This window comes from Oryza glaberrima, chromosome 4, assembly GCF_000147395.1.
Source record: "Oryza glaberrima chromosome 4, OglaRS2, whole genome shotgun sequence".
NCBI classification, from domain to species: domain Eukaryota; kingdom Viridiplantae; phylum Streptophyta; class Magnoliopsida; order Poales; family Poaceae; genus Oryza; species Oryza glaberrima.
The window spans coordinates 4,640,092-4,712,180 of NC_068329.1; the positions used below are offsets into that span (position 1 = coordinate 4,640,092).

General features: G+C 43.9%; 3 protein-coding genes across 3 annotated transcripts; all 3 read right to left on the reverse strand.

Annotated features, from left to right (window-relative positions):
• Positions 1 to 3,075: 3,075 nt before the first annotated feature.
• On the reverse strand, positions 3,076 to 3,560 carry LOC127770219 (uncharacterized). Its single transcript, XM_052295884.1, has 2 exons — positions 3,235 to 3,560; positions 3,076 to 3,157 (listed from the first exon to the last, which is right to left on the reverse strand). The coding sequence occupies exons 1-2, from the start codon at positions 3,558 to 3,560 to the stop codon at positions 3,076 to 3,078; spliced, it is 408 nt and encodes a 135-aa protein (XP_052151844.1).
• Positions 3,561 to 22,537: 18,977 nt separating this feature from the next.
• LOC127771536 (defensin J1-2-like) lies at positions 22,538 to 23,815 on the reverse strand. Its single transcript, XM_052297458.1, has 2 exons — positions 23,635 to 23,815; positions 22,538 to 22,950 (listed from the first exon to the last, which is right to left on the reverse strand). Exons 1-2 carry the CDS (start codon positions 23,813 to 23,815, stop codon positions 22,796 to 22,798), a joined length of 336 nt encoding a protein of 111 aa, XP_052153418.1. The 3' UTR covers positions 22,538 to 22,795.
• Positions 23,816 to 41,740: 17,925 nt separating this feature from the next.
• LOC127771836 (defensin Tk-AMP-D1.1-like) lies at positions 41,741 to 42,847 on the reverse strand. Its single transcript, XM_052297780.1, has 2 exons — positions 42,712 to 42,847; positions 41,741 to 42,302 (listed from the first exon to the last, which is right to left on the reverse strand). The coding sequence occupies exons 1-2, from the start codon at positions 42,773 to 42,775 to the stop codon at positions 42,130 to 42,132; spliced, it is 237 nt and encodes a 78-aa protein (XP_052153740.1). The 5' UTR covers positions 42,776 to 42,847; the 3' UTR covers positions 41,741 to 42,129.
• Positions 42,848 to 72,089: the final 29,242 nt, after the last annotated feature.

Below are 72,089 nucleotides of genomic sequence, written 5' to 3' on the forward strand. Positions count from 1 at the left end.
CCCTCTCCCAGTAATGGCAAGTCGCGGTTGAGCAAGGCGAAGAAGTCGACGGTTTGCCGAACCTGATACTCCCTGAGGGGGCGAACAGTAAGACTTCTTTTGCTATATACTGCTGTGCTTTGTTATTTCGCCTTATTTGTCTTTTGACGTAGCTTCACGCTCTACTTTTACAGTGTGACCCTCGACCAGGCCGAAGCCGAAGCCCGCAGGATGATCGGCGATGTTTCGGTCGTCGAGTATAGTCAGCTGTTAACGCGTCAAGCGGCTGGGCGGGCGAATCGGGTTTACAATGGCAAACTGCCTCCCCGGGCGAATCCCCAAAAGGCCGACGACGAGGCAGGGCCTTCACGAAAGCGGATGCGTGGACAAGTGAAGCTTGCCCCCAAGAAGCGAAGGGTTCCTGCTTCGTCTGACTCCGACGCCGACGCTGACGACGAGGATGATGCCGAAGAACGTGACGGCGAGGAGGATGGAGAGGAAGAGGAGAAGGTGGAGGCTGTGGTTGATAAGGTTGCGGGTGAGGCGGTCGAAGACCGCGCCGACACCCCCGGGTACACTCCTACCCCAAGTCCTGGTCACAACGAAACCGGGGTGGAGTCGAACAGCTCCCCCCTTCGTCGGAAGGATTTGGAAGGGGCGAAGGCCCTAGTTGCGTTCTCTTCAGGCATGGCGGCGAAGGGAGATCTTGTCAAAAAGGTGGCTAAAAAGAAAGGGCTCGTCGATGTCGCTCGCGTTTTTAGCGACAACGAGTCCTCCGACGGGACTCCGACTTCACCCGCTGGTCGCAGCCTAGATCTTTCGGCCGCCCCCATTCCACCACTTGGCGCCACTGGAGTGGACGGTAGTACTGCCGCTGGGGCTTCGGCTTCTGTGGAAAGGATTGTGATGGCCGCGGCGAAAGTATTCGGCAGTCCTCCGCATCAGCCGGTTGCCTCGCCGCTGATGGAGGCGAAGGGAAAGAGAGCGGTCGCTAAGACGTCCGCTTCGGAATATTCGCTCTCGGTACCCCGCTTCGCCCCTGGCGACTTCGAGACGCGAGCGGACCTCCTTCCTTTTGTGGAGGGGATAAGCAATCTTGTACTGCCCGCCAGCGCCCCGAGCTTGTTCACCGAACTGAATGAGTTCGACGAGGGGTGCTCTGCTATAAAAAGCCTGGCTGTTCGGGTACTTTCCCCCCCCTTTTTATCTTTGCTCTTCCTCTAACTTGTTTTCACAATTGGCACTTGTTCTCTTTGCCGCTCGTATTCTGCGCCCAGATCCTGGCGGCTCACTGCTCAACGGAGCGAACCGTGCGAGCTCAACTTGATGGGTTCAAAAGCCGTCTTCGGGCCAAGGATGACGAACTAGGCCACAAAAATTTGGAGATGGAGGCCCTTGCCAACACCCTTAAGGAGGCGAAGGCCGAAAACAAGCGGCTCCAATCGGAACTAGAGAAAGGGAAGGAAGCTAGGGCCGAAGTCGATCGCTTAAAGGCCGAACTAGAGAAAGAGAAGGCCCACACCGCCGTGCTCATAGATTATTATAACCTCACCGAGCCGATGATGGAGGCTCTTCGGCAGGAGGTTTGCAAGGCCGAAGCAAGCGCTGCAGAGGAGTCGCGGCGGTTTTCGCAGGAGATGGTGAAAACCACCGAGTCCGCGCGGACAGCGTGCCAAACGCTTCGCCTTGCCCTTACTGATATGGGCGCGAAGGTGCGGGGTGTCCCCTCCGAAGATGCCTCAGCCTTCGACTTCTCCGAATGGACCCAACAGGCTGGTGGTTCGGTTTCGGACTGCGCCACCGCATACGGCGATTGCTGTGCACGCGTGTCAGCGGCCTTTACCATGGGCCTCCTGCAGCAGTTCGGCTGCGAGCACATCACCGAGTTCCCCAAGTACGCGAAGGGGGATTGGGAAATCAGTGCGCAAGACATTTCGCCTGCACTTCGTGCGTGGTGAAAACAATTTTGGCAGAAGGACGGCCGCTCCGCCGCTAAGGCGCGCCTTTTGGAGCAGCTGGCGAAAGCGGATGCGGCAGACATTTGTGAAGAGGAGGGCGCAGCGGCCGGAGGGGGTGGAGGCGATGCCCAGGATCACCCAGAGGTGTGAGGCCCTCCGCCCTTCTCTTAGATTTTCATAGTTTTCTTTTGGTGTTTGCTAGATGTGGCGAACCATTCTATATTCGGCAAACTGCCGCTAAACCTTAAAAAAGGCTTTTTTGCATACTTGGACTGTGTGATAATTTTAACCACTTTTTAATGATCAAAGTCTTTGGCATATTATTATTTCGCTCATTTTGCATTATGCCATACCTTCCCCTTCTTTCGCCTATTCTTACCATGCAAGATGTGTTTTTCCTTTTCTGCACTGTCTACCAGGGGGTCTGCCGAAAATCATGCATTTGGCCCCCTTCTGGGAGCTGGCGAAGTCAAAACGAGAAATTTGTGGCATTGAAGGGTTTGCCGAAGGTGCGATGTCCATTTCGGCCTGTTTATCGCGAAATGGAAATAAACGGTTGCAGCTATAAAGTTTTCAAGGTTGCCAACTGGCTGCAGGCGCACCCCGGGTGAACCTTAGAAGATTACGATCTTGTTCATTCAAGACGTTTGGAGGATATGGCTCGCTTTTGGCGAAACCATCGATCTTTCAGCGTCGTTACAGTTTAGTCTGTGTTTCGCCCCCTACTCATCTTAAGGTTGTGTATGATATTAGTAGTGATGACGAACCTAGTTCGTCCGACCATTCCTTAAGCAGGGATAATGATTACTGGGGCGAAAATGTAATTACTTGTAAAATGAATTTTATCGGGTTGTAAACCTTGTATTCTTCGATTATTTTTTTCGAAGCTAATAAAGAACATGCTTTATTTCCTTTTCGCTATTTTTCGCATCGTCACACTTTGTGCTTTTGTTAGGTCGGAACATGCCGGCCCCTTTGCATATAGTAGCAAAATAGGTGTAGTGACTTTTCAGCTTTTCGTCGTTCGTTTTTGATCTGTAGCGTTCTATGTCGAGAGAAACGCTGACGCTGGCAATTTTCGCACTTCTTGATTTGCTCAACGCAGACTTTCAACACAGTGGGCCAATAAACTCCTTGTCTAAATACTTTGGAAGCCACTGTTCTTGCAACCTAGTGCGTGCCACATAGCCCCTGGTGTATCTCCTTTGCCATTTGTTCGCCTTCGGCAAAAGAGATGTAACGAAGTAAGGGTTGAAGTACCCCAGAGCGGTAAAGTTGACCCGAGACCATCTTATACTTCGTGGCTCTGAGTTGCAAACGCTTAGCTTCTGCTTCATCTACCGGAAGCCAGCCAGTTTCAAGGTGTTTCACAAATGGGGTTCGCCAGTCATATGGGTCTTCGCCCAGTTTCTCTTGGTCGATTGCCATGACTTCCGGGCTGTCCACGGGCACAGTTGGAGCATGTAGGACTTCGAAAAAGAAGCCAGACGAATGTGGGCCACCACAAGCAGCGGACTTCGCCAAGGCGTCTCCTTCCTCGTTCTGGTCTCTAGGCAAGTGTTCGACTGTTATGCCGGTGAAGCATTTTTCCGTGGACCGAACGGCCTCCAGATACCTCTTCATTCCTTCTTCTTTTGCCTCGAAGGATTTGTCAACATGGCCTGCTACCAACTTGGAGTCAGTTCGAATTAGCAGGCGCCGGACTCCCAGTGCTTTCGCCTTTCTTAGGCCCAGGAGAACGGCTTTGTATTCTGCTGCATTGTTGGTTGTGTCGAGCTGCAATCTCGCTGTGTACCGAATCGGCACACCATTCGGCGAAAAGAGGACTGCCGCAACGCCTGCCCCCTTGTGCGACCACGAACCGTCAGAGCACATCACCCAGAACTGGTCTTCGGGCTCGGGGTCGGGGGCAAGTACCGGTGTCCATTCAGCTACGAAGTCAGCTAGCACTTTAGACTTGATAGCTCTGCCGCCCACTTGCTAAGCCGGCCAGTGACTTCCTTGCCTCGAAGTATTTCGCCCAAGTGGTACTGTGATGGGACTATGACTTTGTGGGCCTGGAAGTAGTGCTTGAGCTTGCGCGAAGCCATTACTAGAGTGTAAGCAAGCTTTTCCATTTCAATGTACCTTGTCTTCGCTCCTTGTAGTGCTTCGGAGACGAAGTAGACTGGTTTCTGTCCGGACTCTGTTTCTTGGACGAGTGCAGCACTGACTGCCACTGGCGAAGCTGCCAAGTATAATAGCGGTGTGCTTCCTGGGGGTGGGCTTATCAGAGCTGGTGGGCTTTGCATGTATTGCTTTAGCTCGTCGAATGCTGCTTGGCACTCTGGTGTCCAATTAAACTTTCCCGCGCCCCGGAGGGTCTTGAAGAAGGGCAATCCTCTTTCGGCCGCCTTTGAGAGGAATCGACTGAGTGCCGCAATTCGGCCTACAAGCTTTTGTACTTCATGTACGCTTGACGGAGGCTTCATTTGTTGGATGGCATCGATTTTCTCGGGATTCGCCTCGATGCCTCTTTCGGAAACAAGGAATCCCAACAACTTGCCTGCGCGGACGCTGAAAACACACTTCTCCAGATTCAGCTTTATGCCTGCCGCGCGCAAGCTGTCGAACGTCTCCTGCAGGTCGATCGCATGGTCGAAAGCCTTGTGGCTTTCTACGATGATATCGTCGACGCAAGCTTCCACATTCCGCCCCAATTGCTTGCCAAGGACCTTGTACACCAGCCTGGCGAAAGTTGCTCCTGCATTCCTTAAGCCGAAAGGCATCCTGAGGTGACAAAATGTGCCGAATGGAGTGATGAAGGACGTTTTGGGGATGTCGAGCGGGTTCATGTGGATCTGGTGGTAACCGGAATATGCATCCAGGAAACTCATGAGCTCACATCCAGCTGTTGAATCCACTAGCTGGTCGATTCGCGGCAAGGGGAAATCGTCTTTCGGACACGCCTTGTTCAAATCTGTGAAATCGACACACATGCGCCATTTGCCGTTTGACTTCCGCACCAGCACTGGATTCGCCAACCACTCCGGATGGTCAATCTCTTGGATAACCCCTGCCCGAAGTAATTTTTGTACTTCGACCTTCGCCGCTTCTTGGCGATCGGCAGTCATCTTGTGCAACTTTTGTTTTCTTGGCTTAATATCCGGCTTGACTGCTAGGTGATGCATGATGAGATCCGCCGGGACGCCCCCCACCTCGTCAGGGCTCCAGACGAAGATATCGATGTTCTTTTTGAGCACCTCTAGTATGCTCTCAACTTCTTCTTCGCCCATATCGCCCCCAGTGATACGAGCTTTGTGGGGTCAGCATCATCAATCTGCACTTTCGTTACCTTGCCGTGAGGGGTGGGCTTCGGCGTGTGCTTCGGCCGCTCATGCGGTTCGGTCTCAGCATTGTGCACTGCTCTGTTGATTACGGCTAGATCGCGTTTTGAAGCGGCCGAAGGCTGAAGCCCCTTGACTACTATCACCCCTGTTGGGCCAGGCATCTTGAGCTTGAGATAATTGTGGTGGGAAATGGCTTCGAACTTGTTCAGGGTTGCACGGCCGAAGATGGCGTTGTAGTTGTATGGGATGTTGACGACGTCGAACAGTATTTACTCTTCGCGCCTGTTTTCTCCCGAGCCGAAAGCTATCAGCAAAAGTGTTGGCCAAGAACTTGCACTGCCTCTCCGCCGAACCCCCGGTGCGACGTTGGTGCCGGTGTAAGAGCTTGGGTTGGCAAGCCCATCTTAGCATATGCTTCGGCGAAGATCACGTCGACCGAACTCCCTCCATCGACCAGGATTCGTCGGACTTCAAAACCGGCTATCTCAGCTGAGATTACCAGTGGTTCTTGATGCGGGAACAGGACTCCTTCGGCGTCTTCTGGCCCGAAAGAGATCAGCTGGTTCACGTACTGTGGCGCCCCCTCACCCACCGAAGTGATGCTGTGGACCGCTCGGATCTGCATCTTTTTCTGCCTTTTAGATAATTGGCCTAGCGGGTTGGCCCTCGTAATCACTTGGATTACCCTTCGTTGCACGTCTTGACGTTGTTCGACCGGGGGTGTTTGTTCTTGAACTGCTTCGCGGGGTGCTTTGACAATTGTTCCCTGCTGCGGCCTTGGGTCTTGCGCGTTGCCACGTTGCCTAATGTTTCGGCATTGCTCCGTGGTGTGCGAAGAGCGTCCGTGAAAGGCGCAGTAGAGGTCTTTTCGGACCTTCTTGCGGGCTGGCTGCTGATGGTTACTTGCTTGCTGGGCGTCGAACTCCTTGTGGAGGGCTTGCACTTCTTCGACAGCCATCACAGCCTTGCCCGCCCGATCCGTTCTGAACTTTCTCCAAGTCATGGGGGCTTGGCCTAGCCTTGGCGGCTGTCCCTAGATCGCCGGCTGAGACTGGCGAACAGAGAGGGGAGGTGGTTCAGCAATTTGAACTTGCGCTTGAGCTTGGGCAGCGGCGACGGAGGCTTTATCGTACTCAGCTTGTATAGCTTGTCGTCGCTTAGAATCCTCCTCACCCCTTGCGAAACCGTCAATGATGCGAAGTAGGTGCTCGAGCGTCTGCGGCTCCTTGTTGGCGATTTTTCTTGTTAGTTCGCCCTCAAGCAGACCAGCCGATGCGGCGTTTATGACCGACGCCTCGGTTATGTCTTGAACTTGGCACCGGGCTTGCGAGAAGCGACGCATGTACTCCCTTATCGACTCCCCCGGCCTTTGGCGAATGCCGAGTAGGTGTTGTTGCGTCTTCGGCTCCTCGTAGGTGCCTCGAAAGTTAAGGACAAAAACATCGCGCAATTGCTCCCATGAGTAAATGCTATTGGCTGGTAAATTGAAATACCAAGAACGGGCGATGCCGTCTAGAGCGAGATGTATTACCTTCGCCTTGGTATTTTCATCACCATGAGCCGCTTCGATCGCTGACTCGTAGATGGAGAGGAACTCCTTCGGGCCAGTTTCGCCTGAATAGCACGGTACGGGTGGGAACTTGAACTGGGGTGGGATTGGATGAGTCTTGATTCCCGCACTCAGCGGTAGCCCCTTTTCGCCTCCCGCCCTGTTTACCGCACCTTGCTGCGGGTACGGTGTGGCGAAGGGTGAAATCGCAGCTTGTGCGTGAAGTTGGGCCATGGCGTTCGGCTGCCCGACTCCAACTGGAGGCACTTGCTGAGCCGCCATGGATGGGTCAAAAATTGGCTGTGACCATGTCATGGCAGCTTGGATTGGTACTTGGTTTGTTCCGAAGCCTGGGGTTGGAAGTTGCTGCCGAACGGTTGGCACCTGAGCAGTGTTGCCGAAGTCGAACTGCTGTCCTTGACTCCACGGCGAAGGTCCCGAGCCTGGCTGAATCGGTGGCAACCAATTAGGCGCACCTTGACTTGTGTTCCCCACCGGGTGAGCCGATGGGGTTGTACTTGAAATGTAGTGGGGTTGGTTGAGTTGCTGAAGGAAAGCTTGGAGTTGCGCCTGTAGAGCCGAAGCCCCTTCCGCCACCGTTTGTGTCGCTTGGCCAGGTGGTTGATGCTGCCCGGCGAAGTACACCGGCGGCTGTGCGGCTAGTGGCGGAGAGGGCTGGGTCACCACTTGTGGCCGGACTTGAGGTGGGGCATAGCCTGCCGAATACTGAAGGATTGGAGCCGACGTGGCCTTGGTCCGCCTTGTCGCCTCGTATGCTTATTGTTGTTCTTGCATTTGGCGAAGCATGTCTGGGAGCCGTGTCATGTTCTGCCGCATGGCTTCCATGTCGGCTTCGGCTTGCGCTTCGGGGTCCAGGCTGATTTGGGCCTGTACAACGGCGAGCGCAGTTGGCGCCGCCGGCTGCGATGGGGCGGCTTGAGGCACCACCAGTTGGTTTGTCGAAAGGATCTCCGCCCTGGTCTGGAGTGCCCTTGCCGCCGCAGCCGCCTTCGCCACGTCTGCCATGTTCGGTACTTGCACTAAGGTTGCTGGGGCCGAAGACGGTTGTGATGGCGCGGGGGCCGAAGGCGGCTGTGATGGTGCTTGTGCTTCTCCATCTTCGGCCACGGACGCCGAAGGCTCTGCTCCTTCCTCGGCGGCCATGTCCGGTCCGGCGTCGCTCTCCTTCCGCCTGACAACCTTCTCCTTCACGACCCTCTTCGGTGGCATTCGCTCTCAGTGGTTTCGCTCGGAGTCCCCACGGTCGGCGCCAGCTGTTGTCGAAACGACAACTGCATACGTCGGAGGACGTGGTTACTCAACAGTGGTTGGGAAAATGAAGTGTACTAAATTTTGAATTTTTCTTGGATCCCCCATTACATGGCCTCATTACAGGTCCTTACTACCAGGGTTTAGGTTGTACAGGGGAATTTACATGATTACCCTTACAAAAGGGGCATTTACAGGGGTACATAATGTTATAGGGGCTCATGGGCCCCTGATAGGCCGTCTGGCAATCACCGGCCTGATGGGCCGGAAAGGCTTCCTCGGCCTTCGCGGGGGCGAACTTGTCAAGGCGAAGCCATCCTCCTTCGGCAGACAGTCTTCGCCTTGCACCCTTCGCCTGAGACGCCTCTGGCCTGGCGCTACTCTTCGCCTTGCGCCACTCTTGCTCCATAGCCTTCGCCATGGGTTTCGGCAGGTTTGGTCGAAGGGCCTCATGCCATCCGCCAACAATCCGCATACGAATATGGGGTTGGTCCCCTTGACTTCTAGGGCCCAGTGCGGTGGCACAGCTCGACCCCTCTCAAGGCTGGACCTGTTTGCAAGGCAATGTTCACTATTCCTAATAATCAGAGCACTTACAGTTCATTCAACTTTCTTATGTTTCACACTCATTAGTACAATATATGTCGTAATTACTTCAATATTTTTTTCATTCTACTTTGCACCGAACAAACTATAAAACTGTATTTATACTAAAAGTTGAACGTTGAGTCGGTTTCCTCATATTAAATTGTGTTGGTGCGTCATGTGTTGTACATGAATTTATTAGATGTGTGCAATCTAGTATATAAACTTTCAAAGAACTCCTTCTATTGTATGAACTTGTTTGATCGATGCATACGCAAATCAGGGGGAATTTGATGCGTACGCAATCCAGGGGGAAAAAGAGACACCATGGCCAATGTTGCTGAATTGAATGTTATTAGGATGCCACGCATGCAAACACATCAGAGGGATGCTATATATAAGCATATATACACTTGGGCAAACACTGAATCAGATATATCTAAATAAGTGAAAGGTGAAACTCTTCCTGCAAATTACTTAATTAGCCACATCATTAAGAGATAACTTAGCCACATCATTAAGAAATAACTTAGCCACATCCCTAAGAAATAAGGGACTGTCCGTTAATTACTACGTATACGGATGTTCTAGGCTGTCGGATCCTTGATTGGCAAAATATGTTCACGATCTTTCAAGAAAGCACTTTTTCAAAAAGATCCTCCTATGTCCCTGCAGTGGAAAATTAGTACCATTTTCCCCTTCCTCCAAGGTTGCAAACTGGGACCCCTCCTTCATCCTATTCTCGAGCATTGTTGTCGCCACCACTTCCCCATCCCTGCTATCGCCACGCCGGCCCCTTCCCCCTCCCGGCAGCCGCTGCGACTCTAGACTACCTTCTTCACATAGCTGGAACCCTGTGCCCCTCTCCTCTCCATCTCCATCCTCGCCACCGCCCCCGCCGCCGCATCATCTTGATCCACCACACCCCCGCTGCCGCCACCTCTCTTCCTACTCTCCCCGCATCGTTTCCATGCATGTGCCCACCCTACTCCTAGATGCGACCCCCTCTCAACCTTAGGCCCCGCTCCTTCATCCCACACCACCCACCTTCCCCCCCCCCTAAGCGCTCACACACACACACTCACAGCCCTAAGCCCTAATCCTCTATCCTTCCCATGCACTGTCGTGACTGATCTCCATATCCAGGACATCGAAGCCCATCTAGCCATCACCAAAGCATAGTCCCATCCTACCGCAAGATCGTGGTCGCATGCCACACAACCACTATCGGCATTGCTAAAGCCAACAATGGTCCCACTCCCCTGATTGGTGTATAGCAACCTTAATAATTTCTTTTACTACTAGTTGGATGCCCATGTGTTGCAATGGGAAAAAATTACAATAACTTTAAATCTTGATGAGATGATAACAAATAATCAGTTCATTGCAACAGAAAACATTATTTTAGCATAAACAACAATTACATCTGATCTTAATGGTCTTTACATATTGTGATACAAATGTGATAAAACAGCACATAATAATTCCAGGGGCATCAAGAGGATCAAAGTTTGGCAATATATTCTAAGATGGAAGCTTTCAGAAATGGATGTTGGAAGATTCTTGAAGAAACAAAAGAGGGTAAGCTACACAAAATTCCAATTTGCACGGGATCAGTGCTGGGATGATGAAGAACACTCTTGATTACAGCCTCGATCATATTGGTATCCTTTTAGTACGAACGGGCTCACACTCCTTTTGGTACAGGTGTCGGTACCTTTACCTTTATGGCTTTATTGGGACTAGCAAGTATGCGCGCATTGCAGCGGTCATAGACAGGCCGCGACCAGATGTCGCAGTGGTACCCGAGTCCTCTGCGGGGGTTATGGTCGTTAACTGAGGCAAACCGAAGGTGGTTATAAGCGACTGCTTCTTCTAGAATACACCGGTTTACCAAAATTTCCCATGGCCTTGTGCACTTGGGTAGCCGTTTTGTCGGGTGTGCCCCTTTAATTAAAAGGGAGGAGAAGTGTGGGGAGGGGCGGCGACTTTGTGTCTCTTTCGTGCCATTGCGGCAGGTGGAGGGTGAGTGGAGGCAGTGTAGCTCAAATGAGGGGGAGGATGGAGCAGCGGTCTGGCGTCGGGGGCGATGGCGATGGCAGTGAGTGGGGAACTGGCGACCACGGCGCTGGTAGCGGAACGGAGCAAGGCGCTGCTGAGCCGGGCGTCGCAGGCAGGGGCGAGCTTTGTCGGTGCCCGGTGTTGGCGGTTGTGGATCTCGGCATGTGGCGGTGAGCTTCCTTGCCGGCGAGGGCGACGAGCGAAGACATCGTCGTCGATGGTGCTCGAATGGCGGCGGTGCCGAGGAGAGTTGGCCGCGACGACAACTTTTTAGATAGACTAGCCACCATTTGGCGATGGGTGTGGGCAAGGGTGTGGTCCCTTGGAGTGGCCACTTGTGCCTTCTTGGCTTGGTTGATTGTCAATTTCTGTGATCGGCAATATATTTTATGGGGTGTGCAAGATCAAGGAGAGATGGTGACGCAGGGGTTTATCCTGGCTCAGGCCCTCAATATGAGGAAATATCCTACGTCCAGTGTGTTTTTCTCTGTATCTGGGTGGAAAATTAACCGAGAGGCCAAGAAGTCGGGTTGTTGAGATGATCCAACCTCGCGGGACCCCTGCCCCCTCTTATATAGGATGAGGGGGGAGGGTTACAAGGAAAGTATGTGATGGATTGCAACTAGATCATTCTATTCTATCTATGAAGATATGCATGATCCCTGAGATTTATATCTTATTCTGGATATCTCTCTTCCTCTATTTACAAGTATGCCGCATGGGCCTAGGACACTCGGCCCACACCATGCGGTCCGGCCCAAGGCTTGTCGTTGGGTACCCGGGTATAGTGTACTCCACATTGATGTACCTGGTGGCTTCTCTCTGGGGTTATGGCGCAAGCTGACAGATGATGGCCATTCTGACTACCTTTGGGTGGCGGTCCTTTTCCTTACCTTGCTAGCGCCCATAGTCTTTCTCAACTTCATGGGTGCACTGTAGGCTAGGTGTTTGGTGTTCTAGTTGTTAGATCCTGGCAGGTATCCTTTCTTGTACAGATCTGGCGATTCTCTATGTGGAACATGGTTAATCTTAGGTTTGGACTTGTGCCGGGATAACCTTATACGCTGGGTTTAGCTTGCCGACAGTGTTGTAAGGAGTGGTTTCGGCCGCCAAGATTGGTGCTATCACTCTGGCTTGTATCTCTTGCAACAACAAACACCTAGATCTTGTCTAGAAGTTCAAGTTAGACCACAATGGTTACAAGTGAAGCACTGCTAAATTAGCAATAAGATCCATGAAGTTTTGCTCCCTAACATTTCAATTTGTCCAAACAAGTCTTTAAACTATCATCTAGCTCAATGCAGCCATTTAACCCTCCCAAAAAACACAATTTGGGCATGCCATATCATCCTCGCATGCAAATAAAACAATATATCAAATGAACATTATATCGTTATATATATATATATATATATATATATATGTGCGTGTATATATATATATATATAGTATATGACAGAAAATAGAAAAAAAATAAAATTAAAATATAACAACGCACAAATTCATAATAGAAACAATGTTGGGCTGGCCCGATATTTTTAATTTGATTTTGTTTTTTCTTTCTTGTTCTTTATTATGATATTTGTAAGGGTAGAATGATTATTAAATTATTGCCCTTGCATGTGTGGATGATGTGGTAAGTCCACGTAGTGTTTGTTGTGGGTCCAAGGACTATAGATTTCAAGGATTTGTTTGACAAATTGAATTGTCAAGGACTAAACTGACCACGGAGTGAAACTTCAAAGACCATATTAGCTATTCACCCAATATATTCTTAATAATATTAAGATCATAGTTTTTTTTAAGTATGAAACCATTGTATATATCATTCCTTATTTGAAAATAGTGTAACAAACTATGGTAATTGACTTCAAATGCATGGTAATGAATAATCCTTATCACACTTTAGGTATGACTTTATTTGCTTGGTATTTTTAATTAAAACAATTAGATATTATTTAGAGGTAGTATTTGGCTATGTGCATCATAGATACGGATGTCAGGGATGTAACTCATTTTACTTTTTTTTGTGAAAAGTACTACTAGGGCCTAGTAGTATTTTTCACAAAATATATGAAGAAAAGAAATACAGGCTGTGCTTCTGTCCTCTTCAAAGAACAAACTGCACGGATTTTAAAGGAGATGAGATGGTAATTTTGTCTCTAGAGAGAAATACCCCGGATCCCAAGCCCATATGCATCCATTCAGTTGCTGCCCATCCTCCTCTCTCCCTCGTTCTTCTCCGCCTCTGATGCTGTCCAGCCTACAAAGGCCTATACGCCTAGCACACCAATTGTGCCTCCTTGTCGTTGTAGAATCGAATCACAATAACTAAGCCAATCAGAGGGGGCTGAATGGTTGATATACCCAAAAACTGAAAACTTTTAGCGGAAATAAAAGTTACCCTCAAATTCGACGGAGATCGGTCTGACCGAAACTGTCCTGCCGGTCTAACCGCGCCTGTGCCGTCGGTCTTACCGGTGTAGATCAATCGGTCTGACCGTCCTGAGATCGCCTGCCGCGCCTGTTGACTTCGCCGGTCTGACTGCAGGTCACCTGCCGGTCTGACCACCGTAATGCCGCCGGTGTGTCGCCGGTGAGACCGCCGAAACCCGGTGAAACACAAATCGAAGAACTCTTAAAGTAGAATGACAACTTTATTGCTTCTCTCTGTGTTTACAAAGTGCAACAACATCAGTCCTTATAAAAATTTCGACTAAACTCAAAACTCTAACTCAACTAACAACTCAATTCCTCTCAAAAGCGATACCGAGAAGCCTCACGCTCCCCCTCTATTTATACCCGAGGAAGACAGCCTAAAGCCACGAACCAAACTCATAATAGAAGTCCTAATCACCTTAGGAAACCCTCTAGTACAAGAAACAAACTTTACATAACCACTCATACCAAATTTGGATTCCTTCCAAATTCGACTCCGCATCCCATACGCACACAATACCTCCATCGTATGCCATATGGAATCTTCACCAACCACGTGTATTGAACTCTAGCCTTAGTATCCCGCATGATCTCTGACCACCACGGACGTCATCTTATCCCCAAGCCGACTCCCGGTCCATCACCGCAAATACTCTCCTGAGGGATCGAGTCACCTAGACATAAAATAAACAAAGAAACCATATTCCGAGACCAAGCTATCTCCAACTTGACTCCTTGTTAGCAAAACAGTATTACATACGCATAGTATCCATGTAGAAGCAATAATCATGAAACAATCACGGATATCCAAACAAACAACCCGAAACCGAAACCGACACAGGGTCGGCCGGTCAGACCGCGGGCTGCGCCGGTCTGACCGCGCGATACACGTCAGTCTGACCGGACCCAAATCCAGCACTACCTGTAGATTCACCTGTGAAATCCAATCATCTCCAAAACCACTTCGTAAATAAATTCCAAATATCAAAACCAATAATCTCCAATGCCAATTGTTCATCACAGAATAATAATCAAAAACACCTTTGATTTTACAGTTGTTTCTTGAATAGTAGTGGCAGGCTATCAGCGACCATGGGGCAAATTTTCTGCCAAGATCAGTGATATAAGCCGTCGCAACATCAATGCATTGCTCCATATGGATGAAAAGCTAATGAACTCATTGATGCTTGCTTCTCGGTCACATGGTGCAGTGCCAACAAAAACTGGATGATTGTACGCGAGAATGATTGGAGTTTTGGATGCATCTTTCTTTTTTATGTTTGTTTGTAAAACTGAAGTGCTCAATACGGCCATGTTTTTGTAGCGCGAACCAAATGCCATGGCCAGGTGCCAGGCGTTCATCATTGTGATGGCGACGAGCAGCAACACTTGCCGGTGCTTTGGTGTTTGATCCGGACTGATAGGATCAGAGATTAACTCCCTCATCGATGAAATTAATTACCCTTTATAAATGATGGTTAGGCTCTTAACTAACATTTTATCTGGGTCTCTCATTTTCTTTAAAATCTGTGCAGTGTTTTTTCTTTGAAGAGCAGCGCAACCATTCTAACATATTAATAACATGCATCATGCAAGGTTTCGGATCAGTCATCACATTGGGCAACAATTTACCACCTTGAAATTAATTTCACACTTAGAACGTCCTATCTGATAGGCAACTATATATGTGTCTTATCCTACAAGGCTATCGTTTACTACACCAAATACTGCATCATGCCCTTCTGCATCAGCATGCAAAATGCACAGCAAACAAACTCAAGCATTATTACGTACCTAGAACCTCAAGATGGTAGAATAGAAGATCTAATCTGTTTTTCTGTTTTGAGAGATAATGTTTGCAACCCACTACAGAAAACTATACATTGATTTAACTCTAATTATAACCAACAGCAGAAGAAATGCGTCAAAAAGCATATATTGACTCTACAGGTGCTGCCACTCCCCTATAAATCGAGTATAGCAAGCTTGTAATGAATCAATAAAATTTCGCTCCAAGTATTTACAGTGCCGGTAAGAATTTGCTTACAGTATCTATGCTTGCTCCTTAGTCCTTAGCAATGTTATCTCACAAGTAGTATAGCTTGTCTAGTACATATATCTTAGTGTTTCCTCAAAGATAATTGATATACCTTTTTATATATATGTTAAACTTATCCGTTGTCCATGAAAGATCTATATAGCACAAGTAGTCGATATTCTGAAGACGCATAAACTTTGTGATTGCACGAATTAATTAATCTCACTGTGAATGCGTAGGTTGAAAAAAGAAGATCTCCAAGATATCAAGCAATGAAGCTTGTGGTGTGTGCAATGCTCATGCTCGTGATCATCAGCTCTTGCACTGCTGCAACGTCCAAGGAGAAGAAAGGTGCAGAAATGAATCAACTGAAGGACGCCGTCGATCAGGCACTGGCCAAAGCTGGTCAGGTGAACTATGCACACTCAACAAATACTGATAATAATGGAAAAAGAACTCCCTGCCCACTCCCTTGCTAAGCTGTATACTGCACCGCCATGAAAGAATGCCTTTGCTATACAAAATCCGGATATAGATATGTATCGTAATACTGATCGACGTAATGGTATCATGCGTCAGCCCTGATCATGATGTTTATGTATGTGATGGAAGATATAACTAAATAAAAAAGGATGTAAAACAAGGTCCTGTCTTTCTATACTGAGAAGCATTTCTAAGTGTGTTCAGCAATTAATGGGGTCAAGTTAATTATCTGAGCAATGATCTTGGGATGTAATATTTAATTTCGTGGTGCTTGGATTTCATATCAGCGAGATCCTCCTGTATATTATGTACATTCAAGGTGTCATGTTCTATGTGGACACCATGTTGTCAGGGTGATTAGCAGGCAGAAACTTTTGTAAATTCGTAATTATTTATTCAAATTTTGCAATGAAAATAAATATTATGGATGCTTGAACCTACAACAATGAAATAAATTGTTACCAGCAAAGCCATCCATACACCCTTGCATCCTTTCAAGTTGTAATATGTTTAATTAATTTCAGCATGCAATATATGTTGGTCTCTGCCATCTCTACACGTCCGTGAGAAAATTGCAATATTTGGACTGCAAACATTGGTCAGACAATAGATTCACATACACATGACTATATATGTACAAACAACACCACATACACCCGTGAATGCGCTTAGTATATCTGTTCAAATAAACAGAATCCAGCAGCAATCTCTAACCTCAATAAAACCCTGTTAAAAATGCACCTGCATTTGCGTAGTATTCATGAGTAGATTTAAACCCTAATTGATTGAATCATACAATCACGACTCTATTAATGTTCCAGTAGAGGAGCGTTACCAATTGTTCTAGGATTCCACTACATTTACAAAGGCACTATAATAATTTCATTTTACTTGTATCCTTAAAATCTGTTGGTTCACTTTTTCCTCGTTCAATGAGCGTTGCCTTGTACGAGGGGCAACTTTTTAAATCTCCCATTTCCTTTCTCCTCTACCTCCATCTCCTCCATGATCTATGTGCCTTAATTCTTAGAGCTAGAAATTCAGGTCTTATTGCACCTGCAATAAGGGTGCTGCTATTCTCTAGTTTAGGCATAGGCACATTTGCAATGGGTCGAATGATTGGCTGTCTGGTCCTGGGGATCAGGTGTTTCGGTTTTTCGGTCTTGCGCTGCCGCACTGAACAGTGAGGGAGGGGCAGGGTTGAAAACGGTAGCGGTAATTACCGGCCGACCGGGCTACCGCTACCGAATTTGACTGATCGGACGCTCCGGAAACGGTAAATGTCAGAAACAGAAACAGTAAAAAACTATGGAAATGATATCGGAAATGGTTTGGTAATTTACGGACCGTTTTGTGAGGTTACACTACACAAGATCCTCACATCTCTGACGGGATACCTGTGACGGGCAAACGAAATGGTCACTGATGACCGTCACCTCTGACGGGTCATACGGGATGCCGTCATCGGTGAGGCATCCGGCTACGACCCGTCACAGGTAACTAGTCACCTGTGACGGGTTAAAAATAGAACCCGTCACAGGTGAGGTTACCTCACCTCAAACGGGTTTAAGTCCTAACCCGTCACAGGTGATTAGTTACCTGTGACGGGTCGCAACCAGACAGCCTGTCAGAGGTGAGGTTTACTCACCTCAAACGGCATTAAGTCCCAGCCCGTTTGAGATGACTTCTGCCACTGTATATATATGTCTCCTCTCCCAGCGGGGCCCACATGAGGAGATAAGGCCGGCCGGCTCCCTCTTCTCCACTTCTCCTCTATCTCTTCCACTTCTTCTCTATCTCTCCTCTCTTTCTCTGTGCCGTGGCGAGGGGAGGCGCGCCGGCGCCGGGCCGGCTGGGGCGGCGGCGGCCCGGCCGCCGGATCCGGCAGGGGCAGGAGGGGAGGCGTGGCGGCGGCCCAGCCGGCAGATCTGGCAGGGGCGGGAGGGGAGGCGCGTCGCCGAGTCGGCGGGGGCGGCGGCGGTGGCCCGGCCGCCAGATCCGGCAAGGGCTTGAGGGGAGGCGCGGTGGCGGTCTGGCTGCTAGATCCGACAGGGGAGAGGGGAGGGGCGGTGGCGGACGACGGATCTGGAGCCGTGGCACGGTGGCGGCCGACGGCGGGAGGGGAGGCGACCAAGGCCCGACGGCGGTAGCGGTCTCCACCTCCGCCGCCTCTACCGGTGACGCCTCCAGCCGTGCCTCTGCCTCCGCCCGCGCTAGCCGACAGCCACCTACACCTCCACCTCCGCCGGCGCCTCCCCCCGCATCCCGGCCACTAACGCCACCGACGCCTCCCCTCCCGTTGTCGGCCGCCCCCGCGCCACCGCGCCTCCCTCCCACCCCTACCGGATGCGGGAGATCTCCGGCGGATCTTCTTCGTCCCTGAGGATCGGTGGTGGTCGCCGGTGGTCGCCTCGAGGTGGTGGGTGCCAGATCCGGTCTCCAGGTGGTTCAGGACCACCGGATCTGGAACCCCCGGGCTCCGACCGCTGCCTCCTTCACCGTCCAAGCTCCTTCGCCGGTCGCCTCCCCCCGTAACCTTCTTGACGCCAGATCCGCTGCCTCCATCCACGTACGAGCTCAGATCCATTGCCAGCAAGTCCTCTTTCACCCATGTATTTTGTCTTGTGCTGTTTATATTGTTCCAATTGTTGCTACTGTAATTGATGATTCTGAGTCCTATGGTGATTGAGATTCTTGTGATTTTGTTTTGTGATTGGGACAACTACAATGGAACAAAGAAGAATTGTGACGAATTTTTTGATTTGTGAATGCCAAATGCAATCGGACGAAATGAATGTGACGGTAACCTAGGAGGACGGTGTTTCTCTTCTTTTTTTCCCCCTTTTTTTCACACCAGTGACGGTCCCAATTAGTTGGGCCATTTGAAGTGACTCTCACCTGTGACGGGTTTTGGTTGGGACCTGTCAGAGGTGACTCTCACCTGTGACGTGTTTTAGTTGGGGGCCGTTTGAGGTGGCTCTTATTTCTGACGGGTCTTCACCTGTCACAGGTGACTCAAGTCATCAGTGATCACTAATCTCTGACCGGGAGCTGAACCCGTCAAAGTTGAGGGTTTGAGCCCGTCAGTGCTGACCTGATCCAGTGTACTGTTACCGTATTATCCCGGTAATTACCGTTTATATATTCCGGTAAATTACCGTTTTTACAAACATCACTGGCCGGCTGGCCCAAGTTATTTTTCTTTGGCCCATTTTCTCAGCCCAACAAAAGCTGTAAATCCCTAACCCTAGAGCTACCCAATCCCCCAGTCGACCTGTCCTAAGTCCCAACCAGCGTCGTCGTACTCTTACGCGGTGGCACGGCGGCGCCAGCACAGTGACAGCTCTGGTCCGTTCCCCAGCGATGATTGCGCTAGCCGGCTAAGCTTCCTCACGACGTCGCCTCCTATTGGGGCCGCCCCCACCACCTCACGGCAGCAATGCCCTCTAGCATGCCGTTCGGGAGCTTGCCGGCCGGCTCAGCAAATATTGTAGCTGGTGATGATACAGTTGTTGAAGAAAATGATGACCATGATGAGTTGCATCCGGTCCAACAATGTTGCTGTTGCTCTGTGGAGTATAAGAGAACTTGCTATGTGCCTGTGTTTATGTATCTCGTATTATTATGCTTTATCTTTATGAACTTGGGGAATAATTCCCGTCAGATTTATAGTTATCGTCGAATACGATACATTTATAATTATCGTCAAATATTTATAACCATTCTAGATTGCTAGCTAAATATGTGTTGTTATTGTTCGATGTTTCCAACAGTAATTATCGACTTCCGATCGATACCGATATGTTTCCGATTGAATAATTCTGTTTTAGATTTACTGATATTTCCGATATCTTTTCCGTTACCGGGTTATCGTTATCGATTCCGTTTCCGAAAAATAATATGGTTGCGGTAATGGTTTAGGGTGTTTCCTGATCGTTTCCGACCTTTTTCACCCCTAGGGAGGGGTACAAGGATTTCTCTGCTTTTACAATTATAGATACATGGATTATTGTATGCACAGTTTACTCTAACATAATAAACGGTATGTTTTTTTCCCAAAAACATTCATATTGATATTTTCTAGAGAAATCCATTCGACTTTATATTATTTAGATCTCGTTCGTTTGTGCCCTTAAACGTAACTTGACAACATCCGAAGACCCTACTAGTTATCGATCGTTGTCTTTAATTTGCACACATGTACCATCCTCAACGTCGTGCTGGACAACAGCAGCATCCCATCCAGCATGCAGTCTACGATAGGGTTCAATATTTTAGTTTTAAATTTCGGAAACTTTTCCCAGCAGAAAACTGATTTCAGGGTCCGGACATAAAATTATTTCTTCCGACTATTTCGTTTCTTTTATGAATTTAACAAAATTTATTCAAATGGCACAATGCCATCTTGACCTTGTCTGGACAGGTTGTGGCCTTTTAATTTCCAGCTCTTCTCGAAAGCTATACCTGGGTAGCTTCCAACCTTCATCACAGCAGACATCATATCTTCATGGGAGGTCAATTTTTATCAAGAAATTGTCCATTTTACTCCGAAATTTTTCACAGGAGCACTTAACCCCCTAAATAATTTCTCAGCTTATTTTACACCCGAATTTTTATAAATGGTTTACTTTACTCCCTAACGATATTTTTTTCCTTTTCATTTCTCTCTATATTGATCATGTTTTCAAATTTGGGAGATTAGTGTATGCATTATAATTATCTCTTCATTATTTTTTTGGAATTTTTTAAACGTTGTTTACATTGTTTGGAAGCACTGAGATCAATTTAAACATCAAGGTTTTAAATTTTAAGCAAATAGTCATGAAAAATTTTGAAAAGATTTTAGAACTTTGATAATTCTGTCACTATGGCTCTTCAAAATTTAAGATTAAAATACGACTCATATAAAGAGAACAATTTTAATAGTTTCAAGGTAAAAGGAGTCGAAAAAATAGTTTAAGAGTTAAGTGATCCAATGAAATAGTTTAGGAGAGTACATTGGATTTTCTTAATTCCATTTATCATTGAACGATAGAAATCTGGCCTTTATGTCTGCATGTGGATATATATAAAACCAAAACCAAAACCTGCAGTGAGCTTACTACTCCCTAATCTCGTCAATCAAATTTAATTTCCATGACCTGCATTCACAATTTTTTGTTAGGATTTAATCTTTCTATTCTCCATTTTGTTATCACTGCAATACTCAAAACTTAATGGTTGAGTGTGGAAACCCAAAAATATCTCAAATACCAACACTTAGTCATTTTTGGGCATCCAAATTAATCACTTCACATGGTTGTAGATCAACGGTCTTACAAATTCTATGATACCACTTATTATAACGGATACAGAAGGTTTGATGGTTTTGATAACCTTTTTATAATCATCTGTGACGAAGTAGTATTTACTTAAAAGGTTCAAATTGGAACCATGAAGAACTGATGAATGACTGGATAGAACCTAGAAGGAACGCAGAGGGAGTAATTTAGTACACCATATTACTTCTCAGTTTTTTCAAAAAGATGATAATCCCTCCTTTTTTAAGTATATGGTATTGTTAACTTTTATACATAAGTTTGGCCATTTGTCTTACAAAGAAAATTTACATAATTATTATTTGTTTTGGCATTACAGGTAGTCTATCTATAAGCATCACTTATATTTTTTCATATTTGCACAAAACCTTTGAATAAGATAAATAATAAAAACGTATGTCCAAAATTTAGCGGTGACAAATATGTTAAAAATGGAGGGAGTATTACCTCCCAAGTCACAACTTATGCAATTACTTTTTTAATTAAACTGATAGCATACTGATCAATCCAATGTCCTAAAACGTATACTGCAAAACGTAATAATTTGATGAGGTGTTGCTTCTTCATCATCTTGCACATGCACAGTACCCTATCACCTAATTTGCTCTTTAGCCCATCAAATGTAGGTAGAGAAATACTCCATCCACTAATTTTCCGTCATTTCTGCAGTTTGTCCACTTGATATTGTCGATCGTGCATGATCTTTTTTCCAATGAGTAGTGATTACAATGCCATGAACACCATCGCATACTCCAGGCATTGCCTAGAATACAGTATTGTTAACCTCCTATAAATATCATAAAAATATCCTGAGTAATATACAAATTAAGACTTGGCGATATATATGCACTTCAAATTCGTAGGTGTGTGATTCTTACATAGTTCATGAATTAGACAAATCTGTTTATATATGTTTACAGATTACTACTGCTTGTTGTTATGCTCATCTAATTTTTCTTCTAATTTTTATTTGGTTTTGCACGCAGATACCAAAGGATCCCAAAGTATGAAGCCTGCTCTTGTTACTGTACTCGTTGTTCTTCTTTTGATTACAACTTCCACTGCTCTGGCAAGGAAGTTGGCTGCAGATGATGGACAGCAGAAAGCCGAGTCACAGGCGAAATCGGAGGTTAACATCGATGGAAAGCCATCTTCTGGCTATGGTGAACATGTCTGCCCAAGAGACATGTATCCCAATTGCTTCCAAAGGATGAAGAAGCTCACTTCTTCTAATCACCTCGGATGAAAGGAGAATTTCATCACAAGGGGGAGGTTTGGGTTATACATGTAAATCATCTATATATTCCGGATGTGTGAGTGTGTCCATTCCATATCCTCCTATCTTCTGCTTAACTTCATGGGTTAACTAGTTATCATGGTATGCTTATTAAAGCACTTCCCTAATTTGTACTGGAATAAACAGAACTGAAGGAAGCTAATTTGGTTATTGATTCAACAAGCAAAAACGGACTTCCTTTCATGTTTGATCTACCTGGAATGCATGGTTTAGGTTATTATTGTCGTGGAAAGATATGTCCATCATGGATAGAGAGTAAGGAATCGAATTGGGGTTAATTATCTTCAACAAAAGAAAAAACAATACAATTAATACTCAAACCACAAAAAATAGAAAGAAAAGATTACATGAAACAGAAAATTGTTACAGGTAGTATTGTAGCCGAGATGAATGAAAACCTTCTGGCTCTATTAGAGCGAAGGTTTATTCATTGAAGCATGCAAGATAGATAGGTTGCAATTTCGCGCGGTTATTCGGATTAACCACTTGACTAGCAATCCTTGGTACACATGCAGCGGCGCCGGAAGCCGCTGCACTTGCCTCCGGAGAAGCCCTCAGTCAGGCACACGTTGGCGCAGTTGGCCACCATCATGCAGATCCCCTTGAACTCGTTGCTTGGCGTCTCGCACTCCCTTGCCTGTGCAGCTGGTACCATCTCAAACAACAAAATATTAACATGGCTAAAACATGAAATCATGGTTTTTCATCCATATATACCAGACCAGATAAGTCGTCCTAATAATACACCATGTCAACTGAATATGTGTTATAGTATTTCTACCACCAGCGGAAGTCACAAAATTGAAATTTAATGATGTTGGAATGTATGTGACACTGACGCAAAAAGTTAGAAGCCAAAAAATATTAGGCCAAAAATCCTTTCAATTTTTGGTAGACGAAAGAAAACAAAATCTGGTATTATGATCTATACACATGAATATATGGATTGTCCACCAAAGGAAGGGGTCAAATTAGGTAGTTGGTTCTAAATATATGTGATTTCGGACTTAACCAGATCATATTTAGAATAATAACTCGCAAACTGAATTTCATAAAGTGCTATACATATAGGATGACATGACAGAATGGAACTATTGGTTGTTCTATTGTTTATTCAGCAAAGTTCAGTGGTTTCTCCCAAACTAATTATGTCGTCTCTTTATATTTCTTCAGTATCAAAACTTATTAGGTATGTGCCAAACATAAAGAGGCAGCAGATGGTGTAAACAATTTCCGTTATCTAAGAAAATGAACAAAAAGCTGGAACAACATGGAAAAGGATGTAAACCACATGTAGCTAACTCAGATATGTATATGCTCCTACTGTACCTGTGGTGACAACGAGCAGGAGGAGAACTACAATTGTTGGGAAGAACTTGCGTGATGTCTCCATTTTGATCGATTTGTCTTTGTGTTGATGATCAAATTTGGCACTAGTATTGAATGCCTTGTAACTATGATAATTGAAGTGATTGTGGCGAGGTTTATATATAAAGAGAGCCAATATCATGCAAGTAACGAGAACCTTAGGAAATTTATAAATTGTATGTATATTTTTTTAACTGAGCACTCTATATATAGTTTTCCGGTTATTATTAGTAAAAAGGTGGGTGGCATTGCGACTTTTGCTGTGAATCGGACATTCTTTTCACCATGCACATAGAGGTTTTTTCATAATTAAATGTTTTGATTTCTAGATATAGATTAAATATATATATATATATCCCTATATATAGGGAGATACTATACTATACCTAGGGTGTAGTACAGCTAAAACACACCCACACCCCCTCCCCCACAGCGCTCCACACCCCCCCACACACACCCCTTCCCCCCCCCCCCCCAACACCCTCCACCCTCCCTCCCTCCCGCACGTCTGCCTATCTATTTTTTTTACCACCACTATCCTCTCTCTTTTTAATTTTCCGTTTTTTATGGATCTCGAGATCGACAATGCATGGAGGAGAGCAGTATCCACGCCGCCGCCTCCTCCATAGCAGTTCTACGCCGTCGTCGTCTCTTCCACCGTGCAGCCCCTTGTCCCAATCCTCCACGGTGGCCTGCGGTCCGGGACTGGAGTGCTGACATCCAGTTTGCAGCGGCAGCGAGGAGGAGAGGCGACGGTCATGGTTCTCGGTGGAGCAGTTGAATGGTGCATGTTTGTTCGATCGCTTGGCTTTTTACTCACTCTAATCTAATCTTGATACTATCGTTGAATCGATCTGAATCCACCCGTCTGCACGTACACATACGTGCCCTCGATCGAGTGCTAGATTGCGCAATTAGTTGGTGTTTTATTTTGCTACATGATCTGTCTGCTCGATTGATCTCTATAGACTATAGCTTCTGCCTTTTTTTGGAGGAAGCACAGCTGCTGTGTTTGGTCAACTAATTGCAGCTTATTTGCCGGAGCCAGATATGTGTTGATTGCTGTGTTCCTTCATGAGTTTGTATAATGTACATGCATGTCCCATTGATCCATCGTGGATCAATTTGTTCCTGTTTGGCTAGTTGCATCTTCCTTGCTGCGCTTTAATTTGCACTGGGCTAAATTAAGCTATACACTTCAATTAACCCAAAGTTCAACCCAGTGATGTTTTAGCACCTGTGCAGTGATGTTTTAGCATCTGGAAACACCTTTTTCTATTTTTATTGTGTGACTGAGCTGAACATAATAATTTCACAAATTTGTTGAGTCAGGCCTGTTGAAAACATATAGTTGCTGGCTGTTTTGCTTCCAGTTCCATAATCATTTTGTTTCCGTTCATATCCTTGTGCATTTTTAATACATAGCATCTGCAATTATTGAGGAAATCAAATGCAATTTTCAGTTTTGTTTCATTCTACCTGTAATTCTGTATCCGTTTTTGTTCAGATATTTAAGTGTGAAACAAACTTACTGTGAGAAATTATACTCCTTTCTTTTACATGCTCCCACAAGCTGTTGATGTGCCATTCAAACTAATCTTTCTGTTTGTGTTGTCATGCTCTGTGATTTTAATTTCCTAGCAACAACATGATGAATTAGGAGCCTACCTGATATTTCAGTTTTATAACTACACATTATTCTTGAGCAAAAGCATAACATGATTAGGAGGCTCTCTGAATTTTTTCCTCATCCGGAGAGGCAGAAAGTGGTGTCCTCCTGTCAACTGCGTTGGTGCATGTCAGGTCCAGGGAGGAGTGACGGCGAGGATGGCTTCACGGTGGTGACGACGATAATGAGGCAAAGCACAGATTCAGGGGAGACTTGGCACAGCAAGCCAAAGTTTGCGCATGTTTCAAACGGAATGTTGAGAAGCATCGATTTAATAGTAATTTAGTTACTAAGAGACAATATGTTGTTGAACTATCAGTGTAATAGTAACTTGGTTACTATGAGAAACTTTGTGGCAAGATCAATATATATATATATATATATATATATATATATATATATATATATATATATATATATATATATATCTTTTACGTTTTACCCACAAACAAAACTTTTAGCAGGATGAGAGATAAGTCCACCACAACTGCACATCAACTGGTCTATCGAACTATGCATGACAATGAAATTTGATATTAGCTGATAATGTAGTTCAGCTTTGGTATACATCGATTGAAGGATCATTGTCCGCTTGCAAAGACCAAAGATCGAATTTCTGCAGTTATTGGGGCTTACTGAACAACCAATCTTAGTAAGCTAAGCTGGCCTCTAAAGTCTAAAGTCCTAAACAGAGAGAAATGCGAAAAAACTGAACAAGAAAGGGTGACACTATACCACAAATACGTGGCCAGGTGAGCGTCAGCAAAATTATTTACTGAAAATGGCTTGGCGTCATATCTGTGGTGCCACAGTTTGAGGGCTTGTTAGCTGGTACCGATCGACATATTGCCACATTAATTTGAATATATACCAAGCTCTGCCACAAGTGTGTCCAATAATTTGCTAGCTACATCTTAGGTAAGTTTTGCCAAATAATTTAAACAGGTGATGCACAAGGGTCAGGGCATGTACAACGGCATTTAATAACAGGTTCTGTTCGTTGTCATGAAAGTAAATTTGGTGATGTGAAAAAGGAGAGAGAGAAAAGGAAAACATGGTTGTTATGTATGACAACGGTTCAAAGTTATGCATGACAACGGTTCAAAGTCGACTCTTATCATTTACCATAGAAAATTTTGTTGCATGGGATGGACACAAGAAAAAAAATGGTAATAAGAAATTATTTTAGTGCATTAATTAATGGTTAAGAGATATTGTTGTCTGTATTATGATAGGAGGATAGTTTGTAAGCAATATGTATTATATGTTAACTAAAAGCCCACACCGGGTTCTATCTCTCTTTATACATGCCCTAAGGGTAACATGTTAAAATTGTGACGGCAAACCATATGTTCACCTAAGAAACCGTGACAACGTAAGACATGGAACCAATTCAACTGACCTTAGATGCTCCCGTATATTTCGATTGTAGTGTGGTCAATGAAAACAAGACTTAGTAAATTACTCCGTACAATTATATAATTACAAGAAATCGGATAATTAGGGACCAATCTTAAAAAGTTCTTGTCACATTGCCTGTGATTATGTCTGGTGTAGTGTGAAAAATACCTTTTTTTCGTTAATAGTGGCATTCCTTGGTTCCCTTGAAATAGATTGGCATTCAGCAACTCCATGCAAGGACCATAAACCCAACTCCAAACGATGTCTCTCACGCTGATCGTGTTGGAAAGGTAGACTCATGCACGATCTCTCGCACATATTCCTTCCCCAATAGCGCAAGCTGTCCAATGCCACCAGCCCTGCCGGTGCTATTGGGTATCGGTCACTGCATGCCTCTCACTCAACACTGGCCTCTCCTGCACCAATTTCAGCTGTTGTATATCCCCGCTAGCCCAACTCTTGTCTCAAATCCTGTCGCTCATACATTATATGATGAAACGCCTCCTCACTATCCAATGCAAGTGCTTTAATTTGTACGGGATCACTACTTCCAATCTTTCTTATAGTTGCTTCCACATATCGGGTTGGTTTTTTATGAATCGGCACATATGTGTCCTTTCCCACACAACCATCTGATGGCTCAAGGCTAAAACAGGCACTAATGGACATGACTATATCAATGTTGTTTATAAGTATTGATGAGGCACTTATCACTATGGGCATGTGTCTTAAATTTTTCAAATTTAGGTCAAAGTGACCAGTGCTGAGTCTGGCTATGGACCAATGCTAATAAGCACCTTATTTGTGCCGCTGCTAACTACCAATTGGCACTGACCATATTTGTGCCGGTTTTAGATATGAGCATAACTTTCTCATTCAATCTCGGATTAGAAGAAACTTTATATGAAAATTGTAGCTCTCTGTGTGATCGACTATTTTGTTGTTGACAACTTATTGGTTCAAGTTACTTAAATGTTCAAATCCATGATTTAAATATCACATATAAATGGTCAAAAGACGGAAAATATAGCCGCTACTATACCGTGAATATTTTTTTTCCTTCACTTTTACCACTTTTTTTTTCATCAAGTAACTTGGCCATATATTGCAATGGTTTTCTTCACTTGTTACGTCTTTTTTCTTCATCTAGTAACTTGTCCAAATATTGCAACGGCATAGACCCATAAAACAGAGGATGGGTTGGGAGTGTAATACTATGTTGGCCATGTACTGCTTGGTTTTTCTCGATAGGGTGGTGTTTCGTTCTCTGCACGAGGCTAGGAGGAGTAGACAGACCACTCTGTTTTTAAGGGGATAAGTCCATTTTACACCCCCGAACTCCTGTCTTTGTCTAAAATTCACCATAAATTATAAAACCGGCTATTCAACACCCTCTAACTATCAAAACCATTCAATTTATCCCCATATTGTTGACTAGGCGGTTTTTGCCTACGTGGCAATTGACATGGCAGTCCAATCAAAAATATATATGTAAAAAACATGAGGCCCACATGTCAGATAAGCTTTCTCCTCTTCCTCTCTTCTTCTCTCGATCCATCCTCTGCCTTCTCTCACCGGTGCTGGGGGAGTTGGAGCTCGACCTTGCCGACGCATGCAGCAGGAGGCACTCAGGGAGGTGGAGGGCTGCTAGAGCTCGAGCTCGCCGGTCCATGCAAGGGAGGTGGACGGCAGCCAGAGGTCGAGCTCGCCGGCAACATGGGCTCTAGCGTCGCCTGCTCCTCCACTATCTCCACCTTTGCCTCAGGCTTGGGCTCCGCCACTGCCCTCATCGCCGCTCCCGCCTCCTCTTCCGCTGCCACTGACAAAGATAAGAGAGGAGAGAGACAGGCAGAGAGAAAAGGTCCCTCGACGCGGCGGCGGCCTCACTGAGTTCACCTTGCAGCTACGGCGGCAGAGCCTAGATGGAGCATGGATAGGAGCCCGAGCTGCGTGCTTGGCTCCGGCGATCTCCACGTTGCCGACGCCTCAACCCATAGATCTAGACCACGTCAAGCTCGACACCGAACCTGGCTTCTTCGAGCTCGGCCGAGAGGGCTGGCTCCGTCGTCCTCGTTAGTACAAGAGAGGAGAGAGCGTGAGGAAAGGGATGGTGCAACGATGGAAGTCGGCCGGCAGCGTAACGGCAAAAGGGACCGAGAACTGGGGACAGGTCGAGTAGCTTGCCAACAGCTCCGGCTCCTCCACCGTGTTTGTCGTTGCTAGCCGCCCCGTCATCGAGTCATGCATCGTCGATGATGTCCTTGCTACGGCGCTCATGGAGACGGAAGCGATGTGCTTCTATCCAGCTTCTTCCCAGGGATGATGAATTGGAGAAAGAGAACAGAAAGATTGGAGAGGTGGTTCTGACATATGGGGCCATTTTTTTATAATTTTTAACTTCTTTTTACATGCGGCATCCTACATGGCATCAAAACCAGGTTACAAACCACCAAGGGATGTAATGTGCCCGGTATTAATAGCTGGAGTGTGTTAAATACCCGGCTTTAAAGTTTGAGGGCGTATTTTATACAAAATGAATAATTAAGGGGTTAAAATAGACTTCTCCCTTTTTTTAAGTCATAAGGATTATTATCCAATTATTTTTCTTCTTTACATGTATTGTCCAATTCTTTCTCTCTTCATCTGCTTTTAACTTTGTTTTCTAAAGAAAAGGATTTAAGAAATTAACATTTATTTTAAACCATACAAGTTTTTAAATTGTAGAAAATAGAAAATATTAATAATTTGCCATAATATATTATCTACAGTTGTTTTCGTTTCATGTAAAAATATTTGTCATTTTTACTACTACCAGTAATACTTTGCTTAAGATAAGGCTTTGTAAGTGTGTCAATTAGCCATCCTAAAATTTTTGCCTCAACGAGTGGCGCGCGGCACTAGCCTTGTTCACGAGTGGCAGCCATTTGTCATGGCCATTGTGAGGGAAATGACAATTATTACCCAACATACCTCTTATATGTTCTATGTGTCGATTTCGATGGAGCTCCTTCCATCAAGATCGTCGGTCTTCCCTTCTTACTCTATGCGCTCTCATCAACTACTCAGATGTACGAAGGATGAGAGCACATTAGATGACGGTAACAACACGACGTGCACAACAATAGTGATGAGCAGCGTGGCAGCGATGAGTAGATGGTGCACCATGTCTGCATTTTCCTTTTGCAGATTATTCATATCTGGTATATAATGTGTGAACCGACAGAGATCATGCTATCTCTAATGGTTCTTGAGCCGTTACAGACGACTCTCAGGGATAAAGGAACTGTCACATGATTTATACCCTTTTCAACCGCAATTGATGTTGTATTAATGTATTGTGTTATCTGAGACTGAACTTTTCTTACTTCCAAACATGAATATATACTTCCATTGAAACATTACACAAACATAGAGTACAATATACAGTTGACTGGACCGTACTAAGATCCCAAAAAATAATTAAAAAAAACTGAGAGAAAGAATTGATTAGTACGTCCTCGTATTATTCTGACATATATAATTAGAAGGGCAAAAAAAAAAGCTACTCCACGCATTAAGCTTGAAAAATTATTCAAATTTGTTGAGTTGTGATCCAAATTCATTTGCACTTAATAAAGGCCAGCTTCTACCGTAGTGGAGCAGAGGCCCGTCACCGGGAGGCTTGGGCTATGCACCTGGGGACGCCCGGGGGTGCGGGGGCGGAGCCCCCGCGAAACGGATCGTCATCCCTTTTAGGGTTCCACCATATATATATACCTCTTGTAAGCCGCCGTGCGGCGTTGTAACCTCACCCTAGATATAGTGAAGATATTTTGTTGGCTAGCGCCCGTGGTTTTTTCTCTCCTGTTTTGGGAGGGTGTTTCACGTTAAATCTCGTGTCTTCTATGATTGATCTATTGTTCTTTATCGTTTGTTTGCTTATCGTTTCCTAACAAGTGGTATCAGAGCTTGTTCTCAGATTAGGGTTTCGTGATGGTGTCGATGAAGTATGATCTACCACTGCTAGACTACAAGACGAGATTCTCGCTGTGGCAAGTCAAGATGCGGGCTGTTCTGGCGCAAACTTCGGATCTTGATGAGGCGCTGGAAAGCTTCGGGAAGAAGAAAACGACTGACTGGACCGCTGAGGAGAAGTGGAAAGATCGTAAGGCTCTGTCGCTAATCCAACTTCATCTATCTAATGATATTTTGCAAGAAGTGTTGTAGGAAAAGACTGATGCAGAACTTTGACTCAAACTGGAATCGATCTACATGTCTAAAGATCTAACCAGTAAGATGCATATCAAGATGAAGTTGTTCTCGCACAAGTTGTAGGAGAGTGGTTCTATGTTGAACCACATATCGGTCTTCAAGGAGATCGTTGCCGACCTAGTGTCGATGGAGGTACAGTTTGATGATGAAGATTTTGGTCTTTTACTGTTATGCTCACTGCCTAGTTCATATGCAAATTTTCGTGACACCATACTTTTAAGCCGTGATGAACTAACCGTAGTGGAAGTTTATGAGGCGCTCCAAGCAGTGAGAAGATGAAAGGTATGGTTCAGTCTGATGCGTCATCCTCTAAGGGCGAAGCATTGCAGGTCAGAGGCAGATCTGAGCAGAGAACCTACAACGACAGCAATGATCGTGACAAGAGTCAGAGTAGAGGCCGTTCTAAATCCAGAGGTAAAATGTTCTGTAAGTATTGCAAAAAGAAAAATCACTTCATTGAAGAATGTTGGAAACTGCAGAATAAGGAGAAAAGGAAATCTGATGGTAAGGCCACTATTGTTACCAGTGCTGAAAACTTTGATTCAGGAGATTGTCTTGTTGTTTTTGCTGGTTGTGTTGCTAGTCATGATGAATGGATACTTGATAGTGCATGTTCTTTTCATATATGCATTAACAAAGATTGGTTTAGTTCTTACAAGTCTGTGCAGAATGGAGATGTTGTGCGCATGGGAGATGATAACCCACGTGAGATCGTGGGCATTAGCTCCGTTCAGATCAAGACTCATGATGGCATGACACGCATGCTGAAAGATGTGAGACACATACCAGGGATGGCGAGAAATCTCATCTCCCTCAGCACACTTGATGCAGAAGGATACAAATACTCTGGTTCAGGTGGAGTTGTAAAGGTATCGAAAGGTTCTCTTGTTTACATGATTAGTGATATGAATTCTACAAACTTATATGTCCTTAGAGGAAGTACATTACATGGTTCTGTTACCGCTGCTGATGTTTCTAAAGATGAACCTAGTAAGACTAACCTGTGGCACATGCGTCTTGGACATATGAGTGAACTTGGTATGGCAGAATTGATGAAGAGGAACCTGCTGGATAGCTGCACTCAGGGTAACATGAAGTTCTGTGAGCACTGTGTTTTTGGTAAGCACAAGAGGGTAAAATTCAATACCTCAGTTCATCACACCACAGGTATACTTGATTATGTACATGCTGATTTGTGGGGGCCCTCTCGTAAGCCCTCTCTTGGTGTTGCTCGTTATATGTTTACCATTATTGATGATTACCCTAGAAAAGTGTGGCCTTATTTCCTGAAACATAAAGATGATACATTTGCTGCTTTTAAAGAGTGGAAAGTCATGATAGAAAGGCAAACTGAAAAGGAGGTAAAAGTACTTCGCACTGACAATGGTGGTGAATTCTGTTCGGATGCTTTTGTTGATTATTGCAGGGAGGAAGGCATCGTTAGGCATCACACCATCCCGTACACTCCACAGCAGAATGGTGTGGCTGAGCGCATGAACAGAACCATCATCTCTAAGGCTCGTTGTATGCTGTCCAACGCGCGCATGAACAAGCGTTTTTGGGCAGAGGCTGCTAACACCGCCTGCTACTTGATCAACAGGTCGCCATCTATCCCACTTAATAAGAAAACTCCCATTGAGGTATGGTCTGGTATGCCTGCTGATTATTCACAATTGAGAGTTTTTGGATGCACTGCTTATGCTCATGTTGATAATGGAAAATTAGAGCCTAGAGCTATTAAGTGTGTTTCTTGGTTATGGTTCAGGAGTAAAAGGATATAAGTTATGGAATCCTGAAACTAATAAGACCTTCATGAGCAGGAGTGTTGTTTTCAATGAATCTGTTATGTTTAATGACAGCTTGCCCACAGATGTCATACCAGGTGGTTCAGATGAGGAGCAGCAATATGTTAGCATGCAGGTGGAGCACGTGGATGATCAGGAAACTGAAATTGTTAGTAATGATGTTAATGATACTGTTCAGCACTCACCTCCTGTTTTGCAGCCACAAGATGAACCTATTGCACATCGCAGAACAAAAAGGAGTTGTGGAGCTCCAGTTTGCCTTATTGAGGAATGTGATATGGTTTATTATGCTTTTAGTTGTGCTGAACAGGTGGAGAATACTCTTGAGCCAGCCACATACACTGAAGCTGTTGTTTTTGGAGACCGTGAGAAGTGGATCTCAGCTATGCAGGAGGAGATGCAGTCTCTTGAGAAGAATGGCACATGGGAGCTTGTGCACTTGCCAAAACAGAAGAAGCCTGTTCATTGTAAATGGATCTTCAAGAGAAAGGAGGGTTTATCTCCTAGCGAGCCTCCGAAGTTTAAGGCAAGGTTGGTAGCAAAAGGTTTCAGTCAAATTGCTGGTGTTGATTATAATGATGTGTTCTCTCCAGTTGTAAAGCATAGTTCAATTCGCACATTCTTCAGTATTGTTGCTATGCATGATCTTGAGCTTGAGCAGTTAGATGTGAAGACAACATTTTTACATGGAGAGCTTGAGGAGGAGATATACATGGACCAGCCAGAAGGGTTCATAGTACCTGGTAAGGAGGATTATGTTTGCAAGTTGAAAATATCTTTGTATGGTTTGAAATAGTCTCCTCGTCAATGGTATAAAAGGTTTGATTCATTTATGTTGTCACATGGCTTTAAGAGGTCTGAATTTGATAGCTGTGTGTATATTAAATTTGTTAATGGATCACCTATATACTTGCTGTTATATGTTGATGATATGCTGATTGCTGCCAAGAGCAAGGAACAAATCACTACATTGAAGAAACAGTTGAGTAGTGAGTTTGATATGAAGGATCTTGGTGCTGCTAAGAAAATTCTAGGTATGGAAATCACTAGAGACAGAAATTCTGGTTTATTATTTCTTAGTCAGCAAAGCTACATTAAGAAGGTTCTTCAGCGTTTTAACATGCATGATGCAAAGCCTGTTAGTACTCCTATTGCACCTCATTTTAAATTATCAGCTTTACAATGTGCTAGTACTGATGAGGATGTAGAATACATGTCTAGAGTTCCATATTCTAGTGCTGTTGGTTCTTTGATGTATGCCATGGTTTGCTCCCGTCCCGATTTATCTCATGCTATGAGTTTAGTTAGTAGATACATGGCTAATCCTGGTAAAGAACACTGGAAAGCTGTTCAGTGGTTTTTCAGGTACCTCAGAGGCACAACTGATGCTTGCTTGAAGTTTGGCAGGACTGATAAGGGGCTTGTTGGATATGTGGATTCTGATTTTGCTGCAGATTTGGATAAGAGAAGGTCACTCACAGGTTATGTGTTTACCATTGGTAGTTGTGCTGTGAGTTGGAAGGCAACATTGCAGCCTGTTGTTGCCCAGTCTACCACTGAAGCAGAATACATGGCTATTGCTGAAGCATGTAAAGAATCAGTTTGGATGAAAGGATTGTTTGCTGAGCTTTGTGGAGTTGATTCTTGCATTAACTTGTTTTGTGACAGTCAAAGTGCTATATACCTTACTAAAGATCAGATGTTTCATGAGAGGACAAAGCACATTGATATCAAGTATCATTATGTTCGTGATGTAGTCGCGCAAGGTAAGCTAAAGGTATGCAAGATAAGTACTCATGATAATCCTGCTGATATGATGACAAAGTCTGTTCCTGTTGCTAAGTTTGAGCTTTGCTCAAGTTTAGTTGGTATAGTGGTTTAGCCCAAGAGGCTATTTGGCGCCGAAAATGTTTTTTTGTCTTTATTGTGTTCAGGGTGAAGGATTGTTTCATGCTACAAGAAGGAATTTGTCTCAAGGTGGAGTTTGTTGAGTTGTGATCCAAATTCATTTGCACTTAATAAAGGCCAGCTTCTTCTGCCGTAGTGGAGCGGAGGCCCGTCGCCGGGAGGCTTGGGCCGGAGCGTAGCGGGGACGCCCGGGGGTGCGGAGGCGGAGCCCCCGCGAAACGGATCGTCATCCCTTTTAGGGTTCCACCATATATATACCTCTTGTAAGTCGCCGTGCGGCGTTGTAACCTCACCCCAGATATAGTGAAGATATTTTGCTGGCTGACGCCCGTGGTTTTTTCTCTCCTGTTTTGGGAGGGTGTTCCACGTTAAATCTCGTGTCTTTTATGATTGATCTATTATTTTTTATCGTTTGTTCGCTTATCGTTTCCTAACAAAACTGATGCATCCTTGCGGCATGCAGCGACGATCCAACGACGATTGGTCGCCATTTCGATCGATCGATCGGCTGGTGATGTATATGAAAGGCGTTCGTTAATTATAATTAAGTTGGGCGCCTAGCTTAGCATTGGGTCCTGCACATGCAGCGGCGACGGAATCCCCTGCAGTCGCTGCCCATGAAGCCCTCCGTCTTGCAGATGTGGTCGCAGTTGGCTTGTATCATGCACATCCCGCTGAACTTGCTGCTTTCCGTCTCGCATTCCCTCGCCTGCGCTGGCGCCATCTCTGATCGATATGATCATCACAAAAAAAAGATATATATTCCACACATTAATTAACACCGCTCAATTAATTTCCCAATATTGATGGTTGATCTCTTTGTCCGCTATCGAAAATAACTGCCTGAATATCACACACCGTCTGGTGTTGGTCGTTAAAAAAGGAAATAACTGCTTGAATACTAACTAGATCCCACGCACATAGTACAGATGATAAAAAAGAGAGTAAACTTTAATTTGGACTATGTTTTATTACCGAAGTTTTGCTAGCTTTTATACCACCTTTAACTAAGGGAAAATATTGGATAAAGGATGATATAAAGTGAAATATACATTGGTAATAAAAGATAGCCCAAAGACAATTCTACTCAGAATAAATCATTATGTATATACTAATTGTCTCCTATTGTACCTGTGGCGGTAACAAGCAGGAGGAGGACAGCAATGGCCGGGAAGAACTTGCGTGATGACTCCATTGTTTGTTGTTTTTTTTCTTTTTGTGTTGAACTGTTGATTCTTGTCTCTAGTTTTTCTGTTACTGATGATTGTTGTCTGGAGGCAGAAGTGTCATGCTTATATATGCAGATCACAGGCTGCGTCATGCGAGCGATAATGACCATAGGAATTTTTCCAACTCTAATTAAATAGAACTGGCTAATATTAGTCGATGGCTACTATTGCTTTGCATTGTAATGAGTAATGCTAGAGACTGTCGCTCCCAAAATATCGCAGCCATTGTTAATTAGTTAACATATAAAATAAACAAATAGATACTCAAAGCAATCGGATTGGTTAATTGGAATTATTTTTAGGATAATGCATTTCTTGTATTCCAGTAAATTCAAAGCTTATCGAAATTTAAATATATTTTTGAAGTGAAATAAATCATGGTGCACATATAATTTGGCAAGGATCATTTCAGAGCTTTCCCTAATTCATGCATAACAAATTAGTATATGAAACCAAAGAAACTGGTAACCCTGAAAATTACTGTATTAAGTTCTATATAAAATTCAAGACTCACCAGATATATATCAACTTTTAGTTATAATGTATGCTACTTAAAAAAATTCCATCTCATAACATAATATAAGGCACAACATATTTCATGAAAATTTTTAATTTTATTTAGGCTAATATAAATTAAATTTCATTTGAAGAAAATAAAATTGTTGAATTGGCATTTGAATTTATTTTAACTAAATGTTAAAGATAAGTGGTGGACACCGTGTATAGCTTAATGACTTACAACATGGGATGGAGGGAGTCGTGGAATCTAATATTTAAAATTTAGCTATGGTTCTTTCACTGCCATCCTCCCAAAATGACAGTGCTCAAATGCCACTCCCCCAAAATTTCATTCTCAAATGCCACTCGGGCCCACATGTCAGCCTCTTTGCTCATTCAAACAAAAGTGATGTGGGCCCGGATGATGTGTAAGGCTGACATGTGGGCTGATCAGGTGACATTTGGAATTAAAGTTTTAAAGAGTGGCATTTTGAGCACTACCATTTTTAGAGGATGGCAAAAAGTAAATTCTATGTATAGCTCCTGGTCATAGCAGTGTTTACAGGGTGAGACGGACTGAAATTGATGGGGATCATGAAAATTATATCTCAATTACTGGCTGAAAATGTCCATTTGGACTGATTTCTTCTACATGATCGTGGAGTGGAGATGCTAGTCCGCCCATCTGCTGTAGTACGTGCTATATAATATCGGTTGAGCTATTTCCTATATTTTGTTTTCATAAAAGAGACGAGAGCTAGATGGATTCCAAATTATTGTGAAGTGTATTTAAGGAAGGCGGCAAAACAAAGCTGGCTACAAGAAACAACCCATCACAAACACAATAAAAAGGGACAAGGTTCCTTTTTATTGTTAGAAAAATTTATTTCCCTAGATCAACATGGGTTAGAAAAATTTGTTCTTTCCCTTGAAAATCATCTTGGTCGATGTGCCGCTGAGCAAGAATCACTTCAGTCGGAGAGTCGATCAAGGTTGTTGGGCTGCTTAAATTGAAGCAAAGCTGGTTTATGCATGCTGTTGAGGCTATATTCAGTTGCACTAATGGAGATGGGGCTGTTTGGTTGGCTTCTAAAGATTGCCATGCCAAACCTTAGGCATGCCACAATTTCTTAGTATAGTGTTTGGTTGGCTGTTATAATTGTGTGATGCCTTACTTTACTAGTCATTGGACCTACACGTCATAGACTCAAATTCTTGCCAAACTTAGCCACACTTATGGCTAACAAATTGCTAGTCTCACTTTGTGTGGTATGACATATTTGTGACAAACAACCCCTTAAGTATTGACATGCAAAACGAGAAGTCATTTGCGCTTACGTATATAAGACAGCATAGAGACTAGGGATAGGACCAAGCAATAGCCAGCATTCAATTCTTCTATACATCTGCAGCTCCAAGAAAAGAATTAAAAAAAAAACCGCACCTTTGCACTAAGAGCCAGCCTATAGTACAATTTGTAAGGGCGCTAAGCCTTTTGTCTAAGATGAAAGTAGGGCTCTTTTTCTCACACAACCAGGAATAAGAATATAATCCGAAAGTCGCTAGATTAGGAAAGCTTAGGATCGAAGTCTTTCACAGCCAGCTTAACATTCTCTGAAGTGTGATGTTGTCTTCAATATCTCTAAGACCAGGATTAATTGAGACTTATTATTTTAAACTTAAAAAATAAATTTATCTGATATTTAAACCGCTCCTCTATCTCCTCTCTTTCCCATCTTTGACCAGGCCACCGAGCGGCACCTGGAGCGATCGTGAACGTGCTGTGGAACACATAGCCTGTGATGGCCCACGCCATGACATGAAAGCTGTCGAGGCCAACCAGGCTGTCGTCGGCCATCGCGGACACATACTGCAGCGCCTGGCCCGAGCAAGAGCCAACCAGGCTGTCTACGCACATCGACCAAGAGCATCCACATCAGCCATGGTGTGATTAGTCCACCGCAGATGTTGTAAGAAAAAAAAAATTAAATACAGTAATATCAACAAAAAGGGTAAATTCGTACAAACATGGCAATGAAAGACATAATTACCCCAAACTCATGAAACCATGTGACACCGGATCAAGAATAAACTCAAAGGTGAATCACGACAAAAGGTCGGTTAATCTCAATGCGAACATATTTGGATGAATAGAATAGAGATGGCAGATCAGACAGACAAGGGGAGAAAAAGAGATGGTTCTTGCTGCTTGGGAGGCAATGGCGGACGCAGGATTTCAGTGATGGAGGTACGATGTTAAAAGAAAATATCGCTCAACATAAATGATGGAGGCCTATGTAAAAAAGAACTAACATGGACATAGTTAAAAGTAAAGTGATTTTAGTGTATAGTAAATTACTAAAATTAAACAAAATTAAAGTTATAATTGATCAGAATTTTTTTGGAAATAGGATATCATGTCTTTGTCACGAACATGTAGAAAAAGTTGTTTCTTAAGAATGTAACCAAGCAATTATTCAAGTATTTTTTTATGTTCCCGATATTTCTTAATTTATTTGTATAGAATAATCAATTGCAATGTTTGTGGGAAAAAATTTAAATAGCCCTTGGGCAAGTCGATAGAGTTTTGAAGGTTCAACAAATTAATATTTTCATCGATTTTGATTATTTGAACGCTCCACAAACAAAAATATTCATAAAATATCCTATGAATTTTTTGTTGGCCAGTAGTCATCTCAGCTAGCCATCGACAAGTGTGTATATATAACCTACAGAGTAGGAAGGATTGAGATTAACTGAACTGGAATGCCAATCTAAGTGCAAATATAACCCTTTTAACCCAATTATTAGTACACATATGTAATACACCATAATATGTAGTGTTCTTTTTGCAAAAATTTTGGGGGTACAGCTGTACCCCCATGTCCCTATACTGTGTCCCTATACTGTAGTTTGAGATGAGCTTGCCAACTATCAGTGAGGAGTGGTTGAGTGGTAGAATGAGGGTAGAGCCGACAAAAGGACTGCGCGAGGCTGTGAGTTGGAGGCGAGGCAAGCTGATGTCTTCGTTATGTGGCCTTGGGAGGCCCACCTCGACTGTGCTGCTCCAAGAGCCTGTGCGTCGAGGCCAATGGCGGCAAGAGGCCCAGTGGTCGACAAAATTAGACTAGCTGCGGGACTAGAAGGGCCATCGCCCGTGCCTCTCGGGAGGGAGCAGTCGAGGCGGCTACTTGAGGTCGGTGACGCCCCTACCCAGCTTCTCTCTTGTTGCCCAGTGACAGATGGGGAAGAGAGGGGAGAGAAGAAGGATGGCGGTTCATTGACATGTGAGGCACTATAATGCCCTGGGAGCTCAGGCAGATCAATATTCGATGTCAACATGAAGGACCTGAGTGCTTAGCATATGAGCATGGGGAAGTTGAGGAATGTGTTATTTCTTGTGTATGGTTCAAGGACACAATTCAAATTCGATGTCAACATGAAGGACCTAGTGTGAACTTATTCTCTGAAATAAAAGATCTACGTGGTATGTGGGCTGGGCTAAATGATTCAAGGTTCTTGAAAGGAATCCAGCTATTTGCGTTGTTATCACTACTAAGAAAAAAGGTTTTTCCAGGTGGTCTAAACACATTTTCGCAGGCGGCAAAACCTTCCGCCTGTATCCAAATGACGGTAAAAATCCCCAGTTTTTGCAGACAGACCTCATTTTTGCAGGCAGCCGTTCCAATCTTCCCAGGCGCCTCAAGTGCTACAGTAACCCTGCCTGCAAAAATACCCTCGGCGCCAAAAAAAAAATTCCCGCCAGCCCCACCCCTCCCTAGGGTTTCAAATCACAAATCACAAATTCTCACAAATCTCATCCGAGAAACAAAATCCAATCACAGACATTGTATACTTGCAACACAAAAGCATTAGATTCAAATTCACAACAAGTTAACATCAATGAACTTGTAAACTAAAAAAAACACGTCGTCGTCGTCAGCGAACTCCTCTATTGCATGGGGTAGCCGCCGCCACCTCCCTCCCTCCTCCGGTCGGATCTGGGAGGGGAGGGCCAGTGACGCGGCTGGCACTATTCGTCGTCATCATGCGGTAGGGCCGTCGTTGTCTGGTAGTCTTCGTCGTCGTGGCCGACGCCTTCTGCCCGTGCCGTCGCCGACCCATCCGCCTTGCGCCGCCGCCGACACCCATCCCCTCCGTCGGATCTGGGTGGGGAGGGGTCGAGGGGAGGGGCAGTGACGCGGCTGACTGTAGTCATCGTCGTTGCTCGTAGGTGCCATCGCTGGCCCCTTCCGCTCGGGCCTCCACCGGCCCCCTCTGCCCGCGTTGCCGCCGCCCGCCCGTGCCTCCGCCGGCCCCCTCTGGCCAGATCTGGGAGGGAGGGAGGGAGGGGCCGCGCCGCCCGCCGCTGGTAGCCGCTGCTACCTCCGGCCAGCGGCCGGGGAGAGGAGGGGAAGGGAGGTGAGGGGAGGGTAGGGGGAAAGGGAGGGACCGAGGGACGTGGGAGAGGAGTGGTGAGGGAGAAGATGACAGAAAAAATATTGCCCCTACGTAGGTGGTATTTATATTCCGAGTCTATTTTCACAGGCGGACAGGTCCGCCTGTAAAAATAAAGGGTATTTTTGCAGGCGGATCTGTAAAAATGAAGGGTATTTTTGCAGGCGGACCGCTTAAGGCGTCCGCTTGCGAAAATGAATTTTTGCAGGCGGACAACGAGCTTTACCCCGGTTTGCATTTTTGTAGGCAGCTATGTGGTTCCGAGGGCCATGTCCGCGGTCCGCCTACGAAAATAAATACCCAACATCGGTGAAAATGCTTTTTCTAGTGTATTAATTAGAAGCTGAAGCACTATGTACAGTATTAACATGTGAAATCCTATAAACGTACCTCAACATCAGGTCCTATAGACTTCGGGAACATCGACCATGCCTACTCTACGTAAGGCTCCCAGTAGTGAGTGTAACTCTCAAATGAGAGTCGTACTGATGAGAATATGAGTGTGGTTGAGTGCTTCATGAAGACGCTATGTTGGTGATATTATTGTCTAGTGCTACCGACGCCGAATGGAAGATTTTCACACCTAAAGCAGGTTTCACATACTCGACATGGTGTGTGTGTTTATGGGATTTTGCTTTTCCTGTGTGCTCAAGCAGTCTCTGGGACACCATGGAAGACATTATGGAAACAGACGCCATCAAACCACTCTGAGAACACAATATACAGCACTTAGGAGATCATTGATACATTGTAGGAGTGAGACATGAATGTGTTTTCATGAAGTATAATGCATGGAAAAAGAGTCACATCATTATATCAAAATTAATCAATCATATTAATTGAACAATTACCAAACATTCACAACAAAATACTAATACAAATACACACCCAATATTACACAACCACATATCCGACAATAATTAATGGTTATGACTTCTCCTTACAATGGAAAACACATACATGTAAGTAAAAAACAGAGAGAAACACATATGCATGCTTGACTCTGTTGTACAATTAATTAGTCGAGCTAGCAAGAAAACGCCATGCATTAAGCGAGCTGGTATTTTATTCTAGCTGAATTTGCCATGCATGCAGAATCGTACATCTGCTTGCAAAAAAAAAAAAAGAAAAGAAAGAAAGTAAAAAAAGAAAGAAATTAATAGCTCCATGCAGACCCTTGTTTGCATGGTCAATTAATTAGTTGCCAAGTGACCACATGAGATAATGATGGACAACCTTAGCATGGCTTGATGCAGATACAGTTTCGCACGAAGGTGCTGCACCTGCCGTCGACGAACCCCTCCGTCCGACACACGTTTGCGCAATTGTCTTCCACCATGCAAAACCCCTCGAATCGGAGGCTCTTCGTCTCGCACGGCCTGACTGATGATTGCGCTGGCGCCAACGCCTCTGCCAACAATTCACACATAATATTACTCCTTACGGTCGCAAAAACAATCGGTTTAGACTTTTCGAATCGAAGTACAAGACATAAATGTAAGAAGATGGTTTTTTTTGCATAAACCTAAAAAATATAGTAGTTACACGTGTAATAATATAATGAATGTTCATGTTCCCTCTGCTACCAACTTAAGCATAGTATTACTCGTTACAGTCAGTGTAGACTTTTCGGATCAAATAATAAGACAGAAATGTAAAAACTGGTTTTTTTTCATAAACTTAAAAAGATAGCAGTTTAACAAGTGTAATATAATGAAAGTGCATGTTATAACAAACTTAGCTAAGTCATTTTAATATATAAAAAAAACCTATCGTCAAACAATAAATAATATATGATGATCAAGGAGAACACACATACCAGTGGCAACAACAAGAAGTAGGAGGACGGCGATTGCTGGGAAGAATTTACGCATTGTCTCCATTACAATTATTATGTTAGTACTAACCACACACTTCTCAGAAAATTAATATATATTTTCAAATTATTTAGTCTCTTGTTTGGGAGGGAAGGGATGGCACCCTGCTTATATATGCAAGGGGCAGCGGCCTGCACGGGATTAACTAGAACCACATATGCCCTCGTTGGCTAGGAGTACAAACAGGAAAATGTCCCTGGCATATATAGCTACTGGCTAATATTGCAGGCACTCTACTGGCCACAAAATGCTTGCGCGCGTCCTTCCAGTCGCACCAACAGGTTCCAATTTAATTCATCCCACGTTTTCCACCTACTCAATGCCTCATCTATAAAAGTACGAGTTCATTCTCAATCCTGCAATCCTTCAGATCCACTATCACGTGCACCTGTGATCGCCCAAAGAAACCTCATCGTGGGCAGACCACTTCGCGCACGAAAAAAACAACGAAAAAAAAGAACGCCAAAAAAAAGGCGCATCTAACCTCCGCCCCTCAGCCATCCCCACGCCGCTACTTCCGCCCGCCCGCGCGCCCTGCCCTCCCCACGCCGCACCGGCGACCCTGACCTTGACGCGGCCAAGGTCTCCCTCGGCGCCATCTCCCAGGTCACTCTCGCGTTGCAGCCGCTGTTCAAGCGGTCGGTGGCGTTTGTGAACCGCAACGACTCGGACATCGCCGAGATGGTCGCCATGTGGGGCGGCCTCCACGAGTTCGGCGACGTGGCGTCGCTGCCGCGGCGGCGCATGGTCGTGTACCGCGAGCACGGCCGCGCCGCCGACCACGCGGGCTTCCTCGACGCCGTCGACCCTCTCCTGAATCTCTTTTTTTTTTACTGAATCACCCACATACGAATCAATTTAGAGATTTACCTCCATTGTTGCATCCATTAACTGATGAGTTAGGAGATTTACTAAATCTGATTTCTGCCTGTTCAGTAGATAAGGCTCCAAGAGAGACATATGCTGGCTATTACTCGGTGCGGTGAATTATACAATGTTAGTATCAAGTATTAGTTTAGCGAGATTAACAAACCACGCTACCAGCTCAACATTGTTCCTCAGTCATTGTCTGTTGTAACTGCCTTATCGACTTGGCAATGGGAAACAATATATCAAAAGTATTTTGAGTTGTACATATTTTCTTAATCGTTATAGATTATGAATTACCAGGACTTACATATATATTCTAGACCTAGGTCATATTTACACAATACACGTAAATAAACAGATTCTTGTACTTATAATATGCTCAATTTAATTTATATTGATCATAACGTGTATTGCACGTGCACGATTGCTAGTTTACTATCAATAGAAGCAGCTATTCTAGAAATTAACCGTTCACTCTCAGCATTTTTTGGATCTTACCAAACCGAGCGGCGCCAGGATGGGCTCCTCGACGTCGACGCCAACCGCCGGCCAGCCGGCCACCGCGACCTCCTCAGCGTCAACACCGTACACCAGCAACGGGAGGACTGCTGCGAGCCTGCAGATCAGCAGGCGTCAGGCGGCGTCGCGACAAGCATCAGCCACCAGCAGATAAGCTATCAGAGCAGGCTACTGAGATACTGTCCGGTGAGTCACTGAGTATCTGAAATTGAATGATAGTCTTGCTGCCTATATTGGCTATCTCTATTCATTGACTGCAAATTATTAATCTGTAACCTATTGAATGAGTAATTGAGAATATCCAAGACTTTAGCCTCATGTTTTATAGTTCTGAATTATTCGTAGATTTGCAATGGATAAGAAAACAAAATTTTTAAATTATTTACCTTCCATTTGTCACCGATTTTGATATATTTATTTATTGTATGACCAAAATAAAAGTTTTAGATCTTGATGAGTTATTCAACTTTGTTGTTGATAATTTTTCAGTTGAAATCATTTAGTATTTGAAAATATTGTTTGAAGTTGTCATATTTTCAAATTCAAATTTAAACTGTTCAAAAAATGTTATATAGAAAAATGACCAAAATAAAAGTTATAGATGTTGATGAGTTATACAACTTTGTTGTTAATGACTTTTCCATTTGATATTACTACGCGTAAAATTGATTTGACTCATAAATTGAATTACTATACTGCAAGTTAATTATTTTGCAATAGTTCAACATACAAATATAAACATTTCATATGTAAAATGGAAAAATGCTCATCGGTGATGGGCTTTAGTTAATGCCCAATAGAGATTAAGTCATGTCAACCGGGGATTAATATATAGTCCGTCATTGATGAGTCATCTATGACGGGCCTCAAGTTGGTGTACGTCACTGATGATGGTCATCTGTGACGGGCCCCAACTTAAGGCTCGTTTAAGATATGGAATGTTATCTCAATTGGGCCTAAAGTTGGTGCCCGTCACGGATGATGGTCATCTGTGACAGGTCCTAACTTCAGGCCCGTTTGAGATATGGAATATTATCTCAATCGGACCTAAACTACGGTCCGCCACTGATAGGTGTCATCCGTGACGGGTTTAAGTTTTACTGTAACGAAATCTATCTACTAATAGAAGGTGTAATTTGTTTACTGTAACGAAATCTATCTACTAATAAAAGGGGAGGGAGAGTTATGCAAGTAATTTTGTTACTACAAACGTAATCCATCGAATAATATGAGTGAATGGGAGTAGTTATAATTTATTTACAACAGCTTATCTAGACAAGTGAAGCGCAGTAAATGTAATATTTTACTACATCTTAATCTGTCTATCTAGAGAACGGGGGATGAGCCTGGGACCGTGGGGAAAAAGGGGTAATAATTTTACTGTGTCCACGGGAGCGGGGACAACGGGAAAAAAAACATTGAGTAATTCTTTTACAGATTAATTTGTGCAGGGAACCAGAAAAACAGGGAAATAAGTGGAACAGATAGCAAAGGGGAACGGAAAAAAGGAGCGTGGGAGCCAAACAGAAAACTAAATTCAGGGGTAACGGAAAAACGGAAAATTCGGGGGGAGGGGGTGGCGCAGTAGGGGCTAACTGCGGCGTGCGGATTACAATTCCGAGCGCAGGGAGTGGATTAGCGCTACCATAATTTTATGGTATTTTTCTAGAATTTAATTCACTAATAGTAGTCTAACTTGTAAAGTTATATATGATTTACTTAATTATTTGTCTTATTAATTACTGGATCACACTCTTGTTTAATTCCATGGGTACAAATCTTAAGTGGACCGGTCGCTATCATGTTGGACGCTATACTAGCCTAATATTTGAAATTTCGTGAATTCTAAAGAAAACTTATATTGGTTTCTATCACATTCTCCCACATTACATACTACCTCCGTTTTTTAATAGATGACGCAGTTGACTTTTTCTTATATGTTTGACCATTCGTCTTATTCAAAAAATTTACGTAATTATAATTTATTTTGTTATGAGTTGTTTTATCACTCATAGTACTTTAAGTGTGATTTATACCTTATACATTTGCATAAAATTTTTGAATAAGACGAATGGTCAAACATATGATAAAAAGTCAACGGCGTCATCTATTAAAAAACAGACGGAGTATATTTTTTGTTTTGTTATTCATCAGTGGCCTAAAAGATGTTAGTACATTCATTAGGATCTTCTACTCCTTAACATAGCTAGTTTGATCACCCCTTTTGTTTCTTTTCCAAATTATCGCAGCCCTATCGATCATCTACCGTTGATCTATCACTATATATGTACTACAGATCCAAGCACAAATCATCTCTGACGGGTCAGCACGATTTGTCATAGATGTGAGGTTATCTGTAACGGGTTGTAATTGTAACCTATTACAAATATGAAGGTCTGTTAATGCTAAAATTTGGCACGATTCTTTGGTGAATTCGGTTAAGGAAACAAGCCAATTAGTAGATAGATGTTTTATCCAGATCAAGCTGAATTTAAAGAGAAATCGCGAAGACCACGGCAGAGGCAGTTTCATATTTTTAGTATAAATTTTAAATAGGTAGGATTAGTTATATATTCTCATTTTCTTGTTTGGAGTCTTATCTCGTGTTTGATCAAGACTTGTACCAACCTGAGGGTATATTTATGTACACCTGCAGTCTTTGTAAACTATCTTCATAGATTAATACAATTACTTTCTGTGCATCACCACCTTTTATTCTAGCGAGTTCCTAGTTTCGAATTAGACTGCATCGGTTTTGATCTCCGGCAAGGAAGTAAGTTCCGTCAACTTCGCTTGTATCGGCATAGCTAGAACTTTCTTAGTTAGGTCTGATATTCTATTTAGGTTGATGCAAGTGTTGCCTATCAGATATATTGAATTTATCTTTAACTGCATCACTATTTAGAATCGTATCAGCTTAAGTTAGGACTTTATCATTTAAGTCTGATATTCTAACTAGGATGGTATCTTTCTAATCTAATCATATTGCAATTTTAGATAGATTTATTATATCAAACATGTTTGCGTAGATCTATCAGCTAAGTAAGTTTTTCTTATTATCTTCAATCTTATAATGTCTCGGTAAGGTCCCATCTATTAGATTGCTACTAATAAGTTTAATTCTAGTAAGCGATATGTTTTTATGTAATGTTTTATTGGAGTTCTAGCTGATGAGCTATCATTATTATGAGCTTTAGCTATCAGACGTATCGGCTAACTAGCCGATATACACATAAATCTACTTGCGTCGGATTAATAGACGATGTATTGCTTTAACCATCAGATCTACATCCTCCACACTATATCAGGCCGATTGGTTCGTTGGCTCAATTCTTTCTGTCGTCCTTGTTAGTTGCAAGATCAAACTAACTGGCCCAACCTAAGCCCGATTGATAGTACCTATACTAGAGCTAAGCAAATCTCCTTGGCCTTCGTGTAGATGATGAATTTCACGTCAACAGGGTCACAACCATGTCCCTTCATAAATTGCATGCCATCTATGATGAGTGTAGTGGTATGAACCGTCACACATGAGTGGTGATGTGATCCCGTATCTATCACATGTCGTAATTGCCACACGTCACAGATTGTAACACGCCAGGTAAACATGTACTTAGAATGCCACACCTAAATATACTCAAAACCACTAACTCTCAAAATTATTAGAAATTTTGGCAGAGTATCCCCTATAAATATGAACATCCACAATATGCAGTTATAGGATTAAACTAATGATAATATAATTCCCACAGTGCTATCCATCCATATAATCCATCGAAAGAAACTAATAGACAGCTAAAAGATTATTACAAGACCAAACTAGGATATAGTTCAAGTGTCATTATGGCACTACAAGAGATCTTATAATAGATGACGCTCCATTTACGTCACAAACGTTGAATTTTTCGTCACATTTTCGTAATCTGTGACGCTCGTGTGGCGAAAATTCATTCGTCACCTATCATGCATCTCTAAGGGCGTACTATCACGAAACCTTAATTTTTCGTCATTAATCTAGTGATGATCCTTCTGTCGTCATAACTTTGTGACGCACATATTCGTCATTATCTAGCTAAAAAATGTCATAAAATATCATGTGCCTTTTAAGGCCCATATAGTGAGCAACCTATTTTTGGGCTAGGCCTTGTTAAGGCCCATGTAGTGAGAAATCTATTTATGGGCTAGGCCTATTGGAAGTCCAATTAGATTTTAATAGATTCAGCCCAATTATACTATATCCATCTATATTGAATTAAATATTGAGTGGGCTCTATATATTCAAATGGCCCAATAAGCTCAAGCATTACGATGAAATTGCATCTGGGCCATGCATACTCAAGAGGCCCATATATCAAACAGATTCCAAGTTAAAATCCAATATAAAACCCAATTAACATCCACACATCTGACATCTACAGCAGTATGAATTAACACGTGGGCCAACCCAGCCACATGTCCAAATACAACCACAATCGCTGACCAAATTAAAATACATCATAGGCTCATTATCTAAACAAGTTCAATTACATGACAGCTTCACTGACCAAAAATTACATCACATGTCCAGTTACATCAGGTCCTGAATAGCAAAATAGACAGTTTCGGCACATTACTGTCCTAATCGAGTCACAACTCAATCACCGTCCAAAACAAAGTCACATGTCCAAATAATCATTCAAATTCACTAACCTGAACAAGTCACATGTCAAAGTCGCACCAACCAAAACACTACAACTATCTCATCATGACAAGCTGCGGGCTGAGGAAGGGACAGAGTAATACTTGGGTCGAAAAAGCCCAAAGGCAGAGAGAGGAATTTTAATTTGTTTTCCATTTATTTTAATAGGTTAAATAAACTTTGTGGTATTAAAATTAGTTCTTGAGCACCGAAAATTCACGGAAAATTCCAAAGAATTATTTAGACCACGTAGAATATTAGAAAAATATTTCCGGCCATGATTTATAAAGGAAAATTTTAGTTTCCTCATTAATTCACTTGATGAAATTGCTTTAACTTTTAATATATTTTTCTATAAATGCATTATATAAATTTATGACGTTTGCTTTGTGCCCCTTATGACAAATTAATATTCGTCACGATGTCCCATTGAAATACTTTATTACGATTTCTAGTTGGTATTAACGATGAACACCTTTTTTTCCGTCACTAAGCCACCCCATCTCATACTAATCGTCATAAAATGGAATGTGCTAGTGATGAATTGCTCCAACATCACAAGGAATTCGTCACAGAAGGTCATATTTCTTGAAGTGGTCCTCCTAAGCAATATAGTTTGACAGTGTGCAGATTGATGTGTATATAAGGGTCCTACTTCCTACCCATACATGTTGATCTCAATGTGTATCTAAAACCAAATAAACACAAGAGTGAGTACAGAAATACTCAGCAAGTATAATATGGAACAAGAAAACACATATACACATCATTGGCAATAAAGTCTAAACAGATAACTTTCTTTCTTTGAAAAGAAAAACATTTTCAAACACCAAGTTAAAGAAAATAGTAGTTCCTATCCTGGGCAAACATGAATTGACATAGTAGTTTTCCGTCCCAGACAATTGTAAATACATTCTAGCATTTGTCGGAAAGCCGAGTAAGCGTGATCAGCGCTTACATACATGAACATGAATGAAAAAACAGACAGCACATCCATCACTTGCATGGAACATGAATAATTAGGAAACAAAGAACCAAATTGAAATCATACTGCACATCCATGGCAAGTGTTGGTATTTCTTACGGTCACAGATAAAATCTGCAAGCGCACGGATATACTGATGTAGCACTTCCCCTACGGAGTATTCCAAGGGTATCGAATCCAAGGGAACGTGTGTGATCAGATCTTCCTCCGGTTTATCCAAGGACACCAAGCAAATGATAGGCCAGGATAGAAAGGATTTACTAGTGAGAAACAGTGTCTAGGGAAAACTTAGTTTTAATCCTAACGCAATACTTTAGGCACTAGCAACCCGCTGTTCCCAGATGTCTCTCTACTACGTACCCGGACAGGGAGGACTTCAGTGATCTCGAGGGCTGTCACCACCTCTACACCCACCTCAAACGTACTGTGGGCTACGCAGCAATTACTGGATAATAATCACCTAAACACCACGTCTAAGCAATTACTATCTACTTTAGTGTTTATAACTCACCAAAGCAACCACTATATTTTAGTTGATTATAGTGAACAATAATCCCGTATGCTACTTAGGAACTAACCAAGAGTTAATTCTCACAAGATAAATCTAAATTACTCAAGAAGAATATTATATTGAATTCAGAGTAATAAAGAGAATAAAAGAAATAGGAGAAGATTACCGACAACTCCGGAATTCTTCCAACTCCTACTCTACTCTCTTCCTATTCTAATATACAATATAGTACAATAGAGTCTCTTATAATTCAGCTCAAGCTTGGAAGTGTGTGTGTGAAGTGAGGGAGTGATGTCCTTTTATAGGGCAGTTATGACGGTTGTGAGAAGGGGAAATGTCCGAACTGCCCCGCAACCGTCATTGGGAGAGCATTTGGAGCGTCCACGCCAAACCCCAGGATCAACAGCGACCAGGGGGGTTCGGCCGATCCAGGGGGTTCGGGCGAACCTATGATGGGCTCTCCTGGCCTGGCCTTCGGACTGCGGACTCCCTAGGCTCTCCTCTGTCCATTTCTCGGAGTTTTGGATTGATTCGCTGATGTTTTGATGAAGTTCACAACCCCTCCTTGTATGGATACATAATTCTCCTCACTTTAGTCTAGATTTCCTCTCAACATCAGGGTTTATCATCTGCATACAAATATACACCAACACTTGTGGAATATGTGAGATTAAGCACCTATCACTATGTTGGTTGTTTTATTATCTGAACTTTATACAGATGTTGGCGGTATAGAATCGACATTTAACAGCCGCCAACAGCAAGCATGGAACTTAAATTATTTAACCAGAATCAGAATCTGAAATATTGAAAACAAGAATAACGTTCTAAACATTAGATAAACTTGAAATCTAAATGGCATGAACAATCGCATGAACATAAGAGTCACATATCACATAGAAAATAATGAAAATAAATAGATAGAGCAAACAATCCATGAATCACATAATTAGTTTGTCGTGCAATTGCCTTTAACCTTGACGGTAACTCGAGGCAACACTCTCCACACCAGATCTCTACACATCTGTGGAGTAAAGCTACAAGTAAACATCTATATTTGACTAACTATAGTTACAAAGGACATTTACTAAAATAAACACCTAAAATATATATTTTATCGATTAATATTAAACAACCTATAGCAGTTTCATTATTGTTTTATGCGTAACTCACCAACCGCATAACAAAATTTTGCAAGTAATAGAACTCAGGACATCCAAACAAAATTTTCGACAATTTTCATGTTGGGAGCAAAATCAGATTAAGCCTCTGTGAATCCCAGATTAAGGAAAACAAATTGTTGTCCCAGATTAAGCCTCCATAAAAAACTAATTAAGCCTCTGTTTTTGGTGTTTCTCCTAAACCGTTTATCGGAATCGAGGGAAACCAGCGGCGTTAAAAAGATCTTGACGATGACTACAAACCTTATTTAGGACAACTAACTTGAATCCCGATTGTTTAATACCAGATTGGAAAATATTACTTTCGGCCCATAAACAACAACTAAAAAAACACACAACAGGCGATCCAATCGATTCGCACATGAAAATTGAACTTCCATGGACTAAGAGAAGTTACCCTTGCAGAGGATAAAAATCATATTTGAGGTGAATTTATGGAATCCCAGAAAAATCCCCAACTTTTCCTCTCTTCCCTTTTTCCTTCTTTTCCCCTCCTGCTTTCTCTGCCCTCTGAACCATTTCCTCGCTGATCGTTGTAGCAGCAGCAGCAACAGACCACCCAGTAGCAGCAGCAGCAGCTAGGAACGTTGGTAGCAGCAGTAGCGAGCAAATCACACAGCGGCAACAGATCAGATTGACAGCAGCAAGAACTCACCGGAAAGGAGCAGAATAGTAAGAAACCACCGATAACGAAGGAGGATGATGGCTGCAGCAACCGGCAACAGTCGGGGCGGTGGTGGTGACGCACAAGCGGCGGCGACAGTGATAGGAACGGCAGCAGCGGCGGCAGGGGCGCAAGAGTAGCAGTGGCTAGGGCTTCAAGGTATCGATCTCTCCTGTTCCTTTTTTTCTTTTTTTCTGTTGGTTATATAGAGAGAGGTTAAAGAAAATCGAACGGCCCACATTAATTCGATCACCGGAAATACCTCGGGACTCTGATTATACCACAAACTTATAGTCTATTTTTCAATACTCAGCGAGCTCTATGCATCCACGGTTCCTGATCGTTAAAAAGTTGAACTTTTGCACGTTTGTTCTAATATTTTCCGAAATACACTTTTTTCATTTGAGATAGCTTACATGTCCGAATATTCATTATAAGACGACTCATTTGTGATAGGTGTTCACCATCAGAGATAAGATTTTATTATCACTGACCACTCATCTGTGATGAGGCCTATACACGTCAATGACCCGGGGTCCTATGGGCTGTGATGAGGCCTATACACGTCAATGACCTGGGGTCCTATGGGTATCATAGTTCTAGAAACCAAGCAACATTAATACTCACTCTGTCCCAAAATATAAGCATTTATAAAATAGCGCATATCTTTTTATTAATGTTACTACTGATAACAAAAAAATAAAAAAGATCAATTACGTTACTATATTTATCATGAAACAAACTATTATGATATGCATATCTTTTTATTTAAAGCATATTAAGTTTATAGATATTGTTAGGTAAAGTATCATATCGAAAACTGTGTTGAAATAAAAAAATAATTATATTTTAGGACGGAGTGAGTATCTAATATGCCACATAATAAAAATAGTTATAATGCAAACTTTACCACAGGACACGCAAAAAATATGTAATTGGCTGGGAGACACCGCAAAAACGTAACACGAATGATGGACACTAAAAAAAGTATAATTGGCCACAGGACACCAATTATATTATTTTATTATTTTCGGATCAAAAGAGGTGAGATATTTTTCTAAATGCCCGGATTGCCCCTTCTCTTTTCTTCTTTTTCTCCTTCTCTTTATTTCTTTTCCCCTTCCCGTTGACTTCGCCGGGAATGGCACGGCGACCTCGGAGGCGTGGTGGGGCGAGGTAGGCCAGCATGGCGAGCAGCAAGCAACCGACGCCTGCACCTGCGCGAGGCAGTGAGGAGCGCCCATCGAGCAGCAGCAGGCAGAGGCGGTGTACGGCGGAGCGGAGTAGGTAGCGACTCGGGCGGCAGCATGCGAGATTGGGAGAAGGAGGCGGTGTCGCAGTGGAGCGCACGTGCAGGCGGCTGCTCCACGCGGCAGCGCGCGAGCAGGGACTGAACGCGGAGGCAAGCAGGCAACGGCCACGACGGGAGCTTGTGACAAGGAGCCGCCTACGGTGGAGCTTCGAGCAGTCGCTAGCTCGTGCTCCTCCACCTCTTGCCCCTCCCCAACCAGGTCCGCTTCTGCGCCAGCTACCTTGCCAATAGCTACAAAACTTCAGTGATTTCGGGTGAGGGAAGATGGCGCCAGGGGTAATCTCGTTATTTTGAAAAATTCTCACATCTTTTGACCCGTAATAGTAAAATAATGTGACCGGTGCCCTACAGCCAATTATACAATTTTTGTAGCGACCATCAGCCGTGTCACGTTTTTGCGATATCTCCCAGCCAATTACACTTTTTTAAATGTCCATTAGCAAATTTTGCCTAGTTATAAAGATGTGCCAATGAAATGTTTATCAAAATATAAACAAGAAAGGCCAAAATTAACCTCCAAAACCACATCTGGCCTAAATTGATTTTCTTAGAAAAGATTGCAAATCACTTAGTAAAAAATATCTACAATAAGATTTTGAAAATTTACATTTCAAGATGGTCTTTAAGGTCTCTAACTGACAAAATACTGCATTGTTAGTAATTTTCATCAATTAATTTTTCTCAAATATAGCAAATAACACAATCCCTCAAGTGTATCACCAGTGCAATTGTGTAAATATGTCTTCACAATTATCATGGCCAAAAAAACATCTTCCAATTGTACATAGCAGTCATAGCGGGCATTATATAGTTCCTATATGCAATATATAATTTTACACAGGGCAAGACAAGCACTTATCTACCAGGAAAACAGAATTAGGGAAGGAGAAAACACTACTACAGTATACCTAAATTGCGTCGGTTGGGAAACCCCCTTCGGTGCCGGTTTTCCCAACCGGCACCACGAAGGCGGCACAGATGAGGGAACTCATCAGTGCCGGTTGTAAACGGACACCTATAACAAATATAGGTGCAGGTTGAGGGGTTCCCAACCGGTACCTAAGATGTTTCCACGAGCCAAATAGAAACAGCTAGACGCATCGGCTCGATTCGAGCCGATGCACCGAGCAGCTCCCAATCACCCAAGAACACATCCATCAACACCCCAAATCCAAGAACACATTATCACATCATCCCCATCCTAGATCACCACCCCAAATTTTTTCCATCTTCTCCACCACCACCATCCCAGATCACATCATCCCCATCCAAAACTAAGTAGCAAACAAATCAAGAACTCAACATGTTAGAAATGGAGGAGGAGAAAAGAAAGATATAACTCAACAAGTCTCTTGTCGACCGGTCGCCGCCTCGCCCGGGCCAGCCTCCTCCACATGCAGCGCTACCGTTGTCGCCAGATCCGGCGGCTGCCGTTGGCCGCCACCTCGCCTGCGCCAGTCTCCACCACCACTGCCGACACGGCTACCCACGGCCGCCGCCGCCGGGTCACCGCCTCCCCTCCCCCCGGGATCTGGTGGAGGGGAGGGTGCGGTCGCCGCTGCCGCCTTCACCGAAGGGCGCCGCAGCCTACCATCCTGCCGCCACCCTCCTGCCGCTGCTACCTTCACCAGAGGCCACCTCCCGCCGCCTGCCACCTCCGCACGCCGCTGCTACCGGCGGGTCGCCGTCAGGTCGGTTGAGAGGAAGAAGGGGAGATGAATGAGGAGGAAGAGAAACAGAGAGGAAGAGATGAGAACGAGAGGAAAAGAAAGAGAGAAGAAGAGATAAGAACGAGAGAGAGGTGGGTGGTGGGCCCCACCGGCTCGACTGGTTTTTTTAAAAAAACCGACAGCTATAATAAATTTTTATTATAGGTGTCGGTTTGAAAAACCAATAACTATAATATAGGTGTTGGTTTTTTTTTATAGAACTGACACCTATAATCACTGAAATGCGCTGGTTTTTGTATTTTCGGACCGCGGAGTTGGGAAAAGGTCTAAAGATACCGGTTTTAACACTTCCGGTACCTATAGTGGTGACACCTATTTGATGTTTTACAGTAGTGAAAACACGTGTGGACAGACATATTGATAAGGAGCTGGGGAGGGAAAAAGACCTTGCTGCATAAGTGCAGAGTGCAGACTTTGCTGCCGTCCTGCCGGAGGACGAGCCACAGCGGTGGCTTCCATCACCCGCCGCGGCCTGCATCGACCCTTCATCTCGACCAGGCAGACATGGAAGAGAGCAGGAAGAAAGACTATGAAGAGGAACAACCAAACATCAGCGCTACAAGTGCGCTCTACTCCAGATCGATGGAGCAGTGGAAACGTCGATTTCCCCCTCGGCCTGCTTCTCTGGCCCATGTCACGTGTGACGTGTTGTTGTTTAGCATTTGATTGGGCCAGGACCAGGGGTCCAATACAATTTCCTAGGGGTGTCCCACGTTGTATACATACACAGGCTTCTCGTCTATTGCATACTATCCAAATAGTCATCAAAAAATATGAAAAAATTTATAAAGATAGATTAATATGTGATATATCACTACACAAACATACAAATTAAAATATGTCTTCTACAATCCATAACAAAAATAACAAATTAAATTATGAATAGTATACACATACTCACAATCATATATTTGTTATTTTTGCTATGGATTATAGAAGTCATATTTTAACTTGCATGTTTTTTATGACTATTTGGATAGCATGTAATAGACGAGGGGATGTCCCCTCGAGAGTTTAAAACAGTTTCCGCTATACTTGCCTTGATCCTGTTGGTTGGATGGCCAGAAATTAAAGTCTCTTTTGGCCTTCCCTTTTTAGCCAAATTTAGTATCCAACAGCAGAGTGCTTCTCCAATACCATCTACCAAGAGACACCACTTAATAAGTATTCAACTAGTTTTAAAGTAACAGACAAGATGGTGTTAGGAATTAATATACCACATGCATGTTGAGAACCACTTCCGTTCCACCTTCGATCGGACTTATTTCGCAAAACTATAAAAAACTTGTAATGATCCCGTACTATCAAGAATATATATACTTAAATGTACAACGGCAGATCTAGAAATTAGTTCGCTGGTGTGATAACGTGCCTATTGGTATCATAGTATACTAATTGTACTTAATCATAGTGTTATAATATATAGACAAGTAGTTTAACCATAGGTTTTACCGAATATCATCGGTGACGTCTGACACCGGTGTTTACACTGTAGATCCACCCTGAATGCACACACATCTCATATAAAATTTCTAATTAATCAAATCCATTTTAAAAAAACTGGAATAAAGTTTGCATGAAATTTTCCATACCGTCAGTATAGAGCAGCTCGCGTTAATCATTAATTGATACGGTACATCTATATACTAATATAAAAAAGGAGTTGCCCCTGTCCAATCCTACAGGCCAAATCACCCATATCAATCTCTACCGTCCATCTGCATATCTTGTGATCCGTACCGTCCATCTGAATATCCTCTAGAAACGTACAGTCTACGCGGGCGAAGACCACGCGCGATGACTACGCGCGGTGCGAGTGTGACACGCGCTCCTCTTTTCTCATCCTCCTCCTCGCGCCACCACTGCCCCCGCCGGCGCATCTCGCTCCTCCTCCTCCACCACCACGTGCCGCTCCTCCTCCACCACCACGACGTGCCACTCCTCCTCAGTACTCCTCCTTGCATGTGCTGTTGCTACCGCCTCGTGCGACCGTTTCCCTCGCCGGAGCCGAGTTCTTCCCCTTCCGCTGCCGCCGTCGGAGCCAAGGTCGTCCCCTTCCGCCGCCGCCGTCGGAGCCGAGGTCATCCCCTTCCACCGCCAAGCTGAGGTCTTCCCCATCAGCCGTTGTCGCCGCACTCCACATCAATATGAGTGTACACGTAGGGTCTTGACCCATCACGCGCACGCAATCCCCACCGCCGCAGCAAATCCTCCTCACTGACGCGCTCTCCCCACCACAACGCATCGATACATCCGCACAAACCCTACCGCGACGCAATCCTCGCCAAGACCCCTCCTCCGATGACAACGCTGCTGTGCCGCTGCTTTGCCTACATGCCGAGGTTGTTGCCGCAAAAGTCCTCGGCTGTCCACGACCGTACCCATTCTGTCACGCCTCCAGTGTTCTCGGTGACAACGGCAGTAAGCGGAGGCGTTCGGCTCTACTTGCTGGATGGCAGGGGAGGGGAGATGGTGTCCGTGCGTACTGTCCTCCGTGTGGTGCTCAACTTCGCCTTCCTTTCGCGGACCTCCCTCCGACGTGGTGCGCGTGCTTGCCGCATCGTCGTCCCCCATCACAAGAGGGTGGCGATCAACCTCACCGCCCTCCCTGGACCTCTCACCAGCATGGTGCGTGGACTCGCTCGCCAACCACCCCAGCTCTCCCTAAGCCGCGGAATTGCAGTCTCTCCACCACGCCTGACGATTCCACGGCCTCCCTTTGTAGCGCGAAGGGAAGTCTGTGAGGGACTTCCCAGTCATCGAGGGACCTCCTTGTCTAGCATTTGGAAACATCGGTTCGTTCAATCTCTCCTCTCCAGTTCACCCCTTTTCTTGGTTCAATTTGAACAATCAACCAATGAAGTAAACTATTTTCTGTATGTACGTGAAGAATCTATCGGTGTATTGTGCCCTGTAGGTGTTCGATGAATTGCTGTTGAGGAAGGGATAATCAGTTCACACCCATTAATTTGGTTGTTCACTTGCTTTCAGATGACATAAAACTATCGACATTGTGGCCTACTTGCATGTCCCATTTTTCAGGTATTTAGAATTCACCACAAATGGAATGTATTCAAGGGGACATCACGAATACGAGCGATATGCTCTTCTTCCATGGATAGATCTTAAATTATCCCGCTGAAGTTGGAGATGGATATGTTCTTGACATGGAAGGCAGCAAAATAGGCCTATCATTTTCAAGATCAAGGGCAGCTACTGTTAGGACTCTCTAGGATCACCTAGGTTTAGATCTAGTCGGGTGGTTCTATTTGGGTTGATGTTTGAACAACAATGGATGAGGGAGATGGTTTAGAGAGATCGACCGGTTGAGGTGTTGGAGGATGAAGATGTGCCGGACATCGTCGTTGTCATCGCGGGCTTGACGTGGACGATGGCGACGGTGGTCGTGACGGTGACGGCGGTCGTGGCAGTGGCGGTTGCACACGATCCCGGCGAGGTCGTGGCACTGCGGTGGCGTTTCCCGTCACTGGTTGCGCCCCCTTGATCGGATTAGGGTTTGTGGGGTGGAGTGGCGGCGGCGACGAACCTTGTGTTGTGAGCCGCCCCGGCCTCCACCCCCTTTTATATGGCGCAGTGTGACGGGGGCCAACCAGCCATTGGGCTGGGCGCCCCCAATCAGGGCACGGGTCAAGGCCCCCTTGTGCCGTTGGGCTCAAGGGGAGGGAGATCCATCTAACATTCTCCCCCTTGATCTCACTATTTCTTTTAGCCTTTTTCTATTCCATCACAGATTTGCACATAGAGCATGTTTCATTGTCACGGTGAATCACCGATGGATTCGATAGCCACTATACACATATCTATTCATAAATAGATACTTTAACTTTTGGGCCCTATAGTCCAGGATTCATAAGGCTTCCCTTAAACCCATGCCGGCTACATGTTCCTTGAACACGTTGGGCGGTAGGCCTTTCATAAGCAAATCCGCGAGCATCATTTCTGTTCTAATGTGCCCGAGACTGATTGTTTGATCTCGGACTTTGTCCTTCACAACATAGTAATTTATGTCAATGTGTTTGGCAGCACCACTTGACTGATTGTTGTGACATTACATTACCACGGGTTCGTTATCACAGTATAACTTTAGTGGTTGCTCAATACTGTTAACTACCTTTAAATCCGGTATGAACTTCTTTAGCATGTTCACCTGCCCCGTGGCCTCATAGCATGCTATAAACTCGGCATACATAATAGACCCTGCAGTGATAGCCTGTTTTGAGCTTTTCCATGAAATAGCTCCTCCTGCCAGGGTGAACACGTATCCCGATATTGACTTTGTATTATCTTTTGCAAAGCCAGAATCTAAATACCCCACTATCTGGAGCGATTCTGACAGCATGAGGCCTTTTATTCCTTGCAAATAACGCAAGACTTTCTTTACCAATTTCTAATGCTCTGGGCCTAGATTACTCTGAAATCTGCCAAGTAACCCGGTAACAAATGCCAAGTCAGGGCGTGTGCACACTTGCGCGTACTGTAGGCTTCCCACAGCTGACGCATATGGCTTTTTTTTCATTTCGTTGAGCTCATACTGATTTGTGGGACTTTGCCATGCCCCATACCTTTCCCCTTTAACTATAGGAGCAGGTGAAGCACTGCATCTGTACATGTTGAATTTCTTCAACACATTTTCTATATATGCCTTTTGAGAAAGTCCCAATGCATACTTTGTTCTATCTCGGTGAATCTCTATGCCCAAAACATATGAAGCCTCACCGAGGTCTTTCATGTCAAAGTTTGAGGACAAGAATTTCTTTGTTTCCTGCAGTAGACTGACATTACTACTAGCCAGTAGAATGTCATCCACATACAGAATTAGGAAAATAAATCTCCCATTCTTAAACTTTGAATAAATACAGTTGTCCTCAATATTCTCTTAAAACCCAAATTTCTTTATTGTTCCATCAAACTTCAAGTACCACTATCTCAAAGCTTGCTTTAATTCATAAATGGATCTCTTTAGACGACATCCCATATTTTCATTTCCTTTCACGACAAAACCTTTCGGTTGCACAATGCATGCTTTTTCCTCCAAATCTCCATTTTGAAATGCTGTTTTTACATCCATCTGATGTAATTCCAAGTCATAATGTGCTACCAGTGCCATTATTATCCTGAAGGAAACTTTACAAGAGACTGGAGAAAATGTCTCATTGTAATCAATCCCTTCTCGTTGCGTGAAGCCTTTTGCCACAAGTCGCGCCTTAAACTTTTCTATATTCCCTCTGGAGTCATATTTGGTTTTGTAGACCCTTTTACAGCCTACTGTTTTGGCTCCTTTTGGGAATTTCTTCTAAATCCCAGACATCATTTAGTTTCATTGATTTCATTTCATCTTTCATGGTTTCCAACCATTCAGATGAGCGTGCGCTTCTCATGGCCTCTTCATATGAGGTGGGATCATCCTCCATATGCGACTCTTTTATATTATAAACTTGATAGTCATCACGGATAGCCGATCTTCTGACTCTTTCAGACCTCTAGGGGCCTCCACATTTGGCACATTCTGTACCTGAGGCTCTTGTTGAGTCTCCTGTACTGGCACATTATCTGTCTGAGGCTGTTGCAGCTCCTCCTCTGGTGTGGCAATAATTTATGTTGAATCCTGTAGAACAGGTTCCTCACTTTCATTCATTGTTGCCACAGGAGGGGTAATAACAGGTGCTGGTACCGCAACGTCATGCATTGTAGGCACAACATCAATAGGTAGAGAGAAGAAAGGCTCCTGAGTAGACAGAGCGGGTACAGACACCCGCCTCTCCTCAAGATCAATTTCTCGAAATACCGAGGTGCCCCTAATCATTTCGTCTTCCAGGAAGACGGCGTGTCTCGTTTCTACAAACTTTGTATAACTGTTTGGACAGTAGAAACGATAACCATTTGATCTTTCAGGATAGCCAATAAAATGGCAGCTGATTGTCTTAGGGTCTGTTGTCGAAAGGACAACGGCATAAGTCGAAAGACGTGGTCACTCAACAGTAGTTGGAAAAGAAGTAAAGTGTATAAAATTGAGAATTTTTCTTCGGATCCCCCATTATATGAACCTATGGGACTATTTATAGCCCTCATTACTGGTTCTTACTACTAGGGTTGTGGTTATACAAGGGAATTTACATAGTTGCTCTTACGAAAGGGACATTTATATGGGTACATAGTGTAATCGAGGTTCATGGGCCCCTGATGGGCCGTCGGGCGATCATCGGCCCAATAGCCCCTAGGCTTGATGGGCTGGAAAGACTTCTTCGGTCCTTGCGGGGGCGAACTTGCTACGGCGAAGTCGTCTCCCTTCGGCATATACTCTTCGCCCTGCATCCTTCGCCCAAGAGGCCTTCTGGCTTGGCAAGGTACCCGCGTGATTCCCCGCCTCTTGCCGTCGTTATTCCATAGTCTTCGCCATGGGGGACTTCGCCCTGACTAACCTTGATGTCTCGGGCTTGAATCCCCACTGTTCGCATGGCTTCGGCAGGTTTGGTCGAAGGGCCTCATGCCCTATGGGACTATTTATAGCCCTCATTGCCATACCGCCAACAAGCCCCTCACGGGCAAGGGTGAGATTGGAGCTTCGGCCGAGACCGTGCAAACCATGCGGTATGGTATGTGGCGCCCCCTTTCGACCAATGCTCATGCCGAAACCTACATTGTTCCTGCAAATAAAGTTTATTGTCTATGTGACAGGTATTGTTTTGCCGCTCTTCGCCTCCTGCGGACGCGCGGGCAGGTGAAGCTTGCCCCTAGGAAGTGGAGGGTTCCTGCTTCCTCCGATTCCGATGACGAGGACGACGTCGAAGAGTGTGATGGCGAGGAGGAAGGGGAGGAAGAAGAGGAGGCGGAGGCCGTGGCTGAAAAGGCCGCGGACGAGGCGGTCGAAAACGCGTCGACACCCTGGCTACACTCCTACTCCAAGTCTAGGACATAACGAGACTAGGGTGGAATCGAATAGCTCCCCCCTTCACCGAAAGGATTTGGAGGGGGCGAAGGCGCTAGTTGCCTTTTCGGCAGGCAAGGTTGTGTTAACGACCAAATTTGGTAATATCAGCGTTGGAAATGAAGATGAGATCGAAGCACAATCAGAGATAAGGATTGCTGTGGGAACAGAGTAAGAATCGGCTGGAGTCCAGATCGGCTACGACTAGAATCAGCTAAATCCGAATCAGACTGGGTTAGGTGATACAGCCGATTCCGATAATACGACTTGGTGTACAACATCGGGTTGAGTTGATATGCTTCAAGATGATTGCCACACGTGGATAGAGTCCTGAGAAGGCAATTGTATCTATTAATTAGGATATTTTATGTAATTTCCTTAGAGATATGCTTGGGCAAACGTCTGCCGCAAAGACTTATGGTATCTTAGAGTTTGTTAGAGATAATAGTCGTGTCCGTTATGGACATATCTTGTAATTCTCGGGTATAAATAGACCCGAGCCCTATGTAAAAGACACACACACGTTCAATACAATTTCGGCGCATCGCCACCTTTTTGCTTTAGTTTTATTTCGACGAGTTCTTGCTTTTGGGTTGAGCTGCATCGGTTTTGATCTTCAACAAGAGGTAAAACTTGTTATGATGGATTGTGTTCTCGGGATTAGTGCTTCCATCTTTACGACACTCTATTCTTGTTTATGTAATTCATCAAGTTATCATATATCTTACATAATCTTCGACAATATCGTCATCTAACCTACAATCGGCTAACATTTGTCGATAGAAGGCAACCGATTAGGTTAAATAGCGATGTTGACCTAGATTATATAAGATATCTACCACTTTATGAAACATCCGGTGGCTTGATTGTCTAGATATTGTTCTTCTTTTCATACTTAATGCTGCATCAGTTAAGTTTGATCTATTAAGTCGTGCTTAGAATTTCAATCTCTAGCCTGCCTTCTGGTTGCCGATTAGGGTAGTATCGGAGTTTCAGCCGAACTTATCTGATTTAACCATATTTGATCTATATGCTTCAGTGACATGTTAAATCTGCCCTTTATGTCAAGATCTTATTGCATTCAAGTATATTAAGCTTTTGTTTGGTATATTATGCTTGTTTTGATATCTTTATATAGAGTAGTATCGAAGTATTAGCCGATACATGCTAGATCAATCTGATCGGCTATGCTATAAACATATAAAATCCTGTTATTTATATATATTTCGATCTAAGTGATTTATACTGTCTCGGCATGGTGATCGATATATCCCAATCACTTGATTTAAGTATATATTAATATAAGAACTATATATCGTTAATATCTACAGCCGATCGGATAGATTTAGTTCCTTATTGTCTATTTATAACCGCCGATCGATTCACATATGACATCGGCTCAAAGATAAATGATATGTCATTGGCACCTAGCCGATCGGCTATCATTTATAGATTTAACCACGAATTCTCTGTCTCTATTTCTTGTTGATTACAGGATCAAATCAACTGGCACGCTCATACATTCGAAGGTGAGCTTTGGACTTGCACTGGAGTTAAGCAAATCTCCCAGGCCTCGTGTTTTCTGTCAACACACTTTTGGCATGCCCGGTGGGACCACCACCACCTCATGGCCAAGAAACCACCACCACAACCATCCCCAGCTAGCCCAGGCTCTGTCAAGGAAAAGATGCAGAAGTTAGGATTGACTGACGTCAATGAAGGAAACGTCGTGCCGATCGATCCAGAAAAATTCACACCTGAGCAGAAGAAAGAGTTTGAAGCAATGTTGCAGCAAGCACGAGATCAGTTCTTGAACTCATTCATGCAGACCCGCAAGGGGACACTTGTTCAGAAGTACAAAATAAAAATGGTTGCTGATGATCCTGGGACCAGTTCTTCTAAGGATGGAGACAGGAAACAAGCGCCAGACGGCTTGGCTCAACCGAGTGACAAAGGTGCTACCGACGGTTCTCTAGGAAATCAGGGTGACAATTCTCAAGGAGTCCATGAAGTGCAAGGTGACGGGGTGCATGGAGTTCAAGGTGATGGTGCTCAGGGGTTGCAGGGAGGAAATCTTAATCAGAATAGTGAGGCGGCACAAGATTTTTTCAATAATTTCCAAGACCGGGTTGACTACGCTGTGCATCATGCTTTGATCAATCAGTCTGGGGTGTTAGTCAATACCTTATCAAACATGATGAAGTCAATAGCCGATGGTTCAATAGCTGAGCATCAGGCTGCAGGCCCGGTTTATTTGCAAGGAGGTGTCTTTCCAAATTGCTGACCGATGTTCAGCCATCTATTCAGGCGGTTCCCTTCGTTGCACCAACAGCTCAGCCAACGGCACCGGCATCAACTCCCCTACCTGCTCCGTCAGCAATGGCGCCAGGCTAGCCGGTGAACCCTCGGTTGTTAAAGAGAGAGCAACCACAGCATAGTGGGCAAGTTGCGAATCGGTTGACCCAGGATCAGGTTGCTGCCACGTTTCTGCCACCTCAACCTGTTGTTGATCCAATACAACAGCAGTCGATTCAACAGACACCCCCAATTCAATAGGTCATGCAACTAGTTCAGCAAACACCACCAAGGCAGCAGCCTCTGCAGCCGATTCAGCAGACGCCGTTAAGACAGCAAATCGTTCAGCCGATTCAGCACCAAGGTTCAATAAGCGCATCGACCGGGTTTGCAACGCCTGGTGGTCAGCCTGTATAACAATTTTTAAATCAAGTTGTCACAGAACACTTGGTTCACCATGTACAGCCGGATGGCACAGTAATGCCTCAAGTTGTTCTTGAACACTTAGTACGTAATATCCAGCCAAACCTTCATAATTACCAAGGGGGTAACTTGAATTATCAATATCAGCCTCCTTCCCCGCAAGCCCAATATCAGCCAGGGGGACTGACTCAACCTTAGTTTGCGCCTCAATACGTTCAGTTCGAGCCCTTGCAACAACAGTCACAGGGAGCAGCTCAGCAACGACCGTGGGCTGATGTGATTGCTGACGTAATGAGGGAACAGTTTGGGCTTAAACCAAAAGAGACTGGAAGCTTGTATCGGCAACCTTACCCTGACTGGTTTGAGAGGATTCCTCTTCCTAATCGGTTCAAAGTTTCAAATCTCTCCAAGTTTTCGGGACAAGATGTTGTGTCAACTTATGAGCACATTAGTCGATTCTTAGCTCAGTGTGGTGAAGCATCGGCTGTAGATGCTCTGAAGGTTAGATTGTTCCGGTTATCTTTGTCTGGATCGGCTTTTACTTGGTTTTCTTCTTTGCCGTATGGGTCGATCAATAGTTGGGCTGATTTGGAGAAGCAATTCCACAGCTATTTCTACAGTGGGGTTCATGAGATGAAATTATCTGACTTGACGGCAATTAAGCAGCGGCATGATGAACCTGTGCATGAGTATATTCAGAGATTCAGGGAGATGAGGAACAAATGCTTCAGCTTGAGTTTAACTGATGCCCAGTTAGCCGATCTGGCCTTTCAGGGTATGATTGCTCTGATCAGGGAGAAATTCTCGTCTGAAGACTTTGATAGCTTGTCACATCTAATACAGAAGGTAACCTTGCATGAGCATAGGTCTGTGGAAGTTAGGAAAAACTAAGAAGGTTAATCATGTTTGTCCGTACATGTATGGGTCAGATGATGATGAGGATGATTCTGAAATAGCTACAGCCGAATGGGTGAGGAGTTAAAAGGTCATACCATGCGAATGGGTAAAAAGTTCTGGAAAAGAGGAGAAGTATGATTTTGTACTAAAGCTGACAAGATCTTTGATCTGCTACTCCGAGAGAAGCAAATTCAACTTCCTACTGGTTATACAATCCCATCGGCCGAGGAATTAGGCAAGAAGAGGTATTGCAAATGGCATAATTCTGGATCCCATTCTACTAATGATTGCAAGGTTTTTAGACAGCAGATTCAGGTGGCCATTGAGGGAGGCAAGATTAGGTTTGATGATTTCAAAAAGCCGATGAAGGTCGATGGTAACCCTTTTCCTGTTAATATGGTACATACAGCTGGCCAAACAGCCGATAGGGTCCGTGCAAAGGGTTTTCAGGTGAATTCGGCTAAGATTATTAACAAATATCAGAGGAAGTATGACAAGCAGCAGGAGAAGCATCATGAAGAATACGATTATGGTTTTGATCCTCATTGGGGTTGTGAGTTCTTTAGATTCTGCTGGAATGAGGGTATGAGGCTGCCATCTATTGAAAACTGCCTTGGGTGCAGTGACATCATCGAGAGCTCAAGCCGATCATATAATAGGGGCAATCGGCTAAGGCAGACAAGAGTTTCTGTTCATCAAAGATTAGGTCCAGTGAATCAAGATCATGGCCAACAGGACAATGTAATCAGAAAGAATCAATGGTGTCCTTCTGGTATTTTCACGAAGAATCAAAAGAGAAGGGTTCAAAGATTGAGGAACAGGGAGCGACTTCAGTAGGTCGAACAAGAAATTAATCATCGGCTGAAGAAAGAAAAGCCGAGGCAGGAGTGGCGTGTTAAGAATCAGGTTCCTGTAGCCGATGATGTTGCAGCCGATGAAGCAAAGAGGTTGGCAAAAGGGAAGAGTGTTGTGACGGCACCAGTTAACATGGTCTTTACCCTGCCAGCTGAATTCGGGATCGATCAAGCCGATGTCGACGAGGTGGAAGAGGAATCAGCTAAGTTGGTTCTATCACCAGAATAGGTAGTGTTCGAGAAACCTGAGGGGATGGAGAATCGGCATCTTGAACCATTGTATATAAACGACTATGTCAATGGGAAGCTGATGTCTAAAATGATGGTTGATGTTGGGGCCGCGGTGAATTTGATGCCTTTTGCTACGTTTAGGAAGTTGGGTAGAAATGCCGAGGGTCTCATCAAGACAAATATGGTGCTCAAAGATTTTGGTGGAAATCCATCGAAAACCAAAGGTATTCTAAATGTGGAGCTGACAGTCGGCAGTAAGACTATTCCTACCACGTTTTTTGTCACCGATGGGAAGGGTTCTTATAGCTTGTTGCTTGGAAGGGATTGGATTCACGCCAATTGTTGCATTCCTTTAACTATGCATCAATGTTTGATTCAATGGCAAGGCGACAAGATAGAGATCGTGCCAGCCGACAGGTCAGTTAATGTTGCCAGTGCTGATTTAGCTCTTTGGGAGATGGATGGCCTTGATTGTTTGTCCGGAAATGTTTGGGATGGTGATTTTCTAAAAGTGTCCGATTCTGATATACAGCCAATTGAAGATGGAGAACCCAAGCTATTATTTTGAGGGCGTCGTGGAGGATTCATGTCTACACTAAGGACACCGTAGATGATCTCGATGACATGCAAGGTCAAGGTTTCATGTTGGCTGATGATTTGGAAGAAATAGATATAGGTCCAGGCGATCGGCCAAGGCCGACATTTATTAGTAAGAACTTATCTCCAGAATTTAGGACCAAGTTGATAGAGCTCTTGAAGGAGTTTAGAGATAGCTTCGCTTGGGAGTATTATGAGATGCCTGGACTCAGCCGATCAATTGTAGAACATTGGCTACCTATCAAACCAGGGGTTAAGCCGCACCAGCAGCCTCCGAGAAGATGCAAAGCCGATATGCTTCAACCTGTCAAGGCTGAGATTAAGCGTTTATATGATGCTGGTTTTATTCGTCCTTGCCGATATGCTGAGTGGGTTTCTAGCATAGTTCCTGTTATCAAGAAGAACGGCAAGGTGAGGGCATGCATTGATTTTAGAGATCTGAACAAAGCTACACCGAAGGACGAATATCCGATGCAAGTGGCCGATCAGTTGGTTGATGCTGCGTCAGGGAACAAAATTTTGAGTTTTATGGTTGAAGAAGATATCCATAAAACAACTTTTAGATGTCCTGGTGCAATCGGCTTATTTGAGTGGGTTGTTATGACTTTTGGCTTGAAGAGTGCTGGAGCTACATATCAAAGGGCCATGAATTATATTTATCATGATCTGATCGGCTGGCTGGTTGAGGTCTATATTGATGATGTGGTTGTTAAATCTATGGAAATAAAAGACCACATAGCCGATTTAAGAAAAGTTTTCGAGAGGACCAGGAAATATGGCTTGAAGATGAATCCGACAAAGTGTGCCTTTGGTGTATCGGCTGGCCAGTTCTTGGGATTTCTTGTCCATGAGAGGGGAATTGAGATAACTCAGAGAAGTATTAATGCGATCAAAAAGATTAAGCCCCTAGAAAACAAGACCGAATTGCAGGAGATGATCGGCAAGATTAATTTTGTTCGAAGGTTTATTTCTAATTTGTCCGGAAAGTTAGAACCTTTTACACCATTGTTGAGATTGAAGGCCGATCAGCAGTTTACTTGGGGGGCAGAACAACAAAAAGCTTTAGATAATATCAAAGAATATCTTAGCTCTCCTCCTGTTTTGATTCCTCCACAGAAAGGGGTGCCTTTTAGATTGTATCTGTCGGCTGGTGAGAAGTCAATCGGCTCAGTCTTGATTCTGGAGTTGGATGGAAAAGAACGAGTTGTATTTTATCTCAGTTGTCGGCTCTTGGATGCTGAAACTAGGTATTCCCCTGTGGAGAAGTTATGCTTGTGTTTGTATTTTTCGTGTACAAGGTTGAGGCATTATCTACTATCCAATGAGTGTACTGTTATATGCAAGGCCGACGTTGTCAAATACATGCTATCGGCTCCAATATTGAAAGGAAGGGTTGGAAAGTGGATATTTTCCTTAACCGAGTTTGATCTTCGGTATGAGTCGCCGAAGGCGATTAAGGGACAAGCTATAGCCGATTTTATTGTGGAACATCGTGATGATTCAATCGGCTCGGTTGAAATAGTGCCATGGACTTTATTCTTTGATGGATCGGTGTGTACTCATGGTAGTGGTATCGGCCTAGTTATAATTTCCCCTAGGGGGGCATGTTTCGAGTTTGCTTATACTATTAAACCGTATGCGACTAATAATCAAGTTGAGTGTGAGGCAGTGCTCAAAGGGTTGCAATTACTCAAGGAAGTTGAATCCGATGCTATTGAAATCATGGGGGATTCTTTGCTGGTAATCAATCAATTGGCAGGAGAATATGAATGTAAGAATGATACGTTAATGGTTTATAATGAGAAGTGCCAAGAATTGATGAAGGAATTTCGGCTGGTTACTTTGAAGCATGTGTCTCGAGAACAAAACATTGAAGCTAATGATTTGGCCCAAGGGGCATCGGGGTATAAGCCGATGATCAAAGATGTTAAGGTTGAAGTTGCAGCAATGACAGCCGATGATTGGAGGTATGATGTGCATCAATATTTGCATAGTCCGTCTCAATCGGCTTCTAGGAAATTAAGATACAAGGCATTAAAGTATACATTGTTGGATGATGAGCTTTATTATCGGACGATTGATGGAGTGTTACTTAAGTGTTTGAGTGTCGATCAGGCTAAAGTTGCAATCGGCGAAGTTCATGAAGGAATTTGTGGCACTCATCAATCGGCTCATAAGATGAAGTGGTTACTTCGGCGTGCAGGGTATTTTTGGCCGACAATGCTGGACGATTGTTTCAGATATTATAAGGGAGGTCAAGATTGTCAGAAGTTTGGGGCAATTCAACGAGTGCCGGCGTCGGCTATGAATCCTATTATTAAGCCATGGCCATTCGGAGGTTGGGGAATTGATATGATCGGTATGATAAACCCACCGTCAAGTAAAGGATATAAGTTTATATTGGTGGCGACTGATTATTTCACCAAGTGGGTAGAGGCAATTCCTTTGAAGAAAGTTGATTCTGGGGATGCGATTCAATTCGTTCAAGAATATATAATCTACCGATTTGGTATTCCTCTTACAACTGATCAGGGTTTAATCTTCGTGTCTGATGAGTTTGTTCAGTTTGCCGATAGCATGGGTATCAAATTATTGAATTCTTCACCTTATTATGCACAAGCTAATGGGCAAGCCGAGGCATCTAATAAAAGTTTGATCAAATTGATTAAGCGGAAAATTTCTGATTACCCTCGGCAATGGCATACTCGGTTGGCTGAAGCGTTGTGGTCTTATAGGATGGCTTGTCATGGATCGATCCAAGTCCCTCCTTACAAACTTGTTTATGGGCATGAGGCTGTTTTGCCGTAGGAAGTTAGAATTGGCTCTCGAAGAATGGAATTACAAAATGATTTAACAGCCGATGAGTATTACAACCTTATGGCCGATGAGAGGGAGGATCTGGTTCAATCACGATTGCGAGCCCTTGCAAAGGTTACCAAGGATAAGGAACGTGTTGCTCGGCATTACAATAAGAAAGTGGTACCCAAAGATTTTTCGGAAGGTGAACTTGTATGGAAATTAATTTTGCCGATTGGGACTCGTGAGAGTAAATTCGGCAAGTGGTCGCTGAATTGGGAAGGACCGTTCCAAATTTATAAGGTTGTGTCTGAGGGAGCATATATGTTGCAAGGGCTTGATGGTGAAGTCTATGGACGAGCGCTCAATGGCAAGTACTTGAAGAAATATTACCCAAGTGTTTGGGTTAATGCATGATCGGCTAGTATTGCCGATGCATGACAGCCGATGTGTTTACATCGCCTTGAGATGGCCGTTATGGTTATATCGCCCTTAGTTGTTTTTTTCATGGTATAATCGGTTATGGTTTGCAGATGTATAATGCTCGATATTGTTATATCGCTCTTAGTTGTTTTTATAATTTTATCAATGCTTTTGACATTGTAAAATTAGGGGGGCACATATGTATCAAAATGCAAATTTTCTATAATTTGAGCGAATTTCAAAGTCATCGGCACAAAGGATTGTCAAGATAGTAAAGTACTAGAGCATCTTAGCCGATTACAAAGATTTCTAAGTTCTATTACACAAAAGTTATTGAGACAAGTACCGCTGGATAGCCAAAATAGCCCTTTGCCTAATTTGTTCTACTTCTTCAATAGCTTGGGCATCTTGAGCATCAGTTCTAGAAATGACCTTCAGGGACTTGGTTAGGTCAGCAACATTCTTGATAGCCGATTTGAGCCTTGCTTTTTGTTGTTCTACAGATTTTGGGAGATCGGCTAGCTTTTTGTGCTCCATATCTAGTTCAGCATTGCATTCTTCAAGCTGTGGCAAGAGATCGATCTTGCGGGCTTCAAGCCGATCAATATTGGATTTGATCGGACCTTCGGATAGCTAATCAAGTTTGACTTTTTCTTCATGCACAAGCTGCCGATTGACCTGGATTGTGGCTTCAATCTCCTTGCGCTCACGGCGTTCGGCTAATCTTAGCTTGGCTTTCTCTAGTTTAAATTGATGCTGCTCAAGATAAGCGGCTGGAGTTAGGACATCGGCCAGTTCTTCGGGAATTAGAGCTTGAACTTCATGCAATCGTGTCCTAATCGATCCACAGTCGACCACTAAGCTATCTAGAGAAGAGGCCTGTAGCCGACACGAGATGTCTTAAAGTGTTTTCTTTGTATTATCAGATAAGGGAGCTAGAGCTTTGCTTGAAGTATCTTCTTCTGCCTCATCAAGATAATCTCTGCTATCAAAAGAGAAGAGATCGGCTAGAACTTGTAGGTATAAGTTCAGAAAGTTTGAGAGCTAAGCCAATATAGCCGATCTAAATTCTTGCATCAAAGGAAAACTTACTAGGATAGCAGGAGTAGCTGGTTGTTCTTCTTCCACAATATGATGACTCCCTACAGCCGATGGAGTTCGGTCACTCGATGATTGTTGTACAGGGGAAGAAGGAGGAGGAGGAAGCTGTAAAAAGACAAGTGTTAGACAAAATCGGCTAGAATTGACTTGTAAAATTGAGAGTGTCTTACTAGTGGAGCTGGTTTGAGAATTGGTGCTGCCGATGTTTTCTTTATAGCAGTTTTCTTCTTCTATAATCACAAAGCCTATGAGTAGTCGGCTGAAAAATAATAATTATAAAAAGGGTTTGCAAGGAAAGATGTTTTAC

Excerpts from the sequence above, each read along its gene's own strand:
- LOC127771536 (XM_052297458.1), bottom strand. The coding sequence starts at position 23,815 with ATGATATTGGCTCTCTTTATATATAAACCTCGCCACAATCACTTCAAT. Across the intron at positions 22,951-23,634 it reads CCTGCTCGTTGTCACCACAG|CTGCACAGGCAAGGGAGTGC; the intron begins GTACAGTAGGAG and ends AGATGGTACCAG.
- LOC127770219 (XM_052295884.1), bottom strand. The coding sequence starts at position 3,560 with ATGAAGAGGTATCTGGAGGCCGTTCGGTCCACGGAAAAATGCTTCACC. Across the intron at positions 3,158-3,234 it reads TTGCAACTCAGAGCCACGAA|GCGAACAAATGGCAAAGGAG; the intron begins GTATAAGATGGT and ends CTTTTGCCGAAG.
- LOC127771836 (XM_052297780.1), bottom strand. The coding sequence starts at position 42,775 with ATGGAGACAATGCGTAAATTCTTCCCAGCAATCGCCGTCCTCCTACTT. Across the intron at positions 42,303-42,711 it reads ACTTCTTGTTGTTGCCACTG|AGGCGTTGGCGCCAGCGCAA; the intron begins GTATGTGTGTTC and ends AATTGTTGGCAG.